The sequence below is a fragment of the Mytilus trossulus genome, chromosome 7 (assembly GCF_036588685.1).
Source record: "Mytilus trossulus isolate FHL-02 chromosome 7, PNRI_Mtr1.1.1.hap1, whole genome shotgun sequence".
Lineage (NCBI taxonomy): Eukaryota > Metazoa > Mollusca > Bivalvia > Mytilida > Mytilidae > Mytilus > Mytilus trossulus.
In genome coordinates this window covers 8,486,903-8,558,991 of record NC_086379.1, presented here as the reverse complement: position 1 = coordinate 8,558,991, position 72,089 = coordinate 8,486,903, and the positions used below count along the sequence as shown (strand labels likewise).

At 32.2% G+C, this 72,089-nt stretch overlaps 4 protein-coding genes across 4 annotated transcripts in view; all 4 read left to right on the top strand.

Moving 5' to 3' along the window:
* The first annotated feature begins 36,678 nt into the window (after positions 1-36,678).
* Positions 36,679-47,485, top strand: LOC134726801 (uncharacterized). Its single transcript, XM_063591216.1, has 3 exons — positions 36,679-36,885; positions 45,085-45,469; positions 46,898-47,485. The coding sequence occupies exons 1-3, from the start codon at positions 36,679-36,681 to the stop codon at positions 47,200-47,202; spliced, it is 897 nt and encodes a 298-aa protein (XP_063447286.1). The 3' UTR covers positions 47,203-47,485.
* A 3,525-nt stretch (positions 47,486-51,010) lies between these two features.
* Positions 51,011-52,756, top strand: LOC134726136 (uncharacterized). The gene is made up of 2 exons (XM_063590534.1): positions 51,011-51,132; positions 52,092-52,756. The coding sequence occupies exons 1-2, from the start codon at positions 51,084-51,086 to the stop codon at positions 52,754-52,756; spliced, it is 714 nt and encodes a 237-aa protein (XP_063446604.1). The 5' UTR covers positions 51,011-51,083.
* A 7,821-nt stretch (positions 52,757-60,577) lies between these two features.
* LOC134726800 (uncharacterized) lies at positions 60,578-64,550 on the top strand. The gene is made up of 3 exons (XM_063591215.1): positions 60,578-60,742; positions 62,394-63,041; positions 64,140-64,550. The coding sequence occupies exons 1-3, from the start codon at positions 60,691-60,693 to the stop codon at positions 64,382-64,384; spliced, it is 945 nt and encodes a 314-aa protein (XP_063447285.1). The 5' UTR covers positions 60,578-60,690; the 3' UTR covers positions 64,385-64,550.
* A 5,999-nt stretch (positions 64,551-70,549) lies between these two features.
* LOC134726135 (uncharacterized) overlaps positions 70,550-72,089 on the top strand; it is a 3,950-nt gene continuing 2,410 nt past the window's right edge. The window contains exon 1 of the mRNA XM_063590532.1: positions 70,550-70,648. Within this exon, the coding sequence (XP_063446602.1) occupies positions 70,597-70,648 (52 nt within the window). The 5' untranslated portion in view covers positions 70,550-70,596. The remainder of the gene's footprint in view (positions 70,649-72,089) is intronic.

The window sequence follows — 72,089 nt, the reverse complement described above, 5'->3', positions numbered from 1 at the left end:
CTTCACTAAAATTTGCTGTTGTAACATTTTTTGTGATAGTTTTACCTTTTGTCCCCACATCGTTGTCTATATAATGGAATTTTATGCAACTATCATACAAGTGAAAAGTTTAGTTAGCTTTGAATCAAGGTTTAATACACCATTTAATAGTACGGAACCCTTGGAGTTCAGTATGTTTTTTTATTTTACTTTGTATTCTACAACAAGACGAATTTTAGAACATATATTTTACAGGATTATTGAAAATCAAACACATAATCATTAATGCGCCTGTGTCATTTTTGTTTGTTTGTTCATGTTTAATATTTATAAGGCCGTTAGTTTTCTCATTTAACTTGTTTTACATTGGCGTTTCGGGGTCTTTTATAGCTGACTATGCAGTATGGGCTTTGCTCATTGTTGAAGGGCGTACGGTGACCTATAGTTCTTAATTTCTGTGTCATTTTGGTATGTTGTGGAGAGTTGTCTCATTGGCAATTATACCACATTTTTTTAATACATACATGTTACTTTCTGTATCAGTGGGTCTGTGGAGGAGAGTTGTCTCATTACAAATTATACCACATTTTCTAATTATTATATTTACATCAAAGGTCACCATTTAAATGAAAACGTAACGCCTTCAACAACGAAAAAACCCATACCATATAGTTGGTAATAAAAGGCATCGACATGACCATTTTGAAAAAAACTGAAAAGAGGAAATATCGAATTATTTAATAGCAAAACAATGTACAAAAAATATGACAGACATAAACCCAAAACAAGCTCAGACCTCCAAACTTCTGCATTTTGACAGGCACATATACAATATGAATTATGTTGTGGCACATATAACTCATGTAACAACTCCTCGACCATGTCTTTAGATAAAAGAAGATTTTGTGTGAGTGCCAATAATACAACTCCCCACCGAAGTCATTATTTGTCAAACTGAACTTTTATAAGTCTAAGTACAGTCTTTAAAGGAAGTTTCGGCTGAACCGAAAAGCAAGCTATACAGGGCACCCTAAAAGACTAGTGTAAACTATTCTAACGGTATAATCATTTAAAATAAGAAAAACAACAAACTAGAAACCCTTGAATTGATGAACATGTGGATAACCAGAAGGTGCAATACATACCTTCTCTAATGCTCGATAATTTTGCTTAATAAGTGGTTTTACAAGTGTTTTTGAAAAAATAGTCATATCGAAGTCATCATTTCTAAAATTGTAGAAATAACAATTGAGCAAAACGATAACTATTACGTATAAATGACTTATAACTATATTCAATGTCGATGGTCAATATAAATATTGCTTCGATAAATCTGGATTAATAGTATTTGTCCTTTGTTATTAAAAGCTAAGGCTGAGATATAGTCTACTTTTCGAAGGGACAGATGAGTATAATTCCATTGTTTTATAATAAATGGTATACACGATTCTTTAGTAAAGGATGTTCTACTAAAAGAACCAATATTGTTATTGGCACTTTTCAAAAAATATCCAGATTTTATAACAATTAAGATGGTATGGGAGTCTAAAATAAAAATGATAGAATTTGTTCATACTTTGTCAAAATGTAGTATCTATTGATACATGTTCAAAAATATTATAAAAATGATAGGTCACCGCGCATTTTCTCAAGCTACAGGTTGTGACAAAATGACAAATTTTGTTTGGATTATACAGTAAAAAACAACATTTTGGGAATAGAAACTAAACAAAATGATAGAATTGTAAAATAAATTAGGAAAAGATTGCTTTCAGACAATGCTTTGAGATTATCAAAAGAAAAGATAGGGTTACCGTACGTGTTTTCCGGCTAAAAGACAAAATAGGAAAATTTCATGTAGAGTCCTTCAGAAAATGCACTGTTTTAGAGTTACCTCCCCTTAAATTGCCAATTTGAAAATATTCAAAAAAACAACCAAAAATAATCTATACTTGTAAAAATATTAATATTTATAAGTTATATTCTTATAAATTGGTTCTTTGAAATGAAAATTCACATTAAAAATCTGCATTCCTGCATCAAATTTTGCTAACTTGATAGAAAATTTGGACCGTAGATTCTCTGTTTTTTACAATCCAAGACACCCATACCACCTTAAGAGAAGTTTTCATGTAGCAACATTGAAGCTTTGTTGTGATATGTCATCTCTTAAAAAAAAAAAAGAACTAGGACGCAGTGAGCGAGACATTGTTTGCAATAGGCTGAATAACGGCTTGATGATACCATCGTACTTGAGATAAATGATAACATATACAGTAAAGTCGGCCTTATATCTCGACAGACTTCTAGAAATTGATAAAGAACGAAAAGTCATAATTATATGTTTTACAATTTGTTTTTAAATCAGATTATTTCAAATCAATGACAGTTTTTATTTGATCCTTTGTAGCACGGTTTATCTCCAGCGTAACAAATAGTATCCTTGTTATTTAATTAGTAATCCGGGTTATAATTTAGAACGCCATATGCGCGTTTCGTCTACATAAGACTCACCAATGACGCTCATATCAAAATATTTATCACTTCAAAGATGAAGAGCTTTGAGGGTCCAAAATTTCCAAAAAGGTTTTGCAAATACAGCTTAGGTAATATATGCCTGGGATAAAAAGATTAGTTTGTCGAAAAATTCAAAGTTTTGTAAACACATAAAAGAGGAAATTTGTAAAAACGAACACAATTTTGATGTTCATTTCAACATGAAAATGATGACTACTGGGCTGGTGATACCCTCGGGGACGAAACCTAGTGGTGTAAATCGTTATCAAAGGTACAAGGATTATAATTTAGTACGGCAGACGCGCGTTTCGTCTACATAAGACTCATCAGTGACGCTCATATCAAAATATTTATAAAGCCAAACAAATTCAAAGTTGAAGAGCATTGGGGGTCCGCAAAATTCAGCCATCGCATGTGGTCGACATTGATTCAATTACTTTATATTGAAATAGATTGAAGACGTACATTAATCAGAGGTTACACATGTACAAATCAAGAATATAATATTTAATTTATAAATCAGAGGATTGTCTGAAATGTTCAGTGACCATGATGTCTTCTTCTATAACGGTGTCTTTGTTTAGTTGTAGCTTTCCTAGGAGTTGCACTTGTGGTGTTGCGGGTAGTCGTTGGTGAACATCCGTCAGGAAGACTATCTGATTCAGCACAATTTTTGTCGAGTCCACATGTCGCTGGCGTAAGACATGGGAATTGATCTGCAGACATAGCTATAGAAACAATATAAATGCATCTAGTACATATTGTTAAACACAACATATACCGAACTAACAAAATGGTTACGAAAACGTCTCAAACTTCAATTGATAGACCAGTTTAAACAAATTCGGAAATCGGTTTTCTAGAAAAGTTCTAAATGCATCTAAAATAGGCTTTTCGAGAAACCAAACTTTAAATTCGAAAATCATTTCGATGTTAGTAGTTATCAAAAGTACCAGGATTATAATTTTGACCGAGATATAATACATATTGCAAATATCAAACTTCAAATCCTTCACACCCCTCAGAGAAGAAGCGATAGTAACATATTGACAGAAGTGAAAACAAATATGCCTGCTGCCAGAATAGGAATATATGACACAAATGACACTGTATACATTTTTGTTTGCCTGGCTAAAGAAGATGAAAGGAAAAAAATGATATCAAACGAACTAAGTAGACGTAATGTGGCAAAATTCACGATACTTTTTCACCAAAATTAATATAAATAAATAAAGACACTCTGACAGCTTTGCTATTTCATGTATGTATCACCAGTAAATATATTCTCAATTCTGAACTAGAATTTCAACATTTAAAAAAAAAACTAAAACTATTTGTTTAATCAGGTTTATTTTACTTGTATTGTATTCTTATATTTCCGTTTTTTTTTAAAAAGTTTTTATTTTATTTGTGTATGCATTAATATATGCAATATTTTGCCTTCTCTGTAACCTTTGTACTTGCATGATATTGTTTTATGAGAATGAACTATATATCTAGCAATAATGACAAACGACAAAATCATATTATTATTTCTACTCGGAAAGCATTTAAAAGTACTTATCTAGGTCATTAACATTAACAGACATTAAAACAAATGAAAGAATTCATGTCACGTAATTGGCCTTTTCACTAACTTTTTTTGCAACTAAGAAAAATACTCTCGACCAATGAGAGTGTTGGACCTAATGTGTCCTAGTTATAAGGAATTGTTTTATAACAGATCAACTCAAAGACTTGGTTTTCTTTCAAACACAAATGCAAAATAAACTCGCCATTTTGAAACCTTTCAAATATGTGTGTATACTGATTCAGGTTATACTCAGGTGCACACACAACTCACAGATATCATAAATGACCACTCTTTAGAGGAAATTGTAAATAAGACTACTTGAGGTGACCGAATACTTGACCTCCTACTCACGAATACACCAAGTATAGTTTTCAAGACAGAAAATATGCCCCCTATTGGGAATGCGGACCACGACATTGTCTTTTCTGAATGCATTGTATCTTTAAAAAAAAGCAACCAATCAAAGTATTACAATATATCAAAGCTGACTGGAGTGAAATATAAATAGATTTAGGAACACATGCAAAATTAAAGAGCAATTTAAAGAATCAACATCACATATTCTATGGAATACATTCACAGAAGTTCTAACACAATCAGTACAAGCTTATATCCCTCACAAAATAGTTACAAACAAGAAAAAACTACCATGTGTTAATAACAAGCTTAAAAATGACATCAACAAAGCTAAACGACTTCACAAAAACAGTAGAAAAAATGAAGAACTGAAGAAAAAGTACAATCATCTCAAAAAATCATTTCAAACAGATATGAGACGATCCTACTTGAATTACATCGAGAACATGATAGTTGATCTCCCAGTAAACGAACAGGATAATAACATAATTAAAAGACAACCTAAAAACTTGTACAGCTATATCAAAAACATGAAAAATGACAGTTCATGCATTGCAGCATTAAGAAAAGATGGCATACTAACTTGTAACACCGATGAAAAGGCCAATGTGCTAAACAATCAATTCCAGAAGGCATTTTCAACAGAAATATCAAGTGAAACAATACCTAACATGGGAATTTCTAACCATTCAAAAATAAACACCATACAAATTCCAGAGAAAGGCATACAAAAACTACTAGGAAAGATTAACCCACACAAGGCCACAGGGCCAGATGGCATATATGTGCTTGTGCTTAAAGAATTAAGTACTGACATCGAATCCATAATAACATTAATATGAAAAATCCCAAAACACCGGAAATATACCTTCTGACTGGAATCATTCCAACGTTTGCTAGGATTCAAAAAGGGAGATAAAATTAACCCTATCAACTACATGTACAGGCTTATATCTCTAAAAGTGGGACAAAAGATACCATAGGGACAGTCAAACTCAAAAATCGAAAACAAACTGACAACGCCATGGCTAAAAATGAAAAAGACAAACAGACAAACAATAGTACACATGACACAAAATAGAAAACTAAAGAGTGAACAACACGAACCCCACCCAAAACTAGGGGTGATCGCAGGTGCTCCGGCAGGGTAAGCAGATCCTGCTTCACATGTGGCACCCGTCATGTTGCTTATGTGATAACAAATCCGATAAATTCGGTAGGTAACATTCATGAAAGGGAAGGGGATTGTAGTTACCTAACACATAACATGCATCCTATTGGAATTGTAAACTGTTTTATAATTTACAAATACTGGAATGCAATTAAAATGAAATGTAAAGGTATGACACGAAAACTTAAATAAAGTACGTCATTTACGTATTCCAATTTTTATTGTATTATGTTATATTATTTTTGCATGTTTACTTACGTTTTCCCCCAGATTCTGTAAAATAATAAGATCTGCTATTTATCAAAGTTTTTTTTAGAATATACATATATTTTTCATTTATTGTACATTTTTTGAGTAGGAAGGTTTTAGCACTCCACTAATGAAAAGGGAAAATATTCAAAGACAACAAAACCTTCAATTTCATTATTAAAAAAACCCAACGCAATTACAAAAAACACTTGATCCCTTCTATTTTTTAACTGAATTTAGTTTATTGTTCACATATACCTCATCTCTTACACGTCGGTATAACAATAATGAGAGATGTTCATCCTATAAATGTGATTTAATTTAAAACGACCGCCTTACAAGTGACTGGTTTAGCTAGCTATAAAACCAGGTTTAATCCACCATTTCCTACATAGGCAAACGCATGTTCCAAGTCAGGAATATGACAGTTGTTATCTTATCGTTTGAATTTTCCTCTGAATTGAGTATTTTTGTGATTTTACCTTATTTTATATCTGTATTCATTTGACAGAATTAATTAAACTTTTTCACCATTGCCTATTTCATTTCGTCATTCGAATAATTTTATAGAAATAAAGTTGGTATTTTTAAAGTAATTTATACTCCTCAAAATGTAAACCATATGAACAATATTGTGGTCTCAATTTAAAAAAAATCATTCATTTATAATTTATAAGAAGTTGAATAGCAATGTTACCTTAAACAACTATTTTCAATTCCTATGAAGCTGGTAGCGCATATATAAAAGGGTGAACATGGTCATTTAAAGCGCATCACTCATAAAGATATTCAGCTAATTATTTTGCTAATTGCTACTTTATTTGTAAATCGTCCTTTGGTTAATACTTTTTGTTTACAATCTTTCTTTATCTTCTTGAGTTTCCTATTATTTTTCAACTTAATATAAATACAAGCGATATCATTGGGACATTCAAAATAATTAAGTTTTCTTTTTACCAATTTTGTGAATAACCTTTAAAAATAAGAGAAGAACTTAAGCTGAGTTGTGGTAGTCACATTACTATTTTACTCTTGAGTCCATGAGGAACTTACGGCCTTGAAAGTAATACTATGTATAGTTTCATTCTTTTAAAGGACATGCATGTACTTATAGATTATCGTTGATTATCTCAACAAGAAGGATTTTCTCGCTTGAGCTGGAACAGCGAAAGTGAGAAAAGCAATCGAGTTGAGATGACCAATGATAATCTGCTTATCGCTATTTTACCTATGACGACGTTGTCAATTTCAATGTCAATTTCGTTAACAACGCACGTGGCGTCCTTAGTTTCTAGCGATAATTTTTCCATCTCAAGCGAGTAGCATGATATGAAAATTATCACAAAAAAAGATCAAAGGAAACATGCACAAAATAGCGATACAATGTAATATGTACGTCATACCACCACCACAATGTTAGATACTTTGTGGACCGAAGTCAAACAAAAACGTTTAATTTTTCATAGCGGAGTCTTCTATAGCCGACTATACTGTATAGGTTGTTCTAATTGTTGAAGCAACGTTGTATTTAATTTCTTACATCAATTCAGTTGAACATCGGTGTCTCTTTAACATAGTTGTCTCTTTGACAATCATACCACAGCTCCTTGTTTTACATTCATTGCATCAAGATAATAGTCAACAACATGAACACGTGTACAATCGCCAGATAAGGGACAGTTACTCATATTAAGAGTCGTAAAGTAGCTTCGGTGTAAATAGGTAGACCTTAGCTGTCGACGTTTATTTTGTTGCCTTTGGATTTGTATCAGCTGAAGCGATTTTCAACTTTAGAAACAAAACATTATGTTCTTGCTGGTTGGTAGTCTGAATTTTCGGACAATAGATACATACGCTATACTTGTGACTTAGTTCAGTTTAAAATGGCACAATGACCTCATTCAGGATAAAAGCGCACATAACCTTTTGTGTAAAGTCAAGAACATATATAAACATATATACCTGTTGCTACGAATGAGTTTAATTCTCCAAAATTACGACACATAAGACATGTATTACTATAATCCCGAAATATTTCTACAAATACAAAGAAGGCATATTTAGACACTTTAATCCATTCTAATGAATTTAGTTTTGTCTATGTGCGCAACTTCTTTTTTTTTATTTTGCAGTCTTTTTGAACTACACATGTACGTAAAAATAGCACAATTATGAGAACAAATGGTCAATGTGTGATTTGACATAAGTGTTTATGCACTCGCATGTTAAGTCATATATACATATAATGGTTTTCTGTATCCTCAGTCTTGACATTCATTTATAACACTGGTCACGTTAGACAAACATATATTTTTTGTATTATTGTTTATGTATTGATTAAGATATAACTGTTGATTACAATTTTTATTATATAATACTTTTTGAGAAATAAAAAAAAAAACAGTTGCATGAGTTTTGTGGTCTCGCTAAAATATTGGTCGTTGCATTTGCCATTTCGTTCTCTTTTTCCTAATTGCCCTAGTTGTTCAAGTTTTTATTTGTTAAAGGTGACACAGTTAACGCGTTAAAGAATTTCAACCTGCATTAGTCAGCTCGACACTAAAGTGAGGAAGTCCACACAATACATGTATAGAAACACTAAAGTGAGGAAGTCCACACATACATGTATAGAAACACTAAAGTGAGGAAGTCCACACATACATGTAAAAAGACTTACCTCCAGTGGCAAACGTAAAACGTATTGGATATGCACCACCTTTGTATTCAAAAATATTACATTGATATTCTTCTTTTTTATCTATCCTGCAATAAACGATGGAACTATATCAGATTATGTGACTGTGTTATTTTATGTTTGTACATTTCCCATAACTAAGGTGACTGTAACACACCATTCAATTATATATTTAAAGTCCAGAAATGCAATAGACATGAATATGATGAATGGAAAACTCAGACTGACATCAAATCGGATTTTCTTACATTAAAAAGAAATTTGCAAATCTTGACCAAAAAAGGATCAAATAACTTCAAATAAAACAAAATTAATACTAGGTTTGGTGGGTTCAGAAACAGAAAGGTAAACATTAATTTGGGTAACACATTTTGTTATTAATTTTTGCAGATGTGCTTGGTCTATATGCCATTTTTTGATTATTTGTTACATATTTGTATCCGGATTGTAACACAATGTTGACTGATGCATTTGTTTTTTACATTTGTACCTATTATATATAATATTATTGTTTTGTTCACGCATCATTGTTAATATAATAATCCTCTCTATCTGAAACGAATAACAAAATAAAACATTATACTACTAGACCCTTATGTTTCTTGTGTCACCCTTGGCGATCCTGTAATCTAAAATAATGCTATAGTTTCAACTGACCAATCAATTTCAAAGAGGAACACGGGATGCGGAGGACAAATGATGATAAAAGCTGACCTAATTTTGGGAAGGTGGTTGAAATACATTAAAGTTTGTAAAGATAATGATACCTAAGAATGAGAAATCTTTGAATGCGAACAATGCAAGTTAGAGTGGTGGCTTTAATTGTTGGATTTTGAAAGCTGACGACACTTTGGAAACCATTTTTGCTAAAAGACCAAGATCCAGCAATGGAACCACGTTGGACGTCAAATGTTTTGCCTCTCAACTCACAAGGAAACTCACAATAAGGTACTTTAACCTATAATGGTTTAATTTTTAAATTGTTATTTGGATGGAGAGTTGTCTCATTGGCACTCACACCACATCTTCCTATATCTATGTCAGTACCTGCAAATGAAACAATAACATATTTTACACGGCATAGTTTGGGAGTTATTTCTTTAAATAACATATTTTACACGGCATAACCTGGAGGTCATTCCTTTAAATTATATATTTCAAATTAGAAAATAGTGCAACATAAATCCTTCGAAGAGAAGATATAATGACAGGCAGACCTTCATGTCACATGACACGCAAAAAAACATCCATAATTCGAGAGGAATTTCAAGATAAGTTCAACCACATTGTGATAATACGTTGACAGTTTTTGGTTGCAATGATGGCAATAACGATCCACTTGATATCACTTATTATCATGAGAATAAGATAATTATGATTTCGAAATTGTAAAGACAAAACCACTGTTATAAAAAGAAACATTATCTATTTTGTGAAGACCAGTCATTTTATGTTTGTTAAGTACGCATTAAAAATAAATTGCAGACGAATAACAAAATAAACATCGAAAGCCAACTTTCAACCGATTAGTTAAAATAAAATATTTCATTTGAAGTTGGAAAGGTTTACGTTTGTTTGTTGATTAAACGTTAGTAAAAACTAGTACCGATTCAATTATAAATGTCTTACCTTTAATTACATTTGATACATGTATCATAGCACTAATCAACAGTACTTTTAATCTCATAAGCATATTGTCTTGATTTTGTCTGTAGTGCGTACGAACAGTGAAGATCTCGAGAAGTTTTTATATGACGTACATGAGAGTGACTACTGACACGTTGTTTTTCATTCTATCACATGTTGCAAGGCAAACAATGATCGACTGTTAGAGGTATTATTTTGAATAATTTAAGTTTATAATATTTTCAAATAAGTGTTTTTGACACTATATTTTTACTGATTGTATACGTTCTTGTGAATGATATACTTTTTTTTTGTAATTATTTTATTTTTCAAGATGAAACATGTGAAATTACATAATACAGTATTAGACACAAGGTATAAAAAGTTAATTAATACTTGTCAGATCGATTAAATCATAATGGTATAATAAGATATAAATATTACAATTGATTTTGTTAATTAAATGCTGCTTCTAACAATTGCCACTTATGATCCATTTTTATTTTTTGTGTAGGGGTTAAGAAACATACAGAGTATTTTTCTATTGTAATCCAATACTTTAAATATTCTATCCCACCATATTTTGTGGGCAATACACTTTTGCATCTACATTTGTATATATAGTATTTAAATAACAACAAGATATTATTAACTGTTTTACTGTTGACAGAATCCTCAGACACACCTAAAATGACCTCTTTTGCACTAAAAGGCAAGAAGATTTCATAATTTCTTATCCAATCTATAATGGATAACCAGAAGTTTTGTGTTACATTACATTCCCAAAAAATGTGAAAAATATTTTCTTTAACTTCTGAACAAAATGTACATAGTTCAGTTTCTTTTAATTTACATTTATATAAAAAGGAATTACATGGTAAAATCCTATGAACAATCTTAAATTGAAAATTTTGTAAAAACGAATTTTTGGTTATAATGAAGGGCATGGAATAAATAGCATTCCAATCTTCAATCTGTAAATTTAAGTCTATTTCCCATTTGTTACGGGAAGAAAGAGATAATACTTTATTATCCTCCAGAAATAAATTATAGAAAAATTTACAAGACTTAGGTTCTTTTTTAACTTTATCTACTAATTTATTTTCAATATTATCAAGTTTAGAACTACCTACTATCCTACTTTTCCATATATTTGGAATAGCACTTAAAATACCATAAAACTCTACAAAATTAGTATTGAAATTATACTTTTTCTCAAATTCTTCATATGAGAATAATGTATTATTATCTGACACCAGATCATTGATGAAAAATATGCAATTTTCAATATATTTACCCTTCAAAATCATCTTGCCATCCATTTTGATGTTTGGATTTAGCCATATGGACTGGGACAGAATATCGGTGTGGCTTTCAACTTTCAATTTATTTTTCAATTTTGAAAAATTAACCAGGATATCATGTCAAAATGGATTGACTTTTTTTGCTAAATAAAGCAATCCTTCCTTACTTAAATGTAAAATTTTGTCCCCCCCCCATATTTTTGTATATAACTAAGCAGCAAAACTTTCCAAGGAGAGTAATTTTGGGGGTCTAGTAATTTATACAGCCAAGACATTTTTACGCTATAACAAAAATAGTAAATATTAGGCATCTTAAGACCACCATCACAGTGTTCAGACATAACCACTGTTCTTTTCACTTTATCTGGTTTTCCTTTCCATAAATAATTGAAAAATATATTTTGAATCTCCTTCAAAACCCCATCTGGGGGGTCAGGGAGGACAGTCAAAACTTGAACCAGAATGGGAAGTGCTAAAGTTTTAATCACAACCACCCTCCCAATATATGTTAGTTCTCTATAAGCCCAAGTATTAAGAAGTGACCTGATACTGTTTATCTTGGCTGTAAAATTACATAGAGTCTTATCCCTTTTAGCAAGCTCAAACCATATACCTAATAGTCTGAACCTCCCAGAAAGGTTTCAAACAAGATTTTTTTCTGGTAAAAGTTTTTCCATACTACCCTTTTTTGACCCAATCCATATGGCCTCAGTTTTGTCAACATTACACCCGAGTCCAGCACATTCTGAAAATTTATCAAACAAATTTAGACATTGATTTAGAGACTTTTGGTCACCATCCAGGACAAGGGAAGAATCATCAGCATATTGAATCAATAAAAATTCTGAGTCATTAATAGTTACTCCAGCAACATCAGGGTCATTTTTAATAGCTGCACTGAGTAATTCCAAAACTAAAATAAATAGATAAGGAGACAGAGGATCCCCTTGACGAACCCCTCTTTTCAATGAAAAAAAATCTGAAATATATCCGTTGTTTAACACTGCACTAGAGGCATCACAGTAGCATGCCTTAATCCAACTTATAAATGTTTGGTCAAAGCCATAACACTGCAACGCCTCTAGTATAAAAGACCATTCGACCGTGTCGAAAGCTTTTTCAAAATCGACTAAAAGTAAAAGTCCAGGAATGTCGTCTTCCTCCATCTTTTCCATTAGATCATAAATAGATCTAGTATATTCACCTATGTACCTACCTTTAAGAAATCCTTTTTGTGTTTGACTTATTATATTTACCAGCAACTTTTTTAGTCTATTTGCTAAACTTGCTGTAGCTATCTTATAGTCTACACACAAAAGTGTGATAGGTCGCCAGTTCTTTAAATAAAATTTTGACTTACTCTCCTTTGGTATACAAGTAATGAGTCCCTGCCTTTGTGTGATTGAGAACTTTCCATATTCTAAAGCCTCATTTAAACATCTTACCAGTGGTATCTTAATATCATTCCAAAAGAATTTATAGAATTCAACAGTAAATCCATCTATACCAGGTGATTTGGAATTCTTCATAAGTTTAAGAGAGGACAGACATTCCTGCATTGTTAAAAGTCCCTCACAGGAACCCACCTCTTCCTCATTCGGTTTTGTAATACAAGGATTATCATGTTGAAGAAATGTGTCCCTGTGAGTTTCAAGTAACAATGGTTTACAACTAGTATATAATTTTTTATAAAACTGTTTTTGCTCATTTCTTATAGTACTAGGATCTGTTATCTCAGTCTCGTCCTCCAAAATAAGTTTGGGAATAATTTTTTCTGTGTAATGTTTTTTTCCAAATTACAAAAATAGTTACTTCCCTTTTCCCCCTCTACTTGTCATCTTGCCTTAGCTCTTGTAATTATTCCTTTTACATTTTTTTCCCTCAATATTTTTAATTCTAGTTCGATCCCTTCCCTTAATGATATACTTTAACATGTCGATACATCATGGGCATCTATTAATTTTCGAATGAAATTTGTTAAAATTACTTCAATTAGATATTTTAAAGCTGATGTGCAATTAATAAAAAGACCTTTAGCTACAATCCAGTTCCCTATTCACAAATGTGACCTTCTAAATGAGACAATTTAACGGGTTTATAATAACATGAGAAACACAACTAGTGTCACATGTGGAGCAGAATTTGCTTACCTTTCCAATGCCAATTAGATCATCTCAGGTTTTTGCTGAGGTTCATGTTGCTTAATCTTCAGTTTTCTATGTTTTATCTGGTGTACTAATATTTGTCTGGATTTTGTCTTAGACATGGCTTAATCAGTTTATTTTTGTTCTTTGAGTTTGACTGTCCCTCTAGTATCTTTCGTCCCTCTTTTAAGATTATCTTTTTTATCCAGTCATTTTGAAACTTACTCATTGTTATAAATTAAATATTGTATAGATTATTCGCTTGCAGTTCATAATGATAAGACCAGTCAAAATATTCAATACTTGACGTGTTCGTGTACAGATCAACAACATAGCTTACTCAATTGTCTTAATAGCTAAAGAATAGTACATGTAGCTCACTGAGAGTGATCAAATGATCTGATTAATATGAAATTTGCTACAGTCAATTACTTTGAAAGCTGACTGAAGACTGGAATTGACTTGAGTATATGCCTTTTTTGTGTTTCTTTGTATGAATTTATAGTTATTAAGATTACAAAACAGTTTTTATGATATTTGTATCTATTTTTTCTGTTCGATTTGTTCACGCATGGTTGTAAATATCATGTAAATTGATGCAACTGTAATATAAGTGCGAGGTTTGGATAGCTAGTTATCCATTATTTTCTGTATAAGAACATGCCTTTATAAAGTCAGTAATTTGACAGTTGTTATCGCTTCGTTTGATGTTTTTATTCTTTTTGTTTTGCCATTTGATTATGAACTTTCCGTTTTGAATTTTCCTCTGAGTTTAGTATTTTTTGTGATTATACTTTTATACCAGTATAACGTCAACACGGTATCAACTAAGTTATTTGCACTAAATCAACATGCATTTAGTGTTAAACTAACTAACATAAATAATACCCATATTTAAACAACAAAATTGAGAATCAAATTTGGAAATGTGTCAAACAGCCCTACCAAAGAGCAGAACAACAGCCGAAGAACACCAATGTTCCGTTCAAGACAGCGAAAATATTTTGGCACCCGGAGGCAGGCTTCAGCTTGCCCTTAAACAAAATGGTGTACTTGTTCAGTGAAAATGGACGTCAAACTAAACACTGAAACATATAATAGAACTTAGATAACACTCGCAAAACAATACAGGACTAGAAAAGGCCAGATCAATCTGACTTGGGACATGTGCAATAATGCGGCGAGGTGAAACATGTAATGTGATATCTTAACTCTCCCCAAATATACACATTTTTGACACTTTACAAAACGGAACGTGAACAGACTATGTCAAGGTTTCCCATCATCTTTAATATCAACAAACGCCTAAGACTTTCTCCGTAGAACTCTGACGTACAAATTGTTCTCAAACGCAATGAGAAAACACGTAATCGGGCTTACACTATCTTTTAATTCGAATGTATACTATTCTGCGAAACGGACACATCACTTAACTATGAAACATAAAAATCTCTAAGATTTCTAACTTGGGAGAAAAACATAAATTCCTTGGGGTAAAACAAGTTTTAAGATATCGCAATATTTCTCTGATACCTGTTAGCCAATGTGGAGTAAACAGATGCCCAGCAATACGCACAGTAATACTACGTTAACTCCGAGTCAGATGTTATAATAGAAACAGAATAATACTAAGTAAAATGACAAATGACTTCTAGTAGTTATTAATATTATAGCTTCAGACCTAATTTAAACTGTAAAATACTACGTTTTCGTTTCATTTTTCCTTTGTTGATTGTCCATTTAAAATTGATACTTTTCCTTTGCATCATCTGAAAGTATATCTCAAAATAAAGGCAACAGTAGTGTACTACTGTTCAAAATTCATAAATCGATTGAGAGAAAGTAACAAAACAATTCATTGTTACAAACTTAAACTGAGGGAAATGCATCAAATATAAAAGGAGAACTGCGACACAACATTAAAGTGTAGCACATACAGAAACGAACTATAATATAACAATGACCATTTTGCTCACTTGGTAGAGAACATTTAAAGAAAGAAAAATGGTGAGTTGAACCTAATTTTAATTTGTGGCATGCCCAACTTCACGCTTTAATGGAAATGTTAAATATAATATTAAAACGACAATACAAATAAATGGGAGAACATATAGGACATAGAAACACACGAATAAAAGCTAACAAAAGGTATATATAATGTATCAGCTTCAAACTTTAAATGTTGAAGACGTGCGTTTCGTCCACACAAGACTAACCAGTGACGCTCAAATGTAAGAAGTTCAAAAAGTACAAAGTTGAAGAACAAAGAGAACCAAAAGTTCCAAAACGTCGCTACCAATACGGCTAGGCTTATGTCGAAAAGACACAAAAGGGGACAATTATTTGAATTCATCAGCCATACTAGTGTAAACATGCATTGTGGACAACACAACTGACTCACTTATTTGAACAAGCCGAGACACAAACAAAATATATGAAGTAGTAATTGAGAAGGACGTCAGCAAAAACATTTTGGTTGTTGATAGTACATATTGCTAGTATATAGTATACAATTTCGCGATAAAGAAAATATGAAAATAAATATATACAAACAAAGGTATAACGTATTTATTTATCAGACAACGATCTACATAATTCATATAAAGTTCGTTATTAAAGGTACCATTTTTATTATAAACACATGCCAGAAAGTTTGCTGCTGAAACTATTGAAATACAGGATTCAACTTTTTCCAAGGTAAGATATCTGTACTGTAAATTTACTTATTAATCATTTATTACGCAGAAAACAATATTTTTATTATTAACATAAAATTTCGCTCATACAAGTAACATTTTGTAAAAATGTATACGATTAGTATACATTGTCAATGTCATCCTTGATTTCAAGGCTTTAGATAACAACATGTCTCTCAGGGGGAACGAATGATAGAACATAGGTCTTACATTCTGTTGTTATAATTTTGTCATTTTCACATTCGAGGCTACTTGTAATGTTTGAACGTTTTGTCGTTGTTAGACTTGACATCGTCTGGTTATATCGATGACTGTTGTCACTCGTGGGTGTATTTAATCATTTTCGTGGACTTATTCATTTAAAGACAGAAGTTATATTTTGAATTGTCAGATCTAAACACAGCTATGCCATTGATTCGTCTGTCTGAATCTGGAAACAAAAGTAAAACACAAAAAAACTGAACTCCGAGGAAAGTTCTAAATAAAAAGTCCCTAATCAAATAAGATAATCAAATGAATGGACAACAACTGTCAAATTCCTACCTTGGCACAGGCATTTTTGAATGTAGAAAATGGTGGAGTAGAACCGGTTTTATGGCGCTAAACATATCACTTGTATGACAGTTGCATCAAATCATGTGCCGCCTATTTGATTTTCTTGTAGTGAACATTCTTCCTCCTTAATTTGACCTTCTTATCGTGCTTTCATTTATGAAAGAAAACCATCTCAAAAGTGACGTGTTTTTAGCATTTTTGAAAGATTTTTCATATTTAAGCTTGAATCAGAGCGTTTGTAATGACTAGATCAGATAAAAAAAAATCACAAACTAATCGAATCAAGTGAAATATACACTTAATTTTTTTTTTAAAAAGTGCCTAAAATCTGTCGGTAGTCAAACTTAAAGTGAGGTCAAAATCGGTCCTTACCGGACCTACTCCTTTAATACTCGGATTATCGGTCAAGATACTCGAGTACTCGCGAGTACTCGGATGAATCCTATATATACGTCAATGTAAAAGTTCAGATCTAAGTTGGGGAGGCATTGTATTTGTTATTACCTTTCATAAACCTAAGACAAATGTACTACAAACATAGCTTGCTCCTCTGCTTTTGTGTCAATTAAATAATGAATTAATTTACCGGCCGCAGTTTTTTACAAATAACATATCATAATAGCAATTATTGTTTTGTGTACGTTTTCATGAACCAAACTCCATAAACATCAGAAATATTTGCCTATAAAGTCCGACAAAGTAGACAATACATGTATCATCTGTTCCTGAGGAGTGGGTGTTTTTTATGTTACGACATGTCCATTTATGTCAACAACAATAATAGACTTCAAATTACTTATGAGTTTTCGTGTTGCTCAGTCTTTCTCTTTCTGTGGGTTTTCGCATTCGTACGTTCGCCTATCTTTCAATGTAAATTCAACAATCAATGTTTAGTTTCAATAACAGAGTAATTAAAATGATTTAAATGTACATATCATACCAATCACGTTTACATACAAATTTTGTTTAACAAACAAAGGTAAGTTTACAGCTTGTGATGAATTACTGTTTTTCAATGGTTCTTCAATGTAGCGAGAAACTCTCGCACCCGAAAACGTCCTTCAGCTGGCCCCTTAAAAATATGTATACTAGTTCAATGCAAATGAACGTTATAACAAACTCCAAATTATACACAAGAAACTAAAAATAAAAATCATAAAAGACTAACAAAGGCCAGATGCTCCTCACTTAGGACAGGCGCAAAATAGCTATTCAAACTTATCTGTGAATTATTTATTATTTGAATAGCGAATTTCAACTATAATAAATAGGTAAGCATTTGTTTACAGATGACAACTTTCTCTTCATCATTCCAATTATTGCACCATTTTTTTTTCACTTGCGTCGATTTGTTTTTTCATTTGCGTCGATATTGAAAATAAAAATCACACTGCTTACATTCACTGGAACAACGGAGTAAGATTCTTATTCACAAAATTCAAAAGCACAACATTAAAATCCATAAAAACAGCAGAATGCATCATGAAAATTATCAAATGTACCAGGATTCTGATTTAATACGCCAAGCAATAATCTCTTTTTGCCGAGTATTCATATACTTCATATATATGATGGGCTTTGTATGAAAAGTTTAATAATGTTTAACGATCGATGGACAGATAAAACAATTAGCAACATGTGACAACCACTGAATTATAGGCTTAAAACTTGTTAGAGAAACATGTAGTATGTGCTGGCATTAAAAACTATGCGCTTACTTTGCACTTTTCAAATGATATGTCCCTTTTCTGTTAGTAAAGCAATATCATTTCAGTATTATGAACCACAATGGCTAATTGGCTTTTCGATAAGAAACTCATTCACACTGATATCATGCTTTTTGTATGTCTCTGATGCACTCCAGTCACATATTACATATTACAAAAAAATACCAACAACACAATAATACACTTTAGTGAAATCCCGTTAAAACAAAAAGCTTTAAAATGCATTGACGTAAACTCACTTTTATGTTTGTTCATGTGCATTTCATAACATACACAAAAGATGGTGTCCATGACTAAAATTAAATCAATGAAAAATATCTAAAAAATAATTCATGGGGCTTGAGTTTTAACTGGTCATATAGTATACTATGGGTAGACCCTTTATGCTAAACAGTTAACAAGGAGCGTTAGCGAAGGGTAAACAAATCGTCATGAACGGCAAATCAGTGCAAAAATCAGTTTAAAGTCATGTCCCCATGATTTATTTTTGTTCTTATCGGACAAATACAGCAATTATTTTGGATAAAAGCGCTCTTGATGAAAGGAGGCCAACATTTATTATTCCTGTAAATTAACACACTATTATCTATACTACTAAATCTAAAGACCGTTTTTTTATTTAATAAAACGTCTAATAAACGTTTAACCGAAGAAAGCTATAGGTCAAACTTATATAAAGGGTATATGTATATGTCGTGTACAAGTTGCGATTTTGTACAGGTTATAACATGTACAAAAATATTGTACAGGTTATAACATGTACAAAAATATTGTACAGGTTATAACTTGTATAATGCAAAAATAGAAGTTATAACATGTTCAAAAGTACCTCATACATTTTATTACCTGTACAAAATATTGCTTGAAATTAGTTTTAATTTGTACAAAATTTAAGATAAATCTTAATGAAGTAAAATATACATTTAAATTCACCAACAACAATAAATAGGCCAGAACGTGTTCTTTTCTGTAGAGGACAATGATAACAAAGTTTAAGAAATATATGTGTCATTACTTATGTTGGCAAAATGTGTTTTCATGTAATTGTATGTTTTATGCAGTCCATCATGGTTTAAATATGTGTGCCACTATTTACTTAAAGCTTGCATTTCCTCAATGACAATTACATTAGATACTATTATATAGATCTTATATGCTTACTTTGTAAACACAAGAGAGAGCTGAAATAGTTTTCATCAGACATCGCTTCATTATCAATATCTTTGGATCTACTCTTCAACATTTTTGGCCTTCAGCATGACTTATGTAAATTTTAAACTATATTTTTTTATTAACTGTAAGATCATTTCATGTGGCGAATGTCATTTTGAGGTTTTAAATATATATCCTCTACTTTGAAATCATGTATTTGTGGCCTTTGGATGTTAACTGCTCCATGAACGGTTGACTGTTATGGAATAACCGTTTCACAAATTATATCGGATATGTTCCTTATGTCGTAACTCCAATCCCCTTCCCTTTCATGAATGTGACCTACCGAATTAGACTATTTTCCGGATTTGTTATCACATAAGCAACACGATGGGTGTCACTTGTGGAGCCAGACCTACTTACCCTTCCAGAGCACCTGAGATCATCCCTAGTTTTTAGAAGGGTTCGTGTTGTTTATTCTTTAGTTTTCTATGTAATGTCATGAGACTATTGTTTGTCTGTTTTTCTTTTTTCATTTTTAGACTTGGCGCGGTAAGTTTATTTTCGATTTACGAGTTTGACTGTCCCTTTGGTATCTTTTGTCCCTCTTTGTTGTCTTTTAAACACATACCCTATTTCCATTACCAATTTTATTTGTAGACACATCTATCCTGGCCATCCTCTTATAGATATAGGAAGATGTGGTGTGAGTGCCAATGAGACAACTCTCCATCCAAATAACAATTTAAAAATTAAACCATTATAGGTTAAAGTACGGCCTTCAACACGGAGCCTTGGCTCACACCGAACAACAAGCTATAAAGGGCCCCAAAATTACTAGTGTAAAACCATTCAAATATTTTTGTGTCAACTAAATTGTCTTCAAAGTGGACACTCATAATTATAAATCATCAAATAAATATATGTCCATAGATAGTCATAAGAGGATCATAAGACATGTCCTTAATAACTATCAGGTCTTAGGAATGCTTTGTAATACCGACCCCTGGACATTAACTGTATTAAAAAAGGTTGTCGTTTGTTTATGTGTTACATATTTGTTTTTCGTTCATTTTTTTACATAAATAAGGCCGTTAGTTTTCTCGTTTGAATTGTTTTAGATTGTCTTATGCGGTTTGGGCTTTGCTCATTGTTGAAGGTCGTACGGTGACCTATAATTGTTTATGTTTGTGTCTCTTTTTTGGTCTTTTGTGGATAGTTGTTTCATTGGCAATCATACCACATCTTCTTTTTTTATATGACTTTAAAAAAATGATAATACGAATACTAAAAAGCTACACTTTAATAAGGAAGTTTCCAATTTGTTAGCCGATATGATATAAATATTACGGATCAAAGATTTCAACTTTATTTCTAACTAATATAGGACAATACTGTTGATAAAAAAATTACTCCATTCCAGGCCCTTTTGTTTTCCAAACAATTAATATTACCAACAACCATAGGTCAAGTTCCAGGTCGACGGGTTCAAACAGAAAGATTTTGAAAACCGAGAAAACTGTGCATCTTATGAGCAGCATGACTTTATCAGATGACAATACCAATACTAAAAATCCAGGCTGAAATAAGGCTTACACTTTAATCAGCAAAGGACCAGCGATATCACGGGTGTGATCTTATATTGACGTAAAACTTAAATTATTTGATATATAACGTATTTGATAGGTATGAATTTAAATTTTACTTATTGTGAAATAAAAATTGTTATAACACATTGACTCATCGTTTGTTTATATTTTCTTGGTTGAATGACTTTTGGTTTCACAATCGTATAATTTCCAGTAAAATACCTATATTCTTATTTCGCCATTTAATGATATTTTGACATCTCATCACTTGGCGTCCGTCGTCCGTCGTCCGTCGTCCGTCGTCCGTCGTCGTCGTCGTCGTCGTCCGTCGTCGTTAACTTTTACAAAAATCTTCTCCTCTGAAACAACTGGGCCAAATTAAACCAAACTTGGCCACAATCATCATTGGGGTATCTAGTTTAAAAAATGTGTGGCGTGACCCGCAAAACCAACCAAGATGGCCGCCATGGCTAAAAATAGAACATAGGGGTAAAATGCAGTTTTTGGCTTATTACTCAAAAACCAAAGCATTTAGAGCAAATCTGACGGGGTTAAATTGTTTATCAGGTCAAGATCTATCTGCCCTGAAATTTTCAGATGAATCGGACAACCCGTTGTTGGGTTGCTGCCCCTAAACTGGTAATTTTATGGAAATTTTGCTGTTTTTGGTTATTTTCTTGAATATTATTATCGATAGAGATAAACTGTAAACAGCAATAATGTTCAGCAAAGTAAGATCTACAAATAAGTCAACATAACTAAAATGGTCAATTGACCCCTTTAGGAGTTATTGCCCTTTATAGTCAATTTTTAACCATTTTTTTGTAAATCTTAGTAATCTTTTACAAAAATCTTCTCTGAAACTACCAAGCCAAATTAAAACAAACTTGGCCACAATCATCATTGGGGTATATAGTTTAAAAAATGTGTGGCGTGACCCAGCCAATTAACTAAGATGGCCGCCATGGCTAAAAATAGAACATAGGGGTAAAATGCAGTTTTTGGCTAAAACTCAAAAACCAAAGCATTTAGAGCAAATCTGACAGGGAGTAAAATTGTTTATCAGGTCAAGATCAATCTGCCATGAAATTTGCAGATGGATCGGACAACCTGCTGTTAGGTTGCTGCCCCTGAATTAGTCATTTTAAGGAAATTTTGCCGTTTTTTGTTATTATCTTGAATATTATTATAGATAGAGATAAACTATAAACAGAATAAATGTTCATCAAAGTAAGATCTACAAATAAGTCAACATGATTAAAATGGTCAGTTGACCCCTTTATGAGTTATTGCTCTTTACATTCAATTTTTAACCATTTTACGTAAATCTTAGTAATCTTTTTCAAAAATCTTCTCCTCTAAAACTACCAGGATAAATTAAAACAAACTTGGCCGCAATCATTATTGGGGTACCTAGTTTAAAAAATGTGTGGCATGACCTGGCCAACCAACCAACATGGCCGCCATGGCTAAAAATAGAACATAGGGGTAAAATGCAGTTTTTGGCTAAAACTCAAAAACCAAAGCATTTAGAGCAAATCTGACAGGGAGTAAAATTGTTTATCAGGTCAAGATCAATCTGCCATGAAATTTGCAGATGGATCGGACAACCTGCTGTTAGGTTGCTGCCCCTGAATTAGTCATTTTAAGGAAATTTTGCCGTTTTTTGTTATTATCTTGAATATTATTATAGATAGAGATAAACTTTAAACAGCAACAATGTACAGCAAAGTAAGACCCAAAAATAAGTTAACATGACCAAAATGGTCAATTGACCCCTTATACTATTGTCCTTAATAGTGCATTTTTAACAATTTTCATAAAATTTGTAAATTTTAACTAACATTTTCGACTAAAACTTTGAGGCCAAGTTCAATATAGATAGAAATAATTGTAAGCAGCAAGAATGTTCAGTAAAGTAAGATGTACAAACACATCACCATCACCAAAACACAATTTTGTCATGAATTCAAATGCATCCTTTGTTTAATATTCACATAGACCAAGGTGAGCGACACAGGCTCTTTGGAGCCTCTAGTTACAAAACATTAGACATAGGAGTATAATCGGAAAGTGAAACAGACCTGTAACCCGAATTCCTTAGACCTATGTCTTTCGGCTTTATAAGGGTCACCCGAGCCGACTTGCTTGTTCAATAACTATAATTTATTAACCAACTTACTACAATATGTATAACAATGCCCATGCTTTATAAAAGGAAAATTTCGACATCTGGTCATTATGAACGGAGAAATTGCTACAGCCAGTCATTACGAACTCTCAGTCATGCATTACGGAATCTCAGGCATGCATTACGAAATCACACCCGTGAATTACGAAATCACAGTCATGCATTATGAACGGATGAAACGGGACATCGATTAAATCAAAATGTCGTTTATTTCTTTAAATAAGTGTGACATTTTGTTTTTTAAAATTAACATCATAAAAACAAGTTAAAATGATGTTCATTGACATTGTTTGTAACGACTTGAAACGGAAATATTTCACAGCCTTTTTCGAGTACGACTTTCGATTATTAGGGTACTTATAAAGTGAGAAACGGAATCGAAACGAAACGAAACGAAATATAACGAAACGAAACGAAATACAACGAAACGCAACGAAATACAACGAAACGAAACGAAACGAAATGAAAAAATGAATAACGAAACGAAATGGAAAATGAAGAAACGAAATACCACGAAATACCACGAAATAGGCCTATATAAAATATATCTTTTACATTGTTATAGGAGGTTAGGATTTTGATTTTAAACAGAAAATGTTGTATGAGTGCGAATGAGACAATTCTTATCCAAGCCACAGTGTAGTTTAACTTAGCAATTATAGGTTAGAGTACGGCCTTTCAATACGAACTCATGAACAATCACCGAACAAGATATAAAGGGTCAAAAATGATCAATGTAAAACTATTTAAACAGGAAACCAACGCTATAATTAAGATGTGGTTTGAGTGCCCATGAGACAACTCTCCATCCAAGTCGTAATGCATTTTAAGTTAACAGTTCAATGAGCATCGACTTGAATACAGAGTCTTTGCTAACACTAAACAGCAAGCTACATATAAAGTCCCCAAAATTGCCATTGAATACAAACTTTAAACAAGTAAATCAAAATATAGAAAACGAAAAACTCCTATGAACCACACCAACCACTGAACAACAGGTTACTGACAGTAGTATTGAATATGCATCTGGTTTAAACAGTTTAACAGGCTCGCCAACCTTCAACCTAACCTTAGACAGAAGTTAAACATTATAAAATAAAAAGACGCTATAAAATATTAACTCTATGAAAAAGACGCGATTTAAACAATATCAACACTTCAGAATATGTATGATCCGCGACACAATACAATATATACAAAACGAGAAACAGAAAACACATATGAACTACAACAACCACATGAACAACAGGCTCCTAAATAATCCAGGACAGGTGCCTGCTTACAAAATATACACAATTAAGTATCTTGTAAAATCTGCATGCACGTCAGTGTTAAGTTTTCGTGGTCAAATCCATATCGCCTATATTTTAAGCATTAGGTGCACTATATTTGCTGTATTCAAATAACAGGTATCATCTGACTTGGACCCCATTTCTATAGTTCATTATAAGGGGTGTACTTTATCAATAATTTGGTTTATATGATGCTAATAAGATGAAAATTGCCGTTTAAAAAATGTCATCTGACCTTGACCTGATTTTCATGGTTCATTGGTCAAAGTCCAATTTTTGTCATGTCACTGAGTTTGTTTCAGAGATACTTTGAGCAATTGTTCTTCTAGATTTCAGGGAAAGGAATGATTTTGTACATACAAAAAAGATGTGGTGAGATTGCCAATAAGACAACAAGAGACCCAATGACACAGTTATTAACAAATATAGGTCACCGTACGGCCTTCAACAATGAACAAAGACCATACCGCATACTCAGCTATAAAAGGCCCGAAATAATAAATGTAAAACAATTCAAACGAATCCACCCGCCCTTTAGAGTAGTCTAGTCAGATGAACAGAACGTTGTCTATATGTCGGACTAAACTACTTTCAAAAGTAACTACACTCAAAAGTAATGATTTCATGGTTCAGTTTGAAAGCAACTTAACCAAAGATATTGGTTTAATCTACACACAAGTCCGAATTGCTGTCAGTAAGATGTTTCAATATTGAGATAATCAGCTTGCAACACGATGTAGATATTTGTTAATCACTTAAAAACATGGTGGACTCTTTCTGACCATCTAGGTATGTTGATTTTCTTTCTCATCGACGTCAGCAGCGGATCCAGTCATTTTCAAAAGATTGAAGGGGTCTCCAACCCAGGAGAAAAACATTCCAAATTTAAATCTCCATTCAAATTCATGTTTGGTAAAAAAGGGAGTAACACAGAACGTTCACCTCAGATCTCTTTTTCAGTTCAATTTAGGTTTCGTTATGGCTACTCGTCAGCCGTTAGCATTTCACATTTTTAATGTCTTGTCAAATACAACTTCGCCAATTCAAACTTAGGGAGATACCATTTGATTTTTATGGGCTAGGATGATTTTTTTTGTCCTGCATTTTATTTAGTTGTAATCTCTGTCCTACCTTTTTATTTTTCACTATATTTGGTCCTGCCTTTTTTATATAAATTTATCCCGTTTTTTGCTCATCCTGCCTTCTTTTTTACTAAACAATCCTGTCTTGCCTTTTTTATACTCAAATCCCTGTCCTGCAGGTTTTTTTTTTTATTTCATCATAGCCCTTTCCCCCCTCCCCCCCCAAAAAAAAAAATCAAATGGTAGCCCCCTTAACTTGGACTCGGAACCTCGGAACTTGGAATAAAAAAAAAAACAATTAATTGCACCACCTTTTTAAAATCAAAATCCTAACCTCCTATAACAATGTAAAAGATATATTATATATAGGCCTATTTCGTTTCTTCATTTTCCATTTCGTTTCGTTTCGTTTCTTCATTTTTTCATTTCGTTTCGTTTCGTTATATTTCGTTTCGTTGTATTTCGTTTCGTTTCGTTATATTTCGTTTCGTTTCGTTTCGATTCCGTTTCTCACTTTATAAGTACCCCGATTATTATCACTATTTCATCTCCGTTGTTGTTGAATTCTCAGAAAGCAGACTTTAGACATATTTAAACTGTCTGATTTATTCTTCCCAGCTACTTTTTATTTGCTAGATGAAATGAATTTTAATAGCATAAAATTAAGTACTTGGATGAGAAATCAGAAATTACATCTGACAGTAACAATGTTGACCAAAATTCCATGCGAAATTAAATGCGAAAAGACAAGTTGAAGTTCAGCTATTAAATTCCTGTATCTTCTTCACGGTAAGTTTCTTAGTCTTTGTTAAATCGAAGAATTTAAAAAAAACATTTGATAAGAATGTTATGAAACGGACTTTTCTGTATTGGTCCTGTTGTACTTTGTGGATAGCTGTATAATTTTGGATTCGAGACTCGAAGACTGTTCTTGAATGAAGTTGCCTTTATAGTTGGTTAATAAAAGTATCAATATATGGACTTTTTCATATTGGCCCTGTAACATACCCTTGATATTAATAATGGCCTCGGACAGTTGTAATGGCCCTCGGCGTTGCCTCAGGGCCATTACAACCATCCTTGGCCATTATTAACACCTCGGGCATGTTACAGGACCAATATGAAAAAGTCCATACATTAATACTATAATATTTTACCACAGGTGTGTCATGAAAGCGTTTGAAGGACGTAATACAACAATAAAAAGCTAGCACGACGTATAATTGTTTTATCCTGCAATATTACCATTTGTCTTTGATGTTAAGTTTTCAATTCTCAATCGTTATTTTGACATAAACGTTTTAGGCCACACCAATTTAATTCCTTGTTCGACGGACCCGCCTGCAGCTATTTTTTTCAACAGAATTTTTTAATTTTTATTTTATTTCCGCTTCCCGCATCCGGAAATGTAATCATGTCCATTTCCCGCACTTGTTATCTTTTTGTAAATATTATAAAAAAGATCTCAACATTTGTTTTTAAAATCACAGTCTAACCTTTAAATAACGATTTTAAACCTATAAGCATCCCACAACAGTGTACATATCTGTGAGAATATTTGTTTCAGCATGAAACCTATTTATTCCAAGTGGGAGTGTTCCGATATGAATATATAACGGCGGAAATACATGTACAGACAAAACATTGGTTCCTTCCCCCCTGCTGACTAATATTCCCTACCAACAAATGTTCGTTGTTAAAATAAAGTACAAAGAACTTCTGAAGGAATTGCCTTCAACTGCAATTATAATGTATGCTGACGGTCATACTCTCTGCAGTTTTGTGCATCTGTCCTGATTGATTCAGGGACCTGTCGTTCAGCAGTTATCGTTTGTTGATGTGGTTCATTGGCATTTTCCCGTTTGGAAATATAAATAAGATTGTTGGTTTTCCTGTTCGAATTGTGTACAATACTAAGTTGTGGTCCCTTATAGCTTGCTGTTTGGTCTGGTTCAAAGCTCTGTGTAAAAGGCCTTACTTTTACCTATGTTTGTTATAATCAGGTTGGGAACAACACTCCCTCAGACAAGGGCCTTGGAGGGGTGATTTTACCATGTTTACTGTTGTAGAAAATAGAAATACTAAGAATTTGTATATTGCTACTATAAAAAAAACCTTTAAAAACTCAAAAAGAGAAGAAATACATTATATTTTAAACAACTTTTCTAAATTTGAGAGGGGTCCACTTATTTTGAATAATATTAATAATAGTAAATACTGTTAAAGTAAATGTGTTAAGTAAACATGGTTCAAGTCAAAAAAGTTACAAAATTCTTGGACATCTTTTGACCATTTAATACCATATAGATAGACATAAGTATAGTTCTTTGGAAAAATATTTAATTTAGCCCTTTTTATATTTAAAGTGTTTTTACCTAAAAAAATATATAATAACTTATATTGACCCCTCATAAAAGGTATATTCATAACATTAAGGGGTTGTTTTGACCCTGATTATGACTTGGATGGAGAATTGTCTCATTGTCAGTCACGCATGCATAGACCAGATTTAATTATTCTATTATTTTTTTTGTTGAACAGGGAAAAAATACTTCATAAATTAAGAAATGTCAAAGTACAAGTGATTAATCAAGTTCTAATATAATCAAAACCTACTATTTTATGTTTACAAACAAAAAAATATAATCGCTCGCCTTTTCTTTTTGAGCTTCGCCTCAAAAAATTGAAAATTAAATATTTTTTTATTAAAATTTTCAAATCGCTCGCTCGCCCCAATTTTTGGAGTCCAAAAATCCGTAGAACAAGAAATAAAATTAGTATGGCCTTATGGAAAGTGTGAAAGCTATATATGGATAGAACTGAAATAAGGACACTAAAATTAAACCATGACACCAACTTTAGTTGCTTACTTTACTTTTAGCTTAACATTGTAGAAATATGTATTGTGTCCCAGGTCTATATTATGTAAATGGACCTGACCGTGTTTTGGTCCAGTTTTTTTCAAATTCATTTCATTTTTTTTTTAATTTTTTTTTATTTTTATCACGCTCGACTATTATTGATAGAAGGATGAGTAGCGATGACCGAATAACTCAATTGTGATAAATTAGTTATCAAGGTTAAATTAAAATCTATTAATATGGCAAACAAGACATAATCATGGTACATGTACACAATAACTAATTGTGATCGTGTTACCAAAAACACATATAATGGGTTTTATCTCGTCAACTTCATATAAAACAGTTATAAATGCATCTTCAAACAATGAATGAAAATTTTAAATGGACGAGTCAATACTAATACTATTACATACTTACATGTTGTTATGAAAGAGCATTGTTACAAAACGTCAATAACATAAATTTTAATTGGAATAACCTTTTAGTCTAATTTTTGAAGTATACTAATCTCAGTATTCAACAAATATTCCAAATACAGCTTTCAAGTGTATCATGTCGTTTTTCAATGAAGGCTGGTTTTAATTGTAATCTATTGTTTCACCTGTACTACAGTTTTACTTTAATAACTATAGAATACAACTCTTCTCTAATTAAAAACTATTTTATCAGATTTACTTGTATATATTGCTACATTTAAATTTCCAAGGTTTCGACCTGAATTTAAAATCTATTTCCTGACGAAAACCCGTTGCTATTTTCTACGGGGCGCCGAATGGGACTCTTGTGGTTTTGTACTCAAAATTCAATTTTGTACGGACAAAAGTGACTTTTATTCAACAAAAATGAGTTCAGTTTAACAAAATTTGTATCATACTACTAATTTAAAATTTTATCATGCAAAATTATCTATCAGCGGACAAAAGTCACTTTTGTCATTACAAAATTCATTTTTGTTACACAGACTTGACTTTTGTTACCTAATTTGAAAATTGGGCGACAAAAGTGAATTTTGTATTCAAATTAGTTTAGTTTGGTTTCTTTGAACTAATTTGCATACAAAATCGACTTTTGTCACACAAAATTGACTTTTGTTACACAAAATTGACTTTTGTTACACAATATTGACTTTTGTTACACAATATTGACTTTTGTTACACAAAATTTACTTTTGTTACACAAAATTGACTTTTGTTACACAAAATTGACTTTTGTTACACAAAATTGACTTTTGTTACACAAAATTTACTTTTGTTACACAAAATTGACTTTGTTACACAACATTGACTTTTGTCTCAAAACAAAATTGACAAATTGACCAATGTGAGACAAAATTGACTTTTGTCTCAACAAAATTGACTTTTGTCTCAACAAAATTGACAAAATGGGATTTTGTCTCAACAAAATTGACAAAATTGAATTTTGTCTCAACAAAATTGACAAAATTTAATTTAGTCTCAACAAAATTGAATTTAGTCTCAACAAAATTGATTTTTGTCTCACGAAAGTCAATGTTGTCCAACGAAAGTCAATTTTGTCTCTTTAAAGTAAATTTTGTTGTTACAAAATTGAATTTTGTGGTTACAAAAATGAATTTTGTCGTCACAAAATTGACTTTTGTCTCAACAAAATTGACAAAATTGACTTTTGTCTCAACAAAATTAACAAAATTGACTTTTGTCTCAACAAAATTGACAAAATTAATTTTTGTCTCAACAAAATTGACAAAATTAATTTTTGTCTCAACAAAATTGATAAAATTGACTTTTGTCTCAACAAAATTGACAAAATTGACTTTTGTCTCAACAAAATTAACAAAATTGACTTTTGTCTCAACAAAATTGACAAAATTGAATTTTGTCTCACAAAAGTTAATTTTGTCTCACAAAAGTTAATTTTGTCTCACAAAAGTTAATTTTGTCTCACAAAATTGAATCTTACCTCACACAATTGACTTTTGTGATTTAATTTCCATATCAGGTAACAAAAGTCAATTTTGTATGCAAATATGTTTATATTTGCATACCTTTTAGACAAATATGAATTTTGTCTACAAAAATGAATTTTGTCATGACAAAAATGAATTTTGTCTACACAAATGAATTTTGTCATCACACAATTGAAGTTCTCACAAAACAAGTCTGTAGCACATAGTTTTGTAAGACAAAAATGATTTTGTTATGACAAAATTGAATTTTGTACAAAACCACAATAGTCCCATTCGGCGCCCCGTAATTTTCATCTCTGATTGAAAAAAAAAGTTACATTTTCTAAACCGAGTTATTTCTACAAAATTGTGTTGTATATAGTTTACGTATGGAATGTTTTGCACTACTGGTAATTTCAATTGAATTTTATTTATAATTTAAAACTTACGGAAATTGATTAGTGTACAATGTATAATGATAAAAATTAAGAAAAAGACCGTCACGAATCTGTATTGTATATAGAAACGTGAAAGTTTCATATGAAAGCTGATCTTATGAGAGTGATTAGTTTTACAATTAATAAGGTAAGGAGCTCAATTAATGTTGCAAAATGAGTGTTAAATTCAAGAAAGACAAATTCTTTATACGTACTTACATTTTGTACCCGTTGAAACCTGTTTTTTGCTTTATGTTCAGTGGCAAATATCAGTGTTTGTTCGGAACGAGCCTTTTTATATAAACATTAATTTTGTAGATAAACTATAAACAATAAACATAAAACATAAATGTAAAGTGTCAATCAACAAATTAAATGATTGATGATTGATATTCGACTGTCCGTGGTAATTAAATAAAGCATGGCGGCAAAAGTTTATTTGTGGTTGAAACCGGCGTATCCAGAGTGAGTGACCATTGACCTTTGGCACAACCACTGGCAATCATAGTCAATCAAATTCAGAGTCAATCGCATGTTGTCATGAGCGGAGTTTGAACTCACACCATCATTATTGAACGGCTAGTTTTCCCTTAAGTTGAAATACTTATAGATTACTTGAACACCGAGACTCATTCAAATATGCTACGATAAGCTAAGCTAAACTGCATGTATATCACAAGGTAAAAGAAATACATGTCTCAATAACAAACTAATGCGGGGTTCATACATTGCCGATTATTGCTTCCGTTTGAGATCAGACAGCGATAAGACACGAAAGGTGAAAAGGTCGGATTACTATCCTCAATTTTCTGGAATGTCCTATCATTGTCTGAACGTAGTCGTTTAAGCTATTGTCCAAATTTCCACGACCAAGCTCAACCAAATTCTTGATCGGGCCTGTTTACGACTTCTTCTCGACCGCCATCCGACTTGACACGACCTTAACTCGACAATTCACGACCCCATCAGAACTCCATCCTGACAACAAAATGAATACTTATGATGATCTTATAAACAAACTTCGAAATATAACTCAATCGTCAGCTGTCTAATGATCGAAATATAACTCAATCGTCAGCTGTCTAATGATCGAAATATAACTCAATCGTCAGCTGTCTAATGATCGAAATATAACTCAATCGTCAGCTGTCTAATGATCGAAATATAACTCAGTCGTCAGCTGTCTAATGATCGAAATATAACTCAGTCGTCAGCTGTCTAATGATCGAAATATAACTCAGTCGTCAGCTGTCTAATGATCGAAATATAACTCAATCGTCAGCTGTCTAATGATCGAAATATAACTCAGTCGTCAGCTGTCTAATGAGCGAAATATAACTCAGTCGTCAGCTGTCTAATGATCGAAATATAACTCAGTCGTCAGCTGTCTAATGATCGAAATATAACTCAGTCGTCAGCTGTCTAATGATCGAAATATAACTCAGTCGTCAGCTGTCTAATGATCGAAATATAACTCAGTCGTCAGCTGTCTAATGAGCGAAATATAACTCAGTCGTCAGCTGTCTAATGAGCGAAATATAACTCAATCGTCAGCTGTCTAATGAGCGAAATATAACTCAGTCGTCAGCTGTCTAATGATCGAAATATAACTCAGTCGTCAGCTGTCTAATGATCGAAATATAACTCAGTCGTCAGCTGTCTAATGATCGAAATATAACTCTGTCGTCAGCTGTCTAATGATCGAAATATAACTCAGTCGTCAGCTGTCTAATGATCGAAATATAACTCAGTCGTCAGCTGTCTAATGATCGAAATATAACTCAGTCGTCAGCTGTCTAATGATCGAAATATAACTCAGTCGTCAGCTGTCTAATGATCGAACTATAACTCAGTCGTCAGCTGTCTAATGATCGAAATATAACTCAGTCGTCAGCTGTCTAATGATCGAAATATAACTCAGTCGTCAGCTGTCTAATGATCGAAATATAACTCAGTCGTCAGCAATCTGATAATGAATATTAATGCACAATTACTTTCATATTTGAAAAATCAGCCGGTGCCATCATTGCCAGATAATCTTCTCTTCCGAAACACCTGAGTTCATCCCAGATTTTTGTTGGGTTATGTGTTGCTAAGATTTTAGTTTTCTATGTTATGTGGACTGCTGTTTGTCTTCTCGTCGGTTTTCGATTTTTGCTCTGGCTGTGTCACTTTGTTTTCGACCTTTGAGTTTGATTGTTCACTTGGTTTCGTTTACCTCTCTTTAAAAATGTTATCTCTCTTTGCAAAATAAAGACACGTTCTGTACATAGAGGAATTTTTGTACAGTTAAATATGATGTTGCCAATATATATTTGCAGAGACAGAGTTATGAGAGTTAATCAGATCTGCACAAACGTTTAGAAAATCGTGTAGCAGTCATGTGTTGGTGCCCATGTGTTCTCGTGTATGGGCGAGTAGAGATCAAAGAGTGGTCGAATGATGTCGCGAAGGGATCGGATGTTGGTCGAGCTGGTCTGTGGTAAAATAAATATAGAAGTCGCAGTGATCTGGAAGCGATCGGACATTGGTCGAGTTAATCTGAAAATGATCGGACATTAGTCGAGCAAAGGTCAAAATGATCGAGTACTGATCTGAAATTTTGTTGAATTGATTTTTGGAAGGAATATATTTTTTTCGCAATTGACTTGTAGGGTTAAGCACACAATGATAAAATAGCCACACTCACTTGATTTCTCCTGTGCCGCTCTGCACTTGTAAAAATAAGAAAGAAAAAGGAGAAAATTCTTATGGCTACTATGAATAAAGTACAAAACTTTTAATATGATAAACGACCATCTCATACACATGAAGTCTATCGTCGAACTTACACATGATTTAATCTTTACCATTGTTAAATTGTTTCTTTAAAAAATCACGATCTGTTCAATTTGCAGTCGATTATTTCGAACTGTCATTTAAGATTTTTTATGTAGCAAATTTTCATCTAAAAAAAAAAGACCAAATACTGTTATTAGGCATTGTGTTTTAAAATTATGCACCACATTTTAATCTTGAAAAAAAGTTAAAATACTCAATTCTACCGAAACGACCATAAATCTCTATATTGAGACTAGCGTGTTTTCCTCACCGAATATTATTTTCCAAACTTTAAAGGTGTGGAACTTTGTTTAAACTTGTAAAGCTGTTATAAAACTTTACAAATCAATACTGTAGTTAATACAATTTAAATTCACGTTTTTCAACTAATTACTCAGTATATATAATACCAATAATTATAATTAGATAAATAAACTTGTTAACAAATATCATTGAAAGACTTGTAACTTATATCAATACATACATGTATATATGTATGTTTTATGTATTATATATATTATATTTATTGAGAAACTACCCCTTTACATCGGTGGCAAACACCAGCGGGCTATCAATGTTTGCGTCATTCAAACTATACATACAATATATTCCGTGTACGTAAATAAATTCATCACCGTAGCTTAAAAATGTCAATAAAATCGGTAAAGCATTTCTTAAAAATCCAATCATTAACAATAAACATTTACAAAAATAAATAAAAGAAACTGTAATTTAATTGGAATGAAACCGTACATGTATCACTTTAAATAACACTCTACAACACCGTGATCGGGTAATGACTATAATAGGAATTTGTTTAAAATGTTGATATACAATTATTTTCCTCGAAACGTTTTTATCACATGAGTTCAGTTTTTTAAATATATTTTTACTGTATCTATTTTCAGTGATATTTAAGTTGGTATGTTTTAACACTTTAAGGCGTATGAATGGGCGCACTGCGTTTGCGCGCCTTTGGGGATTAAAATGTTTTACGTATGCGCGCAGCTTTTTATTACATTTGCGCGCATTCATTTTACAGGTAAACTCAGGTAAGTATATAAATAAGACTTAAATTAGATTATAATTGACTTTATATTTTTTTTCTTCATTTTAATAATAAATATGACAACCAATTATTAATTTTGAAAATATTTCTTAATTCAATTTATATAATTGTTCAAGTCAAAGTCGAAAGTGATCATTATAAACTCCGAAGTATAGCCTCAAGCGAATATTTCAGACTGAAAAGTGTTTCAACGAATGGTGATCGTTTTTAAAGTGAATATTTTAAGTAAGCTTGTAAAGATACACCAATAAATTTATCAAGACTTTTACCTTTAAGATTAGTTATGAACTTATAAAACATTTTAAGATTTTTTTTCTGTATACAATTCTGGGATTTAGTCCTTGTGCATAATCTTAATCTATAATACTAAAATTACGAGGTCCAATTTGTCAGCCGTCATCACGTTAAAACGACAAATAAAAGAAATCAACTTTATATATAACTAATATAGTACAAAGGTGTAGATTAAAAATTACACCACTCCAGGCCCTTTTGTTTTCCACGTAATTAATATTGCCAATAATTAAGAAGTTCTGGGTCGAGTCCGATACCGATACCAATAGTATATTCATCTGTTACCTATTACATTATCTGTACGTTCCGCATTTGACAGGCGCACCACCAAACGGTGTATTCAGGATATGCTATATACACGGGTCATAACCACAGGGTTGACACTACTAAATTGTCAAATTGTTATCTATTGTAGTATTTTAATCAGTAATAAAATTGAGAAAGGAAATGGTGAATATGTCAAAGCGACAACCACCCGACCATAGAGCAGACAACAGCCGAAGGTAACCAATGGGTCTTCAATGTAGCGAGAATTCCCGCACCCGTAGGTGTCCTTCAGCTGGCCCCTAAAAATATGCACAGCAACAATCAGTAAGACTTGATAAGATACCAATACGAATACTAAAAATAAGGCGTATAGGTACAGTTTTCAATTTGTTAGCGAGCATGACGTAAAACAGTGAATCAAAGAATTCAACTTTATTTATAACTAATATAGGACAATGCTGTTGATTAAAAAAATACTCCATCCCAGGACCTTTTGTTTTCCAAATAATTAATATTACCAATAATTGATAAGTTCCAGTTAGACGGGTTCAAACAGAAAGATTTGAAAGCAGAGATAACTGTGATAACTATCTTATAATCGGCATGACTTTATCAGATGACAATACTAATACAAAAATAAGTCTTGCGCATAGTTCTATACTTTAATTCAGTCACGGACCCGCGATATTACGGGTGTGTTCTAGTAAAACGGACTTATCTTGCTCGAAATCCCACCTCATCGTTGGTGCGCTGAGGACTAAGACTATTAAACGGAATTAATACTTATACTTGTAAATAATTTCTCAAATTATAAATAAATAAGTAATATAACCTGTATTTTACCTGAGTTTACCCGTCAAAAAAATGCGCGAAATTGTAATCAAAAGCTGCGCGCAAACGTAATGATTTTTGCACGCAAATGTAATGGTAATGCGCGCAAACGTAATGCACCGGTATAGGGCGTAATATACCATAACGTATAAATATATAAAGAATAATATATTCATGTTATCTTTTATACTTTTTCTACAGAAAATTATAGCTACAAAACAATTAAATAATTCAAAAGTGAATAATGTTTTCTACTTTTAATGATTTAGGGCAATGCATTTGAAGATTGTTGCTTCAAGTTTGCTGTGCTTCTCATATGCAGTCAACAGTGTTTCCATAACTTTTACCAATAATTCCCCTTGGACAGAGGGCATTATATCCAGGTCGGAGGGTGAATGTTCACTCAGCCTGGATAGGACTTATGCTGCCAAAGAATGGATTATTGCAATCACTGTTGATAATCCGACAATGCAGATTGGGGTACGTCTATTAGCCTTTACATTGATACAATATGCTAAGATGTTTAAAATGTCTAAATCAGTTTGAATCTAAACACTGTACATTATAATAAGATGTTTGTAATATCTATATCGGTTTTAATCTAAACACTTTACAATACGCTTAGAGGTTTAGAATGCCTATGTCAATTTAAATCTAAATACTTTACAATATGCTAAGATGTTTAAAAATGTCTAAACACTTTACAACATGATTATATGTTAGTTTTTTCGTTTGAATTGTTTTACATTGTCTTATCGGGTCCTTTTATAGCTGACTATGCGGTATGGGCTTTGATCATTGTTGAAGCCCGTACGGTGACCTACAGTTGTTAATGTCTGTGTCATTTTGATCTCTTGTGGACAGTTGTCGCATTTGCATTCATACCACATCTTCTTTTTTTATATTAGAATATCTAAATCATTTGAAACTAAACACTTTACAATATGCTAAGATGTTTAAAATGTCTAAATAGGTTTGAATCTATAACTTTGACACTTTTCAGTATGCTTAGATTTTGAAGTAGCTAAATCAGTTCGAATCTTAACACTTTAAAATTTGAGAATAAATCTAAAGAGAAACTACATTGTATCAAAGATCAACACGAAACACCTTAAATAACAACTAAGTATTACTGTATAAAAAATGAAAACTTGAACATAGACATTTTCACTCGAAAGAGAGAAATGTTATTAAAGCATGTCAAATTCAGACTACAATATGTCAACTTGGACCTGCAAATTTTTATTATATCAGCTTGACAGATTAATGTGTTTTTTAGCTATAAGATGTTAAGTTGTGAGTGAGAGATTAGTATACAGCTAAATAATGGTAATTTGAAATTTAAAATTTAGACCGCAGTCTGGTCATCATTCTTGTGTGCAGACTCAAAAAGTTTAAATATGTAATACGTATGAAACCATGTACAAGCAAATATTGTCCGAATATTTCGAGATAATTGGTTCATAGTATTACTATAAGTGTATATCAGAAAAAGTTATTCAGGATCTTGTTTTGTACATATTTTCCCAAACTCTAAACCTGTCGCTATATATTAAAATTGAGAATGGAAATGGGGAATGTGTCAAAGAGACAACAACCCGACAAAAGAGCAGACAACAGCCCGAGGCCACCGATGGGTCTTCAGAGCATCGAGAAACTCCCGCACTCGGAGGCGTGCTTAAGCTGGCATCTACACGAAAATGAATACGTCTAGTAAAGTGATAATGAACGTAAAACTAAACTCCGAAATATATACAAGACACTACAATTAAAATAATACAAGACTAACAAACGACAGAGGCTCCTGACTTGGGACAGGCGCCATAGTGAACCACAGTTTAACTTAAAAACACATGGTACATCGGTTTTAGTGATAAATACCTTTTTAAATTTATGTACTTATTCTTTTCAACACGTAATGTTTAAATTGATTGATTGATTTTGCTTCATGTCCAGTGGCAAATATTTCACAATTGCGTGTGGTTAAGGGTTAACCGTTTGGGCTTAGTTTTCAGGTAACCAGTTTGTGTTAAGTCTTATATGTTTGATATTTTGTTTACGTACAGTAATAATTACGGGCTGAAATCAATATTCTATTCATCATGACTAAAACACGTACAGTAACAATTACGGGCTGAAATCAATATTCTATTTATTGTGCCTAAAACCTTTTTTATTATGATATATCCAATTACGTCTACAAACATGTTCTCCTGTAAAACCTGTTAAGATTTATGTTTTAATAATGTTAACACAATGTTTCAATAGAGTATGGTAAAGTATACTAATGAATTTGGAGCCCATAGGTCTTTCTGATAACTTTGCCGTATTTTACACTGTGTCTAAACCACACCGGCAAAATTTGCTCGGACTCGATGCTATCTAACATCCGGCACAATGACGGAACACCAATAGACAAAAGAAAGGTAGGTGTCTCCTTATTGTTTTATTCTTTTTATGATATCGAAGAATATATATACATATACAACTATTTTCTATTGTGAGATGCAATCTTTTCTACAACCGTTCTCTATTAACGGAGAAATAAGTCAAAATGCATGTCAAAATGACGAATTGAGTGAACCTTGCCTCGAAATTGTTTAATTTCTCGTTAAATTGTTCACATTGTACGGAAAGAAAGGTACGGGAAGATAGATATTGACACGGAGATTGCAAATTTAGTTATTATGAGCATCTCAATAATTGTAACTCTGTGTATGGAACGAAAGAAATGGGTCATGTCAAAATCGAACTGGCCGGTTTCGTCAATGTATACAACCCGGTTTCGTCATAGATTTCAAAATGCATAACCCGGTTTGGTCAAATAAAAAAAATCATAATCGCATTACATTATAATTGATTATTTAACTTCAGCGTCCAGAAGGAGTTTTGTGGGTCGTTCGAAAACAATTTCGCTCACCGAACAGCGGCTTATTATTTATATGAGTCTCAGATTCAAATAAATAATAAGCAAATTCATACTCTTATAGCCGACACATATATTTTAGTTTTACTTTGCATTCCGAAATTTTTTAACAGCATATTGAGATTAAAGCTCTCTAAATATGTCTTTTCTATAAGAGTTATGGGAAAATATGTTGAACAATTTTAAACTTGAAATTAAAGTTTACGGTCTAAAAAATCGAAACACAATTGATATGTGATTTTCTCGCACAAAAGAATGGACATCTTTATAAGTAATCTAATCATTCCATGTATGTAATCTTTTCTACCATCGTTAAAAATAAATCTTCTTAAGGATAAACGTTGATAATAAGACAAATGTATATGCATGCATAATCGGGATAGAAAATGAATGTAGGGTTACAACTACCATGCATTAACATAAAATTTATTTATCACTATACTGCTATGTACAAATTAGTATAATAGTCTCAGGTCATCGATACAATTCAATAATAATTATTTTGTTAACATTATTAAAAAAAAAACGAGTCTGCACTGTCGCCATTGTGTTATGATGATCGTACACTGATGTTGATCAATATATTTTGACAATATATACGGACAGACGAATTCAGTTTATTTCAAAGTGGGCGTATTTCGAACAACTTTTACATACCGCCGAGCGTAGCGAGTCGAACAATATTTTGATTATTTTTTGCTTTACAAAATCTTTAAAAACAGGAATCAATAAAGTTTTGGCAACCAAAGGTGCCGTGGGGTCGGGGCGTGCAACATATACGTCATCTAGATTCGCCACTTATCTTATAAAGTGTATACCGAATTAAAATATTGTAAGAAATGAGAAAACAGGGACACCTGGGAAATCGGATTATGTCAGTTGGATTATGTTTCTCATAATAAATGCCGAATATCAAGTTCTTTTTATCGATTTCTATACATTTTTTTTTCAAATATATATAAAAGTTATATAGGAAAATGATAAGGCAGACAAATAAACAAATAAATCGACTTGGCCGATATCCTAATAAAAATTATTGACCTTTAATTACGATTTTTTTCTCCATTTCTTCGCGTTTTTACACGCCCGTCCCAATTTTGACAGGCCGTATTTTTGTATACACCCGTCTAACCGTCCGTCCTTCCATCCGTCCGTTCCTCCATCTATCAGTCATTCTGTCCGTCCGTCCGTCCGTCCGTCTATCTATCCATCTGTCCACCATAAACATGTCGCACCGTAACTTCAGGACAGCTTATCTTATTTTCTTAAAATTTAACATGATCTGTAAACCTTTTAGTGAAAATCAAATTAAATCTTTTTGAGTTACAGAACATGTAAGTGAAACAGGAATGTGGTTTTTTTTTTAACATGTCGCGCCATATCTCAAAAACGAAGTATTATAACTGCATCAAGCTTTATACACTTCTTAGTTATATAAATACTATAAACTTCTGATTACTTTTTGGTGATGTTTGGTTTAGAGGGATTGATTTTTTTTTGGTAAAACAAAAACAAAAATAGGGGGGGGGGGGCATTTAAACATGAAAAAATCATACAAATTCCAAGCGACAACAACCCGACCATAGAGCAGAAAACAGCCGAAGGCCACAATGGGTCTTCAATGAAGCGAGAAACTCCCGCATCCGGCGGTGTTCTTTAGCTGGCCCCTTAATAAATATGTATACTAGTTCAGTGATAGTGGATTTCATAGTAAACTGCGAATACATGTATATTTATCATATTTAATGGATAATTTGAACTATGATACAAGTTTTTGCACAAATCGCGAATTTACTATAAAGGCTCTGTCATAGGACGAGTTAAGGTTTATTCATCATTTTTTATTATTTGTACTTTTGTTGTACTGTTTGTGTCAGCGACAACACTTTGACTCAGTCCATTTCCCGAGTCACAGGCTTGTAATTCTATGGTTGTCTTTGGTTGATTTATACCATATGTGTTTTGAACATAAAATAGGCAGGTAGTTTTTTTGTTTGAATTGTTTTACATTTATAATTTAGGGCCCTGTTATAGCTTGCTTTCATGCGGTTTGTGTGTTTTTCTCATTGTTTAAGGCATACGGTGACCTAAACTTGATTAATTCAACATCATTTTTGTGTCTAAAAGAAAGTTGTCTCATTGTCAATGTGTATGGGATAAGTGGTTACCGTCACTTCTTCTAAATAAGACCTAGATATAAATGACGGTCATGTTTTGCAAACCAACTTTTATTCACATTGAAAATACAATACTGTCAGATATTGTTTTCGAAAGTTATCTTGAAGTTTCAATTGAATTCGAACTGTAAAAAAGATGAATTTGAAATGTAAAAAAAAATCAATTTGAACTGTAAAAATAATGTGAAAAGCATGCCTATAGGAAAATAAATGTGCCTACCAGAAACGGGGAGAAAGTTACAAATCTCATTGCTATGTTATGGATGCTTAAGTGTGAAAACTTGCTTTAGTGCGCAAGGAACACAGTATATATAGTACCAGAAAATCTGGCAGGACTGCATGCATGATAAACTTGTGCAGAACAGTATAGACTATAGTCGGTTTGGGACTGTTCGTCAATGATTGAATGCATAGTGTATATAATATAGTATAGTAAATTAAAATTATGGCACAATCAAAACACATACTTTTATTTTTCATCTTTACACACTACTATTATAAACAAAGAAAATATAATAATGTTACAAAATTATTAGATACCAGTGCTATTGAGTATTTATATTCCATTTAAAATTAGTTTGAAGTTAAGTGAAATAAGGGATACGCCTTTCATTAGGAAAATGTGTATTATCATAATTAACTATGTCCAAAAGTGCCTGTTTAAAATAGATTTTAACACGCCAAGTTTACCTTACAATAAATATATATTTAAAATCTCGAAATACAATGTTCAGATCCGTGCAAAAGTTGCTTTTCATAAATTGTTTGTTAAAAAAACCAACCAAACCGGGTGATATATATAGACGAAACCGGGTGATTGTGTAGTAACAACATTGACGAAACCGGTTTATTTTAATTTGACATGACCCTTTTCTTTCGTTCCATACACAGAGATACAATTAATGAGATGCTCATAATAACTTAATTTGCAATCTCCGTGTCAATATCTATCTTCCCGTACCTTTCTTTCCGTACAATGTGAACAATTTAACGAGAAATTAAACAATTTCGAGGCAAGGTTCACTCAATTCGTCATTTTGACATGCATTTTGACTTATTTCTCCGTTAATAGAGAACGGTTGTAGAAAATATTGCATCTCACAATAGAAAATAGTTGTATATGTATATATATTCTTCGATATCATAAAAAGAATGAAAAAAATAAGGAGAAACCTACCTTTCTTTTGTCTATTGGAGTTCCGTCATTGTGCCGGATGTTAGATAGCATCGAGTCCGAGCAAATTTTGCCGGTGTGGTTTGGACACAGTGTTTTAGAGGCATACTATAATGTAGTCAAATTATGATCAAACTTGTATACAAGATAAATGAGTGATTCATAGTCCACCAGTTCAATCATATTAACCCCCCCCCCCCACACACACACACTTAAAACTGTCCAGTGATGCAGTGGAAACCTGAACCTACAATAGAGAAATTAATTGTTCGATTCGCATATTCGAAGAGGAAACTTCGAGTGCCAATTAGACAATTAGTTGTTCATCACAATGTGTATTTCACAAATATCTTTCATTTCTATGGCCTAAGTATTACTGCACTGAACGTTGGGATTGTCTTGTGCGATGTTTGCCATGGCAAATGTTTCAATTATTATAATAGAAATATATTTTGATCGTGTTTGTTTTAAAGATAACATAGTAATTTCGTTTAAAAAAAAACAAATAGAAAAGAATAAATAAATAGTGCACTTTAAAGTACTGATTATCATTGTGTATGTATTTTTTTAAAAAGCAAAACAGATAAGAAAACAACTGTGTAAATTAATATCTAAAGTTCAGAAGTAAAAAAAAGTAATGGCAGTCAAATAAAACATTCATTTCCCTCGACTGTTGAAGATATGAAGATAAGTTCACCGGCTCACCCTCGAAAAGTCATATGCCCTCGTGAAATATGATTTTTTTGGGGTTAACAAATCTTTATATCTCCCTCAAACACAGGAAATATATATGCATAATATTCTACCCCCGGGACGAAGAACACCTCTTCCAGCTTAAATAATCCAATTGTCCCACAAAAAAAAAAACCCGAGTCCAAATTTCTGAAAAATTTCGCCAGCACGGCTCCTAGAAAAAGGGTTTTCAATATATTACGAGACAAAGACCAAAAGTTTGGGCAAAAGAAAGAAAGTATACCTAGAAGTGAGGGAAGTTCCCCTTATCCTAAAGGAACATAATTCTATGCAAAGAGATAGCTTTCGAAAATTCATGAAACAAATAATTCCTTTTGTTAATCGACTTACATTGAAGACTTACCCTCTCTTGTGTATGCAAGGCATAATTAAATATGTGTAGTGTACACAAAGTTATCCAAACAGTGGAGGAAGGTACAAAGATGATAACTGAAACATGGTTGAAAAATACATTGGACAGTTGGAAGGACTTTGTATAATAAATGCTTACATTTACATATTTGAAACCAATCTCTTGACAATTGATTTATTTTTATGTATATTCGTGTAAAGTTAATGTATCGGTCGTCTGTGTACATGACTTATGACTTTAGGCACACAAAAAAGGGGGTTATGGACTCACAAGCTGTGTTTTGGGGTCTAAGACATCAATTTTTATTCAATGGTCATATTTAAAACAAGAATACTGTTGAATCCTTTCAATTTAAAGTATTTGATTTGTTTCAGTATACCTTTGAACAAATGTAAGTTGCTCTCGTTATCCGTTCAACATTGAACTGTGAGTGCGGTCTTCCGCAGGCCTTTATCCATTTCAGACACTTTTCTAAGTTATTTGACTTCTTCGGAAATGGCAAAAAATATACACCGTCCTGAAGTCGATCCTCGTACCGACTGTCGGTGTTACAAACACCGTAACGACAGCGCTTTACCATAATTGACCAAAATGTACACTCAGACAATTTCAGGCAGACGTCATTGTTTGTCTGAGTCTTGTTGTAGCAGCAAAAATACGCGCGCGCATCTGCGATTTCATTGGTCGATAAATTATTATGGGCGGGGCGGCGATAGGTGAATTATATCCTATACTAAATGTCACTTTATAGATTTCCCTTGACAATCACGTGACTTTTGTAAAGAAACCAAGACTTTTGGAAAGATACCAAAATGACTTAAAAGTAAAATATTTTTAATTTTTTTTTTCGATCGCTTTCTCATTGATGAATACCAAATGATTCGATCGAGTTGGTCATGCCAGTATTCAAAATTATTCAACTGACATAGTCAAACCAACTTTTATTTATCACAAGATCGATAAGGCCAAGTGACTTCTTCTAATCACTTGGCGTCCGTCGATCTGCATCCGTAGATCTTCGTCCGTCGTCCGTCGTCAGCATTCGTATCCGTGGACCTCGTCGTCTTCCATTTACTTTTACAAAACTTTATCCTCTGATTTTTTTTCAAGTCTTGTTTAACTTGGCCACAATCATCATAGCAAGTTTGAAACACGATTCCAATGAACCTAGATGGTAACCAGCATAGCTGACATGACTAAAATATGATATAGGGGTAAAATGCAAGTCTAGTTTTTATCTGGAAAACCGCTATGAAAAAATTTACGTAGGTTGTCCATATATTGTTTTGCTTTGTAGATATGGAACTATTATGTTAAAGGACCAATAAATAATACCTATTATTTAGAGAATAAATATATCCAGACAGCAGGACCAAAATTACTGACATTTCATCTTGACACTTCAACGTATCAACCATTAACAGGCTTTTGTATAAGCAACGCAGACCGTTTAAGTACAAATCCAGCCGATCACAGCACCGTATCCCTGAATACGGAATATATTGAAGATCATACTTCGTCCGCAATGTATGGAGGTTCAACAACTGATAATTTGTACTGTTTTGAGCCAAACATGATTTGCAGGTGTTTCACACTTTTAAATATAACAGCTACAAGTGTAAAACAGTCTGTAGCAAATTTAAAGAGAGACTTACGGATTGATAAGAAGAATACTTTACTTGGTACGTATGTTTATAAAACAGACAGAAAGATACTAGTCAACTATCTGTAACACTTTTAAAACACATTATTAAGACTAATACTATACTGTCGTACAATATCTGGGTCTTATACATGTACACAAGATTAAGAAGATATATATAGAGTTAATTATTTTCTGTTCAAGACACAACTACAAGTTATTTACAACTCATATGGAATACAATATGTTCGTTTCAGGATTCTCACAGGTGCGTGCTTAACTGCACTGTCCACACGATCAATACACGTTTGTGGATAAGATCTACACAACTGTAAAACACATTATATATTGAGGAGGTTAATATGTAGTATAAGGCATACTATTTGGTATATTTAAAATTTAGTACATTGAGCTTGCTACAGATATGTATCAGTTATTCAAGAGATTGATAAACCAATATTATTGAGATCACGTATAACGCTAAACTATTAATAAACCAATAGTATTGAGATTACGTATAACACTAAACTATTAATAAACCAATAGTATTGAGATCACGTATAACGCTAAACTATTAATAAACCAATAGTATTGAGATCACGTATAACGCTAAACTATTAATAAACCAATAGTATTGAGATCACGTATAACGCTAAACTATTAATAAACCAATAGTATTGAGATCACGTATAACGCTAAACTATTATCTTACTATCATTTAATTATGAAACTGTTGTTTTTAAACACATCGATATTTATAAAAGAAAGTGTACATTTAAGTATATTCACAGCATATTTACAACTACGGTATAACCCTGTATCACAGTAAGCCTGGCTAGACTCAAGTTAACAGCCATTTAACATAGATGTAGTATATGTCAGGGAGATAACTCTGTAAAAATTAGCTGAACATTTTAATCACGTTCTATTGAGAAGAAAAAAAAACGATTCTAAATGACCAAAATAAGTGTTTGTCAAGCGGTTATATAGCCAATTAAATGTTTCCGATTTCAAAAGTGTGTGGTTTCTTTGGTTTTTTTTTATTCTTTTTTTCATATTTTGTCAAAAAATCTAAGAAATAATTGTCAAAATTTTACGAAAATTTACCGAGTCCAATTAATTATAGTACAGTGTTTTTGGCACCATCTTAATCATGCTCGTGTGCAGTTTGAACATTCTTGTTTACAACGTGTTCAAACTGAAAAATGAGCTATTGGGATAGTATGGTTTCAACCATGCATAACGAAACTGACAGCACGTTCATATAGAGATATTTCAATTGTGACATGGTTTTTGATGGTAGGAAACTGTCTCATCAACGAATTTCAGACCTCTCTGAATAATTATATCATAATATTTTGGTTTCATTTATATCAAAACATTAAATGCGATATACTTGTACATCAACTAAAGACACTTTATTTTGACCTTTTTAATCATGAGTGTTTTTTTTTGTTGCAATTTTCAGCAAGGAGCAAGAAAATAAGTGCTACGGACAACAGACCCTCAGCAAAAGCGATCGGTAGTATTGGAGTACTGGTTCTTTGTATTTCGCTAGGCGCCATCGTTCTTAGTGATGTTAAGACCTTGTATAACTCTGTCAAGAGTATTAAATTTGTCACAAAGTATGGCAAGCGAAGGAAAAAACGTAACGATAACACAGACAAAACTCAAATAAATCCAAGTGAAGATAAATGTTCCATATCTGATTCAGCTACTAACCTTATTAAAAATGATAGCATGTGGACAAGTGTGAAAAGTGTTCAAGTTTGATTTTATAAAATACAATGTCATTAGCATCATTTAATGTGAAAAGCAAATAACACTCAGAGGAAAATGGTACAGACACTGGTTTCTAATTTCCTTTAAAATTCAATTGGCATGGTTTAACACTATACGGTTACCGAATATATATTGAAGAATGAAGCATGTCCATGTTAACATTGTTATGTCAAAGCAAGAATCCTTAAGTTTGACATTAGCAATAAACCAACTGCAACCAATCAATTATTACATGTATCAACAATTTGAAACTGGATGAATCATTATGTAAACAAATGCGCTCTCATATTGGTATAGAAATTAAAAAAATAATGTATTTAATTCTTAAAACTTTATACCATAATACGATTTAGATATCAAACATTGATGAACAATACCATTATGTCAGAAAGAAGTGACAACATTTTCATAGAAATCCAGACAGTTGTCAAACACTTGTTAATGCATGAAACAGATTTTCGTTGATTATGTGTTTGTTTTGTCATAGTAATATCACTTAGTCATGACATGTACAATATGTGGAGCAGTACATAATTGCATATCATGAAAGCTGAGATCATCTCGAGTTTTGGTTCGTATCCGTGTGGCTCAGTTTTTAGTCTTGAACGTTGTGTTTTGTAAACTGTTTGTCGTTTTGGTTTTTGTTATGTTTTGCCATGACATTGTCATTTTTTTTCTCGACAAAATAGTTTGAAATATCAATTAAATGTCTTTCGACTCTCTTATAACCAAGACAAACAAAACCATAGCATATACAATGTACATGTAATGAAATCAATGTCATTTGGTTCCTTGAATGACAAAAAAGTGTTGCGGTGTAGTTTTGAAGGGGTTTATGTGAGAAAAGTAATTTCAAATTTGGAATCTGGTCTTTTAAATTTCGGAGACATTTTTCTTTTTTTTTTCTTTTTTATTGTGATTAAAGTGTAGATTTTTTTTCAATTTTGGCAAAAATATTTTTGTAAAAAAAAATCATGTATTTGTAATACGATATCCCCCAGTATGAACGAATGTAAAATGTTATTTATACCCGTGTAATTATTCAATTCGATTTTAAGATTTCTGCTTCATAAATAATTAACATGTTACAGTTTTTCCACGACGTTACCAACGAAATTTAAGTAGAAATAAAAACAGTATATATATTATGTATAACTTGGATAAGATGAATATTTTGTTCGATTAGAAGAGTTTCAATCAAACCTTCCCTCGTGTATACAGCATTTACAATCCATTCAATTAACGACATATCAACTAGGATATAAATCGTCTAAATAGTTTTTTAACATCAAGTGAAACAGAATTAAAGCTTTGAAAAATTAATTTTAATTTTTTTGTTTTCATAATGTTTTCTTCTCTCTCGTAAACAGATTTACTATATCGATATTTTAATTAGAATAGCAGTAGCTTTGATCACTGTTTGTCTGTTCATAAAACACAAGCTATGTATATAAAATATAGATAGATAAAATATACTGAATTAAAGCCGTAGTCGATATGAATAGCTATTTAACAAACATACTAGAACACACCCGTGATATCGCGGGTTCGTGACTGAAATAAAGTATATAACTATGCGAAAGCCTTAATTTAGACTGTATTGATATTGGCATCTAATAAAGTCATGCCGATTATAAGATGCACAGTTTTCTCTGCTTTCAAATCTTTCTGCTTGAACCCGTCGACCTGGAACTTATCAATTATTGGTAATATTAATCATCTGGAAAAAAAGGTCCTGAAATCGAGTATTTTCAATCAACACCATTGTCCTATATTAGTTATAAGTTGAATTCTTTGATTCGCTGTTTACGTCATGCCCGCTGACAAATTAAAAACTGTTCCTATATACGCCTTGTTTTAAGTCCAGATTTTTAGTACTCGTATTGTTCTCTTAGAAAGTCATACTGATTAAAATACTACATAAAGGAACAATTTGACGATGATTGAATTTAGATGTGTCTACCCTGTGATTATGACCCGTGTTTATAGCAAAATCCAAAAACACCGTTTTGGTGGTGCGCCTGTCAGATGCGCTACGTACAGATAAGGTAATAGGTAACAGGTGAATATACTTTTGGTATCGGTATCGGATTCGACCTGGAACTTGTTAAATATTGGCAATATTAATTTTGTGGAAAAACAAAAGGATCTGAAGTGGTGTTACTTTTAATCTTCACCATTGTCCAATATTAGCTATACATAAAATTAAATTCTTAGATTTGGCGTGCTTACCCTATGACGGCTGACACAATGGAATTCGTTATTTTAGTATTATATATATTTATGCATAATCTGCTTATACATTCAAGTTCATCTTTGATAACAATGATATCGTTCTAACAAAAGAGCAGACCCTTGCATTATTGTATCAGCATGCAGGATTCTTTTGTTAGAACGATACCATTTTCTACATATGAAAATACATGTGCCCAGTCTGACTATGCATTTGTTTTCCATTCGTTTGATTTGTTCGAGCTTTTGATTTTTTGCCATTTCCTTAGGGACTTTTCGTTTCAAATTTTCCTCTGAGTTCGGTACTTTTTTTACTTAAACCCTCTTTAAATACAATAGAAATATCCTCCATGTTTATGGTACAGGAGAGTTAGAAAAAAAACAGCCCTAAAATGTGTCTTAACAAGAAAAATATTGTCTCTATAGGTTGTAATTGTATTTCTCCCAACACGAATTATACCGATCACAGGTTGACATTAAATAAACTCATCAAAGATACCAGTATTGACATTTCATACTTGCAACAGACGTGTGTGTTGTATACAAAAGCCTCACCAGTGACGCTCGAATAAAAAATGTAAAAAGACCAAATAAAATACGAAGTTGAAGAGCATTGATGACCAAAAATTCCCAAAAGCCAAACACAGCTAATATAACCTATTCCTGAGGTAGAAAAACATTTGAATTTAAAAAAAATTGAAGTGATGTCTGTTTCACTGATGACTATGCATAAGTTTCGTTGGTTGTTACTGTATCACATTCCAATACTTTTTCCTTGAAAGTGAAATACTACTTGTAAAGTATAATCAGATTTAAAAAAGCACGAACATAACGAAGGGTGCTACGTTTGGAACTTGATCTGCATTCCGAAGCATATGTTATCAACTTAAGTATGTTTACTCTACCATACCTACATTGTATATTGTAATAGTCTTAAAAAGGTTAGCTATCTTTAACTTCAAGCTATCAACCAACAGACGAACATATTTTCAAAAGTTTAAATATTACAAAAAAAAATTCAAATGAGTTTTCTTTCAAATTGAATAGATAAATGCATTGACTTTGCTATTATATTTCCAAGCAAAATAGTAACTGCAAGAACACAAACAAATTGATGTCAAAAATAACTTAATTTTAAAATCATCAAATGAATAATTTTATTTAATATCCCCCCCCCCCCCCCCTCTTTATTTTTTTTTTAATATTTTATTCTAGAAGAAGATATCAACGCATTTGATATTTAAAAATGTTTATTATAAATAAGAGACATTGAACTTCTATAAAAATTAAAAAAAAACAAACGAACAAACTCCGTTAGAAAAAGTATAAAGTTTAACGTATTCAAAACAACCAAACAGTAACCTTTACAATATTACTCGATACACGATCACTGATCTGAATCGAAATTATTAAATAATGGCCTCTTGGGTAATGTTTCAATTAAGGTGTCAAAGTTATGTTTAGAGAGAAAAAAAAAACTTGTCCATTTATACACTTAAATTTAGATCATAATTTATTAACTGGAACCGTTGAACTTATCAACAATATTAGTTACTTAATATATGATATATAAGAATGTTTGATGTTTCTTTACTCGGACATTTCGTCTAGGAAAGGTAGAAATAAACAACAGAAACAATATGGATCTACTACCTGTTATTATTGTGTTTCTGCATATTAAGGCCAGTTGTAAGTATATATTCTAATTAAGAAAATTGTTATTATATCATTTGAACATTACATTAAAAAAAATGAAAGAAAAGTTTGCTATTTTGAAAAGAGTGTTTCAATTTTTTTCTAATGAATAAGGTGTTGAAATTAATGACTCAGTTTATGTGTTGTAAATAATAGTTTTATTAGTCATTCGCTTAATATTCAGAATCTGGAGAATTTTGGTAATCTTACTACATTAAATGAAAGTAACGTAATTGGTTGAAATTTCATTGTTAAGAACTTTTAAACCAATCACAGTAGTGTGGTGTACGTTTTTGAGAATATGATCCAAAAGACATTAGATTATGAAATAAGGGCTTAAAGATACCAAAGGGACAGTCAAACTAAAATATAAAAAATAAACTGATAACGCCATTGCTAATAATTAATAATATTTTAACAAATCATCAAATTTAAAAAAGAAATCAGATTCATTGATGTTTATTATATAATCCCAGCGGCAAATATTTTATGCATATTCAGGTCGATTAAGTATTAAAGGCAAGACATTATACAATTGATTTGTTCACCAATCGTTTTTTTTGTGATTGTGTATTATAAATCGCACAGTATTTTTTGTTATTGTGAAGTACAGTGCATGCGATTAAGGTGGCTTGGGTGTCTTTCTCCATCTAGGAGTTTGAAGTAGCAGATAACAATTGATCAAGATCTTTGTTAAAATGTTTAAATTTTGAGAGTGACGTACGTGAAGTTATTCATCTGCGATACTTTAAATGACAAGATACAAACTTAATGTGTTTTATCATATTTACACATATAAAGACACAAACAAATTTGTTAATTTGCAAAATATGCAAAATAAGGATAGTAGGGTAGAAATCCTCAACTACGTGATAAAAACGTCTTTTTGACATACATTTTTTTAATTAAGACACCTTTAGTCCAAAACTGATTTACTTAATTTCGTTTTGTAGCAGCACTGGCATATACAGGAATACTTAAGAGACTATGGCCGTTGGATAGCCAAACATGTTCATCAGAAGTATTAACAACTACTTACGTATATGGCGAGTGCACTAACACATTTGAACACCAGCCACAAGATTTCCCATTTAACGCTATGGAGTTCGACGGTTCTTCTTCTTTTGATGTTTCTGTTGATGTTTCAACTACTAACATAAAACACTACAGTTTTCAAGGATGGTTCTTCTTTAAATCTGATACTCCTTCTTCCTTGTTTCATTACAGAGACAGTAAGGGAATCTCAGAAACAATCGTTTGGACCAATAATATGAAACTAAAACTTTACAGAAAAGTAAAATCCGATGTGAAATCTTTCACAGGAATTCAGCAAATTTCGAAATATAGATGGTACTATATTGTACTTGGTGTAGGCGAAGAAGGTTACGTATCCGTACGTATTGATGGCGTAAAGGATGTCTATGGAATGCTCACCAACCGTAAGAGCAAAGAAATGCCAGGTACATTGAGAATTGGTGGAGATTTTAGGGAGGCACATGCAAACGTTAAGGGGCGAATTACATGTGTTGGCTTTCATCTGAATACTAGGGATGCCTCTAAGAATGTTGTTGAAGATGTGTGCACTGAAACGGCTTGGTTGCGTAAGTTCACGTTTTAACATGTATACACGGTATACTACTCTTGCCTCTATTTAACTACCAAGGCAATTGCTTATTGTACTAAAAAATTGAAAACAACACGTTAATAATGTCTTGAGTCCGAAGCGCTTTTCTGGATTTTCCTTCATCAGGAACGCTCAAAGTCAAATATTTTAAATCCGAAGATATATAAGTACCGAAACCGTCAAAGAGCTACGTATATGTCAAAAATACCTAAAATAAATAGCCGAATGCTTTTAAAACCCCCTTTGTCTGAAGGAGTTGAAACCTTAGTTTCTTAATAATTTCAAAATTTATAAACGGAAAATTTTAGTAAAGTTTGTTAAATCATGTCAGTATACTACTAATGCCCGCTCTTATCATTGTCATAAATTGAATTCATAATTATATGGTTGATTTTATCGACATGATAGGTGATGAACACACTGATTTATATAGAATAATACATGGCAAAATCCGTATGGCATGCTGTATCACCACGAGAAACCAATATCAGTCTCGAGGGCCGAAGGCCCCGAGGGCTGATATTGGTCGAATGGGGATACAGCATGCGATACAGATTTTGCCATGGATTATTCTGTTTCTCTTATATTTTAACAGAATAGCCGGTGTGTTTTTTAAATCGTCCGAAAATATAAGCAAGAAAAGGAAATTATGATTTTCCTTTTTTTTCGACTGTCTTTTTTTTTTTACAGACTTTCTTATTTGCTGAATATCCACATCGTAATGTCCCCTTTAACCTTATTACATTCTCAATATACTTTTAAAACCATGTATTAGAATAATTCACTAAGTACACGATACTGTCCTATCATTTGAACTACATGTTTTAATTATAGAAATTTAAAAAAACAACATGACTGATTTATATCAAGCTTGTTTAAATGATAGGACATTATTCAACGGAACGTCATAGATCAAACTTTGACGTCATTCGATTTATGACGTCATGCCAGGTATGCGTTACGGGTTTTGCTATGCGATACAGGGTATGCGATACGGGTTTAGATATGCGATACGAGGTATGCGATACAGGGTAGGTGATACAGACTTGAACACAGAACCTGTATTAGATATACAAAATTGCTGTATTTTATACTAAATATATGATAACTGCTTTTATCGTTATATACGTCTGATGGCAGGTGCTTCTTAAAAAGACGATAGCTGGTTTTCTTGTTAATAAACATTTCTTTTTAAATGACAAAGTGATTACTTCATCAAACACCTTCTTTTTTTTTAACAAAAGTACAAAATGTTGTACAAATGTTACTTGTTAACGATAATATTATAATTCTTAATGAAAGTACATGGAAAAAAGTTCTAAATTTGTAGCATTAAAGCATAATGTTCTTGGTGAATTGCTTTCACACATACACTCACACTCAAAATAATGCATTGCGTGATTAAGTATTCAAAACTACATTTATTATCAATTGTTGCAAACGACAAATGAATGATATCTACAATAATGTTGTTTCTTACAGCAGAAAGAGGAAGCAACCGTATATATTTGACTCACACGGAGACAACAACGTTGACTCCGGTTTTCCTTAAAGAAGTCACACGCTGTTCTATCATTCAGTGTGCCCACTCATGTTTGGTAGACATTGAATGTTTCTATATATCATTTGATGAAGAATCTACTACGTGCAACTCGTGTTACCTGTTCAGAAGAAAAGAAACCACAGGCACTCACAGCAAACGTTTATTGTTTAAAGTTAAAACATAACAAAAGTAATTCATAAGTATGCCAATAAAACTTTATATGTAGCATATTGATTTTTTCGTCGTTGATAAATTGAATAGTGCATTTGTATGCCAGTATTGGCAAGATGTACTTATGTTTTATATTTAAAAAACAATTTATCAATTAATTTTAGTCTCATTTGTGTTAATAAGTAGAAATCATAGAAGTCATTCAAATGTTACTTTCATGAGTTTCCTATTGTAACGATGTAACTTTTTTCTCCCTTCATACTTAATAAATATTGACTCATAAAAAATAATTAAAACGTTTGATCTCTCTGACGTCATGGCGGTGATTTCCGTAAGTCTGTGTTCAGTAAAGAGTAAAAGTTGTGTAAAATACACATTAATTTGAGCACCATTCAAATTGGTAATTGTGTATAAACTTTCAGACTGAACCACAAGTTGCAGTTGGAATTCCTTTTGAAACTATAACTATTACTATGAAGTTTCGTAAAAAAAACCCATACTAGAACAGAAAGTTAATATGTACTAATTCTAATTCAAAGGTCGAAACATAAGACTTTGCGGCATATTTTCAAAATTATACGCATGTTGTAAATATATACAGTCATGTACCACGAACGTTGCAGAGTTTAGATGTATTCAAAAATTATGTACTACCCTTACACATGCTACATGTACCTTTATTATAGGATTGCCTCATAACACATTTTGTTTACCTGAACTTTTTGTTCTATACTGGTAACATTCCCAAGTTATTTATCTATGGGATGACACGTAGAGTACGTATACGAATCAAAATATCAATGAATATTATTAATCTCCTCAAAAAAGTCGTGGCTGGTGAAACAGATGCATTTTAAGTGCAACCTATACATGTAAGTGGTTGCATTTCAAATAATTATATTAATAGTGACCCATGAACTACTGTACGCTTATAAAATACTATCATCAGGTTATGATAAAACAATATGTTTACTTTAACATACTGTTTATGAATGTACTGATTGATTCAAGCACGGAAAGACCTTCATATATATGTTTTGATTCAAATATAGCTGAATGGAATACGGAGATGTAATGTAATACGTTAAGGAGACAGCATTTGTAAATAATACGCAATCAGCCGTGTTACACATTGAGAGTAAAACAAACTCAAAAGTGGACAAATACATGTATCCAAAACAAAGCAAGCTTGTAATAACCAATGCGTGTACAAAATTTAATGTATAGTATATCATTTTTATATTATATAGTTTCACCTTCTGTTGATAATGGAATTTTATATTTAAAGTTCACAATAAATTCATGTCCTTGAAAATGCATTAGGAATTAGCTTTAAATAATTTAATATTATATAGTTGTATCTTATTTGCAATCTATCCCATCTTCATGCCTAATATACCATGTAGTAGGTGACATCTCTATATTCTACTGACATATAAAGATCAAACTAGATCACCGAAAGTTCAGTTTATTTCAGTCTAGGTGGCCAGATGGTCTAGAGCTATTGACCCATTGCAGGTGGAGTTGTCACGAAATCAAATAGCAGCAGTACGAAATCCGGCGAGGGAAAATACAACTTTTCCTCTGGAAGTTTATAGATTTAACCTTAGAGTGATTATATTTAGAGTAATTATGAATAAGATATGTGTTTTCGACCGTGTGTCACCTGCACTAGTGTATATAGTCCGGCGGCTACAAGCATATTTTAGACGAATTGTGCACATCCTGCTACAAGCATGAAATTTGGCATAGACCTTCCTCAACTATTACTATTTTATTTCAGATAGGGAGGCATTTGAAAAAAATGTATCACTTCCGGTAAAATCCAAAATGGTGGACATCATACTTAAATGAGCCCAATATCGAAGGGTAGTGTGAGAAAAGGTGTTACCCTACTGCCGGTAAAATCCAACATGGCGGACATTGTACTAAAATAAGCTTATTTTTTAGGGAGGGTAATTAAAATGTGTTTTATCGTATTGATTCTGTCATTAAATTGCTCAGGAACCTTTCTTTGGAGCTTATCATGTATACAATGTATAAGACATATGTCCAAAATGGCGGACATAGAAATATCAAGTTTTTTTATTTTGATATTGAACTTTTTTCAAAATGTAAAGAAAATGTTGATTTTTTATGCTGATCATTTGGCTTGAAGTTATCCTCAAAACCACTAATTCTATTCTGTTATAAATGTTTAGATACACAGTTAACACCTCCGGTAAAAAAAATGCCCAAAATGGCATTAATTTCAAAGATGAGTCCTCACTTCCTATCTTCGATGTAGAGTTTCAGATAGATTGATTTAAACAAGATAAAATCACTAAAGTACTAAGTGTGTAAATCAATCTATCCAAAATCTCTACATCGAAGATATGGAGTGAGGACTCATCTTTGCAATTGATGCCATATTGTTTTTTTATGGATTTTACCGGAAGTAGGGTTTTTGAAGACATCACATCTATATAATATATCCGAAAGTAGTACATAACAAAGGTTTTTACCAAATACTATGATAGTAGCATGATTATAACACCTTTTCTCATACTAGCTTTCGATATTGGGCTGATTCAAGTATGATGTCCGCCATTTGGGATTTTACTGGAAGTGAGACATTTTTCTCAAATGCCTCCCTATCTGAAATGAAAGTGTGATATTTCTGCTTGTAGCAAGATGTGCACAATTTTTCACAAAGCAGCCGTACTAATAGTATAGTAGGGGTATCTAATTAGTCACACCCGATGAACATTTAATAAATTGAACCTCTACTTAAATAGCCACACTCAGAAATATATCAAGGTATAATAAGTAACAAAAATATCTTTATGAAATGAGTACCTCCTTGGAATCGTAGAAAGTCATTTAACGTTGAATAACACTAAACAACGCACGAGGAGCATGTTTGTTAATTATATAACATCACAATTACAAGTCAATACATCTTCTTTTTATTACTGAATACATGATCAACGATCTGAATTTCTCGATTAACTAAATGTCTCTCTTGGATTATATTTGAATGTTAGTTTCTAATTTGCAATTAAAAAAAATATATAAACATCAATCATATACATTTATTTTAATAGGAACGATCATAATTCATTAACTGGAACAGATCAACTTGTAAACAATATATGTAACTAATAGTATTTGTATAATTACGTATAATAAAAAATATTAAATTATCTCATGTCTTTAACTTCGGACATTTTTTTTTAGTTAAGGTGTTATTACTCAATTTATTTCACTTGACTGGGCGGAGTTTAACCGTTTCGCTCATAATAAACCATTCCATCTTTCGATAGGTGTTTTAGGATAAACTCATCAATGAAGTGTCCAGTCATTCTTTTGTAAATTCCTTTGATGGCACTGATATGTGATTAGAAATCAGTAATAATCATAACGGCAATCATCCTAATCACACACATCTTCAAATAGACTGTCCTTATGCAAAACAAAACGTAAGCTCCGCCCGATCAGTTTAAATGACATTGGTAATAATAAAAGTCAGAAAAACATGTGGGTCTTTTATATAAAATAGTTATTTTGTTTCTACATTCTAAGACCAGTTCTACGTATAATTAAGTCTTTTTAAATTAATACTGAATCATTAGAATATGTTTATTAATATGAATATTTTATATCTAAAGATATTTAAGTGAAAACATGAGCACTTGTTGAGGTGGGTGACTCGATTAATATGTTATTCATACTCATGAGGCGAAAAAGCAAAACTGACAACACTATGAAATCAGAACAAAAACCCAGACCAATAGACAAAGAACAGTACACGCAACACAATATATTATAATCAGAAAATCTTTTCAAATGACACCAATATAACTATTTATTGACGTGCAAATAATATACAATCGACAACAAATAGTGTTGCATTGATTGGTCAAAGTCTCCGAATACTGTATGAACCGATACATACAGTATGCAATACATTGAATACAGGTAACTTTGTCAATATATTTTTACTTTACGACTTTATTGTCATCGTATTTGATATTGCGACAAAATGCTATCATATAAATTAGTGAGATTTCGTATATTTTAAAAGATTTATTAAGAAAATAATGCAAATCATCAACCGGATTTTTAAAATGTATTGTAATATATTTCTAGATGAATACACAACATGGTAGACAGCACCATAGAAAGCATCAAATGACTTTCTATAGATTTTGTAACGAAGTTATTTTGAGAAATATTGTCCTTTTAAAATTCTATTATTACGTTACCTTAAGTTGCTTTAGTGGAGTGTGTGTATACAATACTACAACTAGGCCAGATTCTGTATGTGGGTGTCTCTAATCATGAGCTGCTATTATGCGCCTGTTGGTATGCTATCCATATCCCATCGAACTAGATATAAAATATACAACAGATACAGTCAAGTCTGCCTCATATCTTGACTTACATCTAGAAATTTACAACGGTAGTCGGATGAAAACAAAACTTTACGACAATAATGATTTAAGCTTCCCAATTGTAAAATTCCATGTCTACATAGCAACATTCCAGCAGCGCCTACATACCGGGAGGATATATCTCTAAAAAAAACGATATTCCCTATCACAAGTTGTGTGATAGATGGTTGGTGCTAAAAAGGAAGCTATTAAACAAAGAGTTCCAATGTAGAAGTTGAAATCATCCCTTCGTTAATTTTACAGACGCCATCACGAGGTGTTGACCGTTATGGAATAACCGTTTCACAGATGGTATCGGATATATTCCGTATGTCGTAACCTAAAGTCCCCTTTCCTTTTCACGAATGTGACCTACCGAATTATGCAATTTACCGGATTTGTAAAAACATGAGCAACACGACAGATGCCACATGTGGAGCAGAATGTTTGCCATGGTTTTGTCAGTTTATTTTTTATCTATGAGTTTGAATCTCCCCCTGGTATCTTTCGCCCCTCTTTACGTACGTCACATGACTGCGTAGTATGCATCCATTGTCCATAGAAATTGTGAAGTCACAATGCATTCTTGTCTCTTTGTATTCTATTTAACCCAGCCACAGTTTTGATCCTGTCCCAAATCATGGGCTGTTGGCCTTTGCTAGTCTTGTACTTCAGTGGTTGTCATTTGTTTAGGTGTGACATATTTGTTTTTCTTTCATTCTTTTATATAAATAAGACCGTTAGTTTTCTCGTTTGAATTGTTTTACATTGTCGTATCGGGCCTTTTATAGCTAGTCGATTATGCAGTACGGGCTTTGCTCATTGTTGAAGGCCGTGTGGTGAACTATAGTTGTTATTGTCTGTGTCATTTTGGTCTCTTGTCTCATTGGCAATTATACCCCATCTTCGTTTATATATATCATATGTGTTTTATAAAATTGATTTCAGTTCATTAAATATACGTATTGGAGTTAAAAGTAAAATTACAAAAATACTGAACTTAGAGGAAAATTTAATCGGAAAGTTATAATCACATGGCAAAATCAAATAACAAAACACATAAAAAACGAATGGACAAAAACTGTCATATTCCTGACTTGGTACACGCATTTTCAAATGTAGAAAATGGTAGATTAAACCTGGTTTTCCAGCGCTAACCCTATCACTTTGATGACAGTGTCATCAAATTCCATTATATTTACTGTGATGCGTGAACTAGACCACATACATATTAGAGTTAAGTGTGACGTCCTTTATCACAAAACTAGTACACATGCCATTACGCGTTGTTTCCCAATGTATTGCAGAACCATTTATCAACCTATTGGATAATACTAAATGTTAATGTAAAAAAGAGTAGCGGAAGATCCTAGAGGGACAGTCAAAGTCATAGATCGAAAATACACTGACAACGCCTTGGCTTAAAGATAAAAATACAAACTGACAAATAATAAAACACAAAAAACAATATAGAAAACTAAACTCTAAGCAACATTAACATAACCATAAACCGGGGTTAATCTCATGTGTGATTAGTTGGAAATTGAAAATTCTCTAAGGTGTGATTTGATAGAAATTAATCTTATAAATTTATCTATTTTAAAAGGGTCGATCATAATTTATTAACTAGAACAATTAAACTCATCAACAATATTATCCCTTTGTTGTCTTTCGTCCCTCTTTTATCATGATTATACAGTAATTGTATATTTAAGCATCATCATTGAAAATGAGATTGTTTCATTGCTTTAATTTCGTAATGTTTGCATAGTGAAGGGAAAAAAACAAACGAAAATAATATGGATCTTTTATTTCACGGAGCTATTTTGTTTCTGCATTTGAAGATAAGTTGTAAGTTTAATTAAATCTTTTAAAATCATTATTTAATTATTAAAATGTTACATTAACAATATAAAAACATGCTAATGTTTACTATGTTGAAAAGGATACTAAAGAAGAAAAAAAAGTGAAAACATGAGCAGTTTATGAGATGAGTGACTCAGTTTACATTCAAAATAGTTTTGGTTAGTAAGTCGCCTTTTCAGAATATAACGTAATATAAGTAGTCTCACCGTCCATACACCAAAATCAAAGGAATGAAATGTCACGGTTTGAAGGTTTGTACGTTCTAAACCAATCGCAATGTTATGGTTTACGCATTTGGTAATATTACTCTTAATGCATGATATTTTGAAACGCTCGATTTTTTGCAGCTGTCATTTAGTTTGCAAGGTGTAAAACCAGGTTTTGTCCACCATTATCTACACAAGGAAATTCCTGCACCAAATCAGGAATTTAACAGTTGTTATCCATTAATTTGAGGTGTTTGAAAGATTTTGATTTTTGCATTTAAATATTTAATTAGGGACTTTCCGGTTTTAATTTGCCTTGGAGTGCAGTATTTTTGTGATTTTGCTTTTTACAATCTTATTTGACATGTGTGAGAGTTTGACGTAAGAAATAAATGGCATATTCACTGTCACATATTGAGTCTTCACATAAGTTTCTAATAAGATATCAGGCTTTAAGTTTAGTTTGAATGACGCGCGACATTTCGACATTAGAAACGTATACAAAAATCATTCGAAAGCCAATTAAGTTGAGGCTGAAGTGGGGAATGTGTGAAAGAGCCAACACCCGACCTATCGCATAATGCCACACATAGGTCTTCAATACAGCGAGAAAATATCAAACCCGTCGGCGTTCCTTAGCTGGACCCTTAACAACAAAGTGGACTAGGTCAATAAATATGGATGTTATCAGAACTCAGATCTATATACAATAAACTAAATTAAAAATCATACAAGACTAACAAAGGCCAGAGGCTCCTGAATTGGGACAGGTGCAACAATGCAGCGAGTTTGAAAAATGGTTATTTTTAGAACTCAACCTTCCCCCGATACCTATGGCCAATGTAGAAAAAACGAATGCTTTTTGAGCATTCACCAACAAAATATGGAAAGCTATTTGAGCACAAATTATCTAAACACAGTAGCCACATCCGTCTAAAGCAAACTTAGGTCTTTCAATTGTTTTATGTTTTATGATTTGTTAATTTATCATTTGAAGATAATCATGATATTAAAATGGCACTACCACTTTTGCGTATACAGTTTTTTTCAATTTTTGTAAAGAAAACTTATAGTATTTTTCTTCAACTAAAGTTTAAAACCGTTTAGGGATCACAATGAAATGTAGGTCTCGAAAACATACTAGTTTCAAGTTGCCATTTTTCATGCATCAATTCCTTGCATGAAATATTGGACCTATATCATTCAATTAATATATACTATTTTTGTACCATTCAATCATTGTCTAGTATGTTGTGATAGTGTGTCATGAATCCTCATACTATCAACTTGCTATTCATTGTGTATAAGGGTGTCATTTTGTGTCATAAATCGCCCCATTATCACCTTTGGTTTTGTTCATTGTGTAGAAGAGTCATGAGATTATATATATGAATAAATCTCTAAATCTTTTCCCAAATTTCTTTTTGTAGCAACACAAGTATATACCGGAGTTCTCACAAGACTTTGGCCGTTGGATAGACAAACATGTTCATCAGAAGTATTAACAACTACTTATGTATATGGCGAGTGCAAGAACACTTTCAATGACCAACCACAAGATTTTCCTTTTAATGCTATGGAGTTCGACGGTTCTTCTTCTATTGATGTCGCTGTTGATGTTTCAACTACTAACATAAAACATTACAGTTTTCAAGGGTGGTTCTTCTTTACATCTGACACTTCTTCTTCCTTGTTTCATTATAGAGACGGTAACGAATTCTCGGAAACAATCGTTTGGACCAATAAAATGAAATTGAAACTTTACAGAAAAGTGGATTCTGCTTGGAATACGTTCACTGGAAGTCAGCAAATTTCTAAATACAGATGGTACTATATTGCACTTGGTGTTGGTCAAGACGGTTACGTATCCGTACGTATTGATGGCGTGAAGGATATCTATGGAATGCTCACCAACCGTCAGAGCACAGAATTGCCAGGTACATTGAGAATTGGTGGAGATTTCGGGGAGGCACATGCAAACGTGGAGGGTCGAATCACATGTGTTGGCTTTCATCTCAATACTAGGAACGCCTCAGCAAATGTTGTAAAAGATGTGTGTACTGAAACGGCTTGGATGCGTAAGTTAACGTTTAACATCTATAAAGAATGTACAAGTAGTGTATTTGTTTTCGGTTGACGTATGTTATTTGTATATTTTTTTTGTTTTGATTGTTTTTGAGGTGAACTGCTATCAATGCGTTTAAGAGGAAAGGTGGACGCAACTCACATGAATTCTCTGTTACCTTCTGTATTGGTCCACCTTAATTCAGGTGCCCGTAATTCATTTGACGTTGTTTTTGCTGTACATTATATGTGTTTTGTTCTTTGTGTTATTTAGGCTGTTGGGTTTCTTGTTTGAATTGAACTATCATAGGCAGATAATATCAAAAATGCCTGCTCTTATTCTTGTCTTTTATTGAAAATCATAATTATTTTTGGCAATTCACACACAGAGATTGCTGCCGTTTTTGTCATTTATTACAGAGTCAAGTGCTTCTTGAAAAGAAAATAGATGATTTTCTTGTAAATATACTTTGCTTTTAAAAAACAAAGAGTATAAAAACGACAAAGTGCTTAATTGGCTTTACCTTCATCATACTTTTTTTTTCGAAAGGATAAGATTTTGTACAAATGTAACTTATTCATGATAATCTGATACTTCCTAGTGAAAGAACCTTGGAATAGTTCTTAATTTGTAGTATAACATCAGAATGTTTCTGCATGATAATTTACTGTAACGCATAAACTCATTCTCAAAAAAATCAATTGCTGACCCCGTATTTATCGTTATAGGTCACTCGCACACTTTGTAACGAATTTATCTTACTCAGTATGTTTATTTGTTGAATTTAGAACAGAGTTGTCCCATTTGCAATCATACCACATTTTCTTATTATTATATTAAAGTGTTCAAGTGTTTAAGTTTAGAAATTACTTCAATAAGTTTTCACAAAAAAATTAATGTCAACAATACCAATTTAATATGAACAACTCAAGTACTAACCGTGTATCGAAAAAGCACCGTTCCCTACTAACCAAAATGGAATATACACGGTCTCTAGGCGGACGCTTTTAACCAATCATATTCCTAGAAATGTATAGGAGGTAAGATAAAAATATTTAAACCTATTATTAATTGATGTATACGATATTTACAATGTATTGTTTATTTACAGCGGAAAGAGGAAGTAACAGTATATATTTGACTAGGATGGACAAAACGGCGTTGGTTCCGGTCTACCTGAAAGAAGTTACCCGCTGTTCGATCAGTGAGTGTGCCCACTCATGTTTGGAAGACATTGAATGTTTCTATATATCTTTTGATGGAGAATCTGCCACATGTAACTCGTGTTACCTGTTCAAAAGAGAAGATACTACAGGCAATAATAGCACACTTTCTTTGTATAAAGTTAGAACATAACAAACGTTATTCATTAGTATGCCAGTATTCGAATGATATACTTATTTACCGTATCGTTTAAAAAAAATGATAACTTATTAGTGCTTCAGTATTTGCATGATTTGAATGTACTTTTATATGGCATGTTCAAACAATTTTTCATTTTTTTTTTCTCGCATTTTTGTCAATAAGTAGAAATCAAAGAGGTCATTTAAAGGTAACTATCATGTGTTTCCTACTGTAACGTAACGGTTGTTTTTTAATTCATACTAAATAAATATTTTCTCATACAAATCAATGTGTCCTTACTGTTAACCTGGTTTGGAAAAAAAACCAAACATGATATTTAAGCAGCATGTAATTACCGTACGACTTTGAATAAACAGTAAAACACGTATATAGAAAATTAGCAAATGTAGATAGTTCACTCTGTAATAAATAGTAAAGGTTATCATTCAAAATCATTTACTCCTTTAAAACTTTTATTTTCTGACCAAATAAATAGATGAAATGTAACCACTTGCATGTGCAATATCTATCAAGTTAAGCAACTAAATGAGAGGCGAATGGTGTAAAATGAAAAGTCATATTCATCAGGCGAAAACAGCTAATATCGCCATAATTACAAAATTAGAAGAAAAAAAAACCAGGCAACTGCAAGAAAATTGCTGAAGACTTACATGACATATTCACATGAAGCTTTAAAAATTAGGAATCAAAGGCCCCAGATGGTTAGTAGATCCTCCACATGTTGCGGCCGTTGTGTTGTTTATGTAAATACAAACTCGGGTATAAGTCAAATTAGGTATGCCACAGTTATTAGAATTCCAATGGGGACTAACCGTGCACCACTTGCTGCGGATCTGTTTTTGTATTGTTATGAGTTACAATTTATGACTTAAATCAGCAAAGACTCATCGAAACATCATTTGATACAAAAAATTAACAATACTTGTAGATATTTGGATGATATATTGGTTCTCAATAATGAAGACTTCAGTATGTATCCTGTTGAACTTACTTTAAATAAAGCTAATACTATCAATGACCACTACCCTTTCGCCGATCTTGATATCTTTATCATCAACGGGAAGCTTAATACAAAAATGTATGATAAAAGGGATTATTTTTAATTTTCTATCTTTAATTATCCATTTTTAGATTGTGTTTATATATCTCAACTTGTATGATTCGCTCGAGTATGTTATAACGGATTAGATTTTAGGGAGAGAAAGTCATGTTTTACTATAAAAGTATTACATCAGGGTTTTCCATATCACAAACTAAATGATTCATTATAGGGCAATAAGGGCGCAATAAAAGACATAGGTAAGAATGACAATTTATTACATCGAACCATTCACAAAGCATTTAAGTGAATGAAAGTTTGAATCTTTTTGAGTTCATACTATATAATATTTTTGAAGTGACGATAAATAAAAATTTATTGCAGGAATCTTTATTGAAAGAGTACATTTATAGTATCTTGACAACACATTTGTGACGTGATGTGTTATATTGTTCTTGTGTGCGTTGAGGCCATATGATATAGTTGACAGCAACAACTACACATCAGAGTTAAAACGATTTGGGTTAAACGAAAATTGCCATTATAAAATTGAATATGTTTAGCTTAATATACTACTTTTAAATATATTCATCAATTCAAGTACGAAAAGACCTCCAATATATATGTTTTGTTTCAAAATATAATTGAATGTGAATATGGAGTTATAAGGTTTACGTTTATAAGACAGCATTTGTAATAAATATGCAATCAACCGTTGAACACATTCAAAGGAAAACAGACTCAAAAGTGGACAAATACAAGTATGCACAACAAAGCAAGCTTGTAATCAACCATGCATGTATAAAATGTAATGGGTACTATTAATGTTGTGTATTATTCTACCATAATGTCACCTTCTATTGATTATGAAACTTTATAATTAAAGTGTACACTTAGTTCATGTCCTTGAAAAGTCATAAGGGATTAGCTTCTAAATAATTTATTGTTATAAAGCTGTATCTTATTTGCAATCTATTCTATCATAATGTCTAAATAAGAGACGAAAGATTCCAGAGGGACATTCAAACTCATCAATCGAAAATAAACTTACAACGTTATCGCTAAAAATGAAAAAGACAAACAGACAAACAATAGTAAACTTGACAACGTAGAAAACACAAGAATAAGCAACGCAAACCCCACCAACCACGGGTGATCAAAGGTGCCCCGGAAGGGTAAGCAGATCCTGATCTACACATTACACCCGTCGTGTGGCTCATATTATAATAAATCCGGTAAAAAGTCTTATTTGGTAGGTCCCATTCATGTAGGGAAAGGGGTTGTAAAACGACGTAAGGAACATGTCCGATATCATTTGTAAAACGGTAATTCCATATCGGTCAACCAACTCGTACAATTTACTAATATATCATGTACTGTGAGACAATTATAGATTTTACTGACATTAGTAACACCAGACCACTTTTGGCTAGGTCTTAATGGAAAGTGGTCTATAGCTGTTGACTCATTGCAGGCGGTGTATGTAACTCCCTTTCCGGGGCATCTTTTATCGCCAACGTATTTTTTGGGGTGTTTATGTTGATCAGTCTTTACTTTTTTGTGTTTGTTTGTGTACTGTTGTCTGTCAGTATATTGCCAGGTGTATTTCAACTGATGATTTAACGTATGATTTTGTTATCTTTTACCTCTCTTTCATAATAACAATAAAATCTATTATGACTAATGTTTCTCCTATTCACGAATATGCCATTGTTGTTTTTATAATCACACAACGCTACATTCTTTTGGACGATACCGTGCAGAACATATTTGATTGTTGTATTTGTAGATGACAAAAAAACTATGCAGCTTGGGTATAACAGTCCAGATATCATCACTTTAAAATATAAAAAAAAGATGTGGTATGATTGCCAATGAGACAACTATCCACAAAAGACCAACATGACACAGACATTAACAACTATAGGTCACCGTACGGCCTTCAACAATGAGCAAAGCCCATACCACATAGTCAGATATAAAAGGACCCAATAAGACAATGTAAAACAATTCAAACGAGAAAACTAAAATTAAAATCGATTTAGTAGACAACTTACTTGTATTGATTTTTGTTTTTACTTTAAGATGAGACGTCTTTATTTTTCATAATATTATGATTGAAAAATTAAGATTAACATTTTGGTGGTGCTTTAAAATGTTGTCCCGGTGAATAACAAAGAATCCTATTTATATACTAGTTATTTATGATATATGATAGCTTACTAGTTTACTCATATTTATCATTATGGTATACACATTTTCACAAGTTGGTCTAGAACTTTGAATCAAATATTTTAGAAAATTTCTCTATTAGAGATCTATATCTGAACATATAGTACTGATGAAAGTATAATGCATCAAAATAAGCAAAACCTTTCAAATGACACCAACATAATTATTCATTGAAATACAAATAGTATACACTTGACAACAAATAATATTGGAAATGTATTGCAATGATTAAACCAATCATACTGTATGACACGAATAATGCAGTATGCAATCCATTAAATAAAAGTAAAGTTACTATACAAACTTGTTTTGCACAAATTCATTATTTAGCAAAATGTTATCATATCAATTTGTCAGATTTCATATATCTCAAAAGATACATAAAAATAAAATAAAATTATGCATTGTTATAAATCTGATATTAAAATAATTATTGTTAAACATTTCTGACGTAATAAAAAACATAAAAGACAGCACACAAACAGGCATCAACTGTTTTTTTCTGTAGAACTCTATTACTTAATTATTTTGAAAATTATTGCCCTTTTAAAATAACATTTTAAATGTACTTTATTGACATAATGCAAACAAAAAGCAACAGTGGAATTGAGGTATGCATTGAGGAAGTATACCCGAATCTGTATAAGGGTTTCATTAATCGAGTAAAACAATTATTTTCCTGTTGTTAACTATTTTTACCGAACGTGCAAGGGCTGTATAGCCAGTCAATGTCGTTAAAAACTTCCATTTGTTGTAACTATTTTTATGTTCGTACGTCACATTACTTCGTAACATGCTTTATACAAACTATTACGTCACATTGCATTCTTAATGCGTTATTAACAATTCTTGCATTCTAATGTATTCTTGTAAAACCTCGCCGCACTATTTTCTCCTTACTCAAATCAAGAGTCCCTAGTTATTGCTAGACTTTTAAAGAACGTACGGTGACATATAGTTTTTAGATTTTTGTGCCATTTTCTTTCCTGTGTATAAATACATTAGATACATATTTGTGAGTGAACTATTAAGCCAAGGCCTTTACAAGTTTAATGATTTCGGTAAACATAAAGCCCGAAATAACTAAACCGCAAATAAACGTAAATGTTACTTTCAAATAGGTCAATGGTGTGAATTAATATCATATGCTTAGTCTGCTCAATTCGAATTGATCTTTATTTATATCGGGGCCCGCTGCCTTTTATTAACGACTATAAAGTATGGATTCTCATTATTGTTGAAGGCTGTATGGCTCCCCGTAATTTCATATATCCACTTTATTCAAACTTTGGTAGATTGTAGTTCCCAATTCACATTTAATCCTGCTAGCCAAGTATTTACCAGTGACCTCAACATTGTCAATAACACTGCCCTACGAAAAGTGTTGTCCAAAAGTTTGTAATATCATGAGCCTACAACAATCATTTAAATATTAATACTTCAGACGCGTCTTTTGTCTACATTAGACTTATCAGTGACGCTCAGGTAAAACTGCAAAGAAAGTAAAAAAATAAGATGCATACAATGATGACCAACATTTTCAAAAGTAGGGCCAATTTGATGCGGATAAGATAATCTGGCTGGGATAGGAAAATCGTTCGTATTTAGAATGATTCATAATCAATATCCGATGAAAATAATAAAATATAACATCAATACTAAAAACATCGTGTACTTGGTTTTGCAAAACAAACAGATTTTGTATTATTACAAACGAGACTTAAATTTTGCATTAGAAATCTATTGAAGTAGAATTAAGCAACATGTGATCATCGTGCTGATTTAAAAAATCGGCGAAACTCGTTAATACACACGTGTAGACACCAACAGTATTCATTGAAGTGCAAATAATATACACTCGATAAAAAATTGTATAGCATTGATTGAATCAAGCATGCTGTATGACACGATAAATGCAGTATGCATACCAGAAAATGCAAGCAACTTTATCAATGCATTTTCACTGTACAACCTTGTTGTCAACGTATTTACCACTGTTCAAGATGTTAGTATATCAATTTTGCAGATTGCGTGTATTTCAAACAAAACATTAACAAAATGATTCAATTTTAAAATCGGATTATGATTATCTATTGTTGATCATTTCCAGCAGTATACAAAACATGGTAGACAGAACATTAACGGACATCTACAGTCTCTCTGTAAAATTCTGTCACTTGATTATTATGAAATATTTTTCTTGTTAATGTACTTTATTAAATATCTTAAGTTGCGTTTGGCAAATGATTGAGGAGTATATATACAATCTACCAGAACTAGGCCCGATTCTGTTTGTGGGTGTTCCTAATCATGAGCTGCTTTAATATACCTGCTGGTTTAATGTCCATTTCATACATCACATGAATGCGTAGTATGCATCCTCTTTCAATAAAAAATGTGAATGTCACAATGCATTCTTGTATGTTTTAGAGTTTAGTGTGTCGTCCTTTTCGACAATGTTAAATCCTCAATGCTATTCAACTTTGTATTTGGCTTAATAGGTATGTTGATCTAAGCGTCACTGAGTAGCCTTATTTGGCGAATTTTATAAAAGAAAACTGGTACCTTTGATTACTATTTTCACTGATCTATAGTACATGTTCACATCCGGGTATGCAATATTTGTTCGATGTGTTGATGAACCATTGATAAACGATCTGGATCCTCTCTTTGATAATATCCAATGCAAGTGTCTAAGGACTTAGGTGTGATTAGATATAAACTTATCTTTTAAATCTATCAATTTGAATAGGGACGATCATAAAAGAATTATTCATAATTTATAAACTAGAACACTTCAACTCATCAACAATGTTAATTGCTATACGTATTTATATTTATATGATTTAGTATCACTATAAAATATCAGATTGTCTCATGGCTTTTACCTCGGAATGTTTACTTAGTAAAGGTGGAAAGAACAAAACATGATATGGATCTTTTATATAAAGTATGCATTGTGTTTCTACATTTGTGGACAAGTTGTAAGTTTAATTAAGTCTCTATTTAAATTATTATTTGATTATTAAAATATATCATTGAATAAAACATAATAATGTTTGTTATATTGAAAAGAATGTTTTTTTTTTATTGAAAACCTGTGCAGTTGTTGACATGAGTGACTCAATTAACATTTTGTGCCAAGTAGTTTTTGTTTGGTTACACAATATGAAGAACTACTGGTAATCTCACTGTTCGTACACCAACATAAAAATAATGTTACGTCATTGGTTGAAAAATTACTCTATAGTACGTTATAAAACAATCACAATGTTATGATGTTCGCATTTAAAAGTTTTACCCTTAATGCATTATATTTTAAAACGGTGAATTTGATACAACTGTCATATAAGTCAGAGGTTAAGCTGGGTAAAACACTAGGCTAAATTCACCACTGTTCACATATGTAAATCCTGTACCAAGTCAGAAATATGACAGTTGCTATCCAATCGTTTGATATGTTCAAGCTTTTATTACGGACTTTCCGTTTTTTAATTGTCATTTGAGTTTAGTATTCTTATGAAGTTACACATGTCTTTATGTGTCAGTTTGACGTAACATATGGAAGTCCTAATTACTTCCAGAATTTTCTAATAAGATATCAGGCATTTTGTTTATTATACACGACGCACGACATATACAAAGAACACTTATAAAAAACAAACCGTTGAAAGCCAATAAAGTTGAAAATGTGAGTGGTGTATGTGCCAAAGAGACAACAACTCTGTCAAATAACAGAAAACAACTGATACTTAATACAGCGAGAAAATATCGAACCCGGAGTCGTGCTTCGTCTCCTCCCTAATCAAAAGTGTGTTCTAGTTCCGTGAGAATAGACGACACACTAAACTACGAAATAAACAAAAGAAATTAAAATAAAAATCAAGCCCAACAAAGGCCAAAAGGCTCTTGACTTCGGACAGGCGTTGCAAACATGCAGCGGGGTTAAATTTGTTTTTTGAGATCTTAAACATCCCCTATACCTCTAGCCAATATAAAAAACAACAACAAATGTTTATTGTACAGTCAATAAAACACATGGATATCTATTGGAGCACACATGACCTACACATAGCAGCCACCATCGTCTTTGTCTGAGGTATAAAAAAGAAGATGTGGTATGATTGCCAATGAGACAAATATCAACAAAAGACCAAAATGACACAGACATTAACAACTATAGGTTACTGCAAGGCCTTCAACAATGATCAAAGCCCATACTGCATAGTCAGCTATAAAAAGCCCCGATAAGACAATGTAAAACAATTCAAACGAGAAAACTAACGGCCTTATTTACGTAAAAAAATTAACGAAAAACAAATATGTAACACATAAACAAATGACAACCACTGAATATACAGGCTTCTGACTTGGGACAGGTACATACATAAATAATGTGTCGGGAATAAACATGTTAGCGGGGTT

What these genes read in the sequence shown, in the direction of transcription:
- LOC134726801 (XM_063591216.1), top strand. Translation starts at nt 36,679, where the DNA reads ATGCATTTGAAGATTGTTGCTTCAAGTTTGCTGTGCTTCTCATATGCA. An exon ending in ATCCGACAATGCAGATTGGG is followed by an intron (nt 36,886 to 45,084) that starts GTACGTCTATTA and finishes TTTGCTTTGTAG; the next exon opens with ATATGGAACTATTATGTTAA. An exon ending in TAAGAAGAATACTTTACTTG is followed by an intron (nt 45,470 to 46,897) that starts GTACGTATGTTT and finishes TGCAATTTTCAG; the next exon opens with CAAGGAGCAAGAAAATAAGT.
- LOC134726136 (XM_063590534.1), top strand. Translation starts at nt 51,084, where the DNA reads ATGGATCTACTACCTGTTATTATTGTGTTTCTGCATATTAAGGCCAGT. An exon ending in TCTGCATATTAAGGCCAGTT is followed by an intron (nt 51,133 to 52,091) that starts GTAAGTATATAT and finishes TTCGTTTTGTAG; the next exon opens with CAGCACTGGCATATACAGGA.
- LOC134726800 (XM_063591215.1), top strand. Translation starts at nt 60,691, where the DNA reads ATGGATCTTTTATTTCACGGAGCTATTTTGTTTCTGCATTTGAAGATA. An exon ending in TCTGCATTTGAAGATAAGTT is followed by an intron (nt 60,743 to 62,393) that starts GTAAGTTTAATT and finishes TTCTTTTTGTAG; the next exon opens with CAACACAAGTATATACCGGA. An exon ending in TACTGAAACGGCTTGGATGC is followed by an intron (nt 63,042 to 64,139) that starts GTAAGTTAACGT and finishes GTTTATTTACAG; the next exon opens with CGGAAAGAGGAAGTAACAGT.